The sequence below is a fragment of the Hemitrygon akajei genome, chromosome 9, assembly GCF_048418815.1.
Source record: "Hemitrygon akajei chromosome 9, sHemAka1.3, whole genome shotgun sequence".
In the NCBI taxonomy this organism is placed as follows: domain Eukaryota; kingdom Metazoa; phylum Chordata; class Chondrichthyes; order Myliobatiformes; family Dasyatidae; genus Hemitrygon; species Hemitrygon akajei.
In genome coordinates, this window is record NC_133132.1 from 115,452,023 (window position 1) to 115,504,060 (window position 52,038).

Sequence of the window (52,038 nt, forward strand, 5' to 3'; positions counted from 1 at the left end):
TTACATAAAATGAATCTACCCATCTGACAGATCTTCACTTTTCAACATTAACAATAGGCACTATATTGTAAAATTATTCCAAATTAGAATTTCCTAATTCTCGATTGAAGCTCATTCACCTTTTGTATATCATATTTGATTTGATTCCTTGACAGTATTTTGGCTTTGTATGAACATGATACTCTGCATTGTTTAGCAGTTCATTCCTGTTGTTAACATTAACACAGGTCTTCACTTGTAACTAGTCTGATTCTTCAAGGATTGTGGTAAAGACTGGGTGTTAGGATGATGATTTTTTTCACCCTACATTTCTTTTCCACTCTACAATTACATTTTCTCATAACTTTTAGCCAAAGTTAACAGGAACCTGGAAATAGTTGTTGTTTAACAGTCTCATCTGTGAGGTCATGAAGAGAACCTGGAGAAATCAAACCATCTTCTGAATGATGTAGGCAATTTGGTCCCTTCTTTCAATGTCAGTTTTTCTTGTAAGATAATAACCATGTTGAAATTGCCATGAGAAGTTCTGGGATATCTTGTGGTTTGGAAATTTGATGTAAAAATCAAGCATGCATCCCAAACCATAAAAACCCAGTAAAATGGCAGCCTTTACATAGCCATTATATTGGGGTAAATTGGAGAACCGCTTCATAAACTGCACCATCCACCACATGTAGGACTTCTTGCTGGCCAAACATTTTAATTCTGTTTCCCATTCCCATTCCAGCATCTTGATCCATGATCTCCTTTTGTGCCAAGATGAAGCCACCCTTAGGGTACAGGAGCAACACCTTATATTCCATCTGGATTGTCTCCAGCCTGATTGCATGAAAATTGATTAAATAAATTTCAGTAAATAAATTTCTCTCTCTCCCCCCCCACCCCCTTCCTCTATTTCCCACTCTGACCTTTCATTTCTTCTCATTTGCCTATTACTTCCCCTAGTGTCCCCTCCTCCTTCCCTTTCTCCTATGGTCCATTCTCCTCTCATATTGGATTCTTTCTTCTCCAGCTCTTGACATTCCCCACCCACCTGGCTTCACCCATCACCTTCCAGCCAGCCTCTTTCTTCTCCCCCAACCTTTTTATTCTTGCATCTTCCCCCTTTCCAGTCTCAGCCCTAAATATCGACTGTTTATTCTTTTCCATAGATGCTATCTGACCTGTTAAGTTCCTCCAACATTTTGTGTGTGTTGCTTTGGATTTCCAGCATCTGCAGACTTCCTCATGTTTCGTTATTAGAAAGATGGAAGTAGAAATAGACCAGTGACAGAGCTAGTAAAGGTGCAGTCACTCAGCAACAGAGAGCCCGGTTCGATACTGACCTTGGGTGCTATGTGTGTGGAGATTACTCTTCTCCCTGTGACTACGTGAATACCCTCCAGGTGCTCCAGTCACCTCCCACATCTCAAAGCATGTAGATGAGTGGTATAATAGGAGGGAGCTAAAAAGTAGGATGAATGTAAAAGGGTGGATGATGGTCAACAGCGAGTTAGCATGCTGAGAGGTCTGTTTCGTGCCATGCCTATGACCATCTGTTTCCTCATGGATGGGAGGGGTATGGAGAGCTATGATCTGGGTTTGAGTCAGTGGGACTAGGCAAAATAACTGTTCAGCATGGACCAAATCGGCCAAAGGGCCTATTGCAGTGCTGTAATACTCAATGACTTTAATACTTTGAGTTCTCCCAGTGTTCAGCATTTTTTCTGATTCCCTCTGTCCTATCTTGACATTTAATTAGATCCAAGTTGAACTTGTCCTTCAATATTATTTTTGGTTTTTTGGCTTTTGTCATTATCCTTTGATTATTAATTCATATCCCATAGAATACCTAGTTTGAGCAGATAATCAAGCACTCATCTATATATAATCCGATTTTATAGGTCCTGCATTCCCCTCTGATCCTACCAGACTAGAGGGAGCTTGTCCTGATCAATTCATCCACAAGCCCTCATCTTTCTGGCAGTGACACTGGAGTACCTGGGGAGTCTATGCAGTCATAAGGAGAATGTGTGACTACCACACAGATAGCACCATAGGTGATCATTGACCTGGGTCTCTGGAATTCCAAGGTTCTGCTATCTAAGTCGTTAGACAAAATCCACTGATCCAGCTCGTTAATACTTTCTCTGACTAAGCAACAACTGCCCTGCTGCTTTAATGGAGAATAGCAAGGAATCTGAGTTACAGAACAGTGGATGAGTATTAGACCAACCCATGATGTGTTATCCTCCCTGCGTAATGCATGAACAAAGGCTGTGATGTTTTCGAGCAAGATAAGAAAAAAGCTTGAAAAAGCACAGTCTGGGATTTTGGACAAGGTTAGAGAAAAATTATATCTACTTTCCTGTGGATAGGACACTTTTCTAGGCCAGGTAGGAAATAAACATAGAAACATAGAAAATAGATGCAGGAGTAAGCCATTCGGCCCTTCGAGCCTGCACCGCCATTCAGTATGATCATGGCTGATCATCCAACTCAAAACCCTGTACCTGTTTTCTCTCCATACCTCCTGATCCCTTTAGCCACAAGGGCCATATCGAACTTCCTCTTAAATATAGCCAATGAACCGGCCTCAACTGTTTCCTGTGGCAGAGAATTCCACAGATTCACCACTCTCTGTGTGAAGAAGTTTTTCCTCATCTCGGTCCTAAAAGGCTTCCCCTTTATCCTTAAACTGTGACCCCTCGTTCTGGACTTCCCCAACATCAGAAACAATCTTCTGGCATCTAGCCTGTCCAATCCCTTTAGAATTTTATATGTTTCAATAAGATCTCCCCTCAATCTTCTAAATTCCAGTGAGTATAAGCCTAGTCGATCCAATCTTTCTTCATACGAAAGTCCTGCCATCCAAGGAATCAATCTGGTGAACCTTCTCTGTACTCCCTCTGTGGCAAGAATGTCTTTCCTCAGATTAGGGGACCAAAACTGCACACAATATTCTAGGTGCCGTCTCACCAAGGCCTTGTACAATTGCTGTAGAACCTCCCTGCTCCTGTACTCAAATCCTTTTGCTATGAATGCCAACATACCATTTGCCTTTTTCACCGCCTGCTGTACCTGCATGCCCACCTTCAATGACTGGTGTACAATGACACCCAGGTCTCGTTGCATCTCCCCTTTTCCTAATCGGCCACCGTTCAGATAATAATCTGTTTTCCTGTTCTTGCAACTGGAGTGGATAACCTCACATTTATCCACATTAAATTGCATCTGCCATGAATTTGCCCACTCACCTAACCTATCCAAGTCGCCCTGCATCCTCTTAGCATCCTCCTCACAGCTAACACCGCCGCCCAGCTTCGTGTCATCCGCAAACTTGGAGATGCTGCATTTAATTCCCTCGTCTAAATCATTAATATATATTGTAAACAACTGGGGTCCTAGCACTGAGCCTTGTGGTACCCCACTAGTCACTGCCTGCCATTCTGAAAAGGTCCCATTTACTGCCACTCTTTGCTTCCTGTCTGCCAACCAATTCTCTATCCACATCAATACCATATCCCCAATACCGTGTGCTTTAAGTTCGCACACTGATCTCCTGTGTGGGACCTTGTCAAAAGCCTTTTGAAAATCTAAATATACCACATCCACTGGCTCTCCCCTATTCACTCTACTAGTTACATCTTCAAAAAATTCTATAAGATTCGTCAGACATGATTTTCCTTTCACAAATCCATGCTGACTTTGTCCGATGATTTCACCCCTTTTCAAATGTGCTGTTATCACATCTTTGACAACCAACTCTAGCATTTTCCCCACCACCGATGTCAGACTAACCGGTCTATAATTCCCTGGTTTTTCTCTCCCTCCTTTTTTAAAAAGTGGGGTTACATTAGCCATCCTCCAATCCTCAGGAACTAATTCAGAATCTAAGGAGTTTTGAAAAATTATCACTAATGCATCCATTATTTCTTGGGCTACTTCCTTAAGCACTCTGGGATGCAGACCATCTGGCCCTGGGGATTTATCTGCCTTTAATCCCTTCAATTTACCTAACACTACTTCCCTACTAACATGTATTTCCCTCAGTTCCTCCATCTCACTAGACCCTCGGTCCCTTACTATTTCCGGAAGATTATTTATGTCCTCCTTAGTGAAGACAGAACCAAAGTAGTTATTCAATTGGTCTGCCATGTCTTTGTTCCCTATGATTAATTCACCTGTTTCTGACTGTAAAGGACCTACATTTGTCTTGACCAATCTTTTTCTTTTCACGTATCTATAAAAGCTTTTACAGTCAGTTTTTATGTTCCCTGCCAGCTTTCTCTCATAATCCTTTTTCCCTTTCCTAATTAAGCCCTTTGTCCTCCTCTGCTGGTCTCTGAATTTCTCCCAGTCCTCAGGTGTGCCACTTTTTTCTGCTAATTTATATGTTTCTTCTTTGGACTTGACACTATCCCTTATTTCCCTTGTCAGCCATGAGTGCACTACCTTCCCTGCTTTATTCTTTTGCCAAACTGGGATGAACAATTGTAGTTCATCCATGCAATCTTTAAATGCTTGCCATTGCATATCCACCGTCAACCCTTTAAGTATCATTTACCAGTCTATCTTAGCTAATTCACGTCTCATACCTTCAAAGTTTCCCTTCTTTAAGTTCAGAACCTTTGTTTCTGAATTAACTATGTCACTCTCCATCTTAATGAAGAATTCCACCATATTATGGTCACTCTTACCCAAGGGGCCACGCACGACAAGATTGCTAACTAACCCTTCCTCATTGCTCAATACCCAATCTAGAATGGCCTGCTCTCTAGTTGGTTCCTCGACATGTTGGTTCAGAAAACCATCTCGCATACATTCCAAGAAATCCTCTTCCTCAGCACCCTTACCAATTTGGTTCACCCAATCTATTTGTAGATTGAAGTCACCCATTATAACTACTGTTCCTTTATTGCACACATTTCTAATTTCCTGTTTAATGCCATCCCCAACCTCACTACTACTGTTAAGTGGCCTGTACACAACTCCCACCAGTATTTTCTGCCCCTTAGTGTTAAGCAGTTCTACCCATATCAATTCCACATCCTCCAGGCTAATGTCCTTCCTTTCTATTGCGTTAATCTCCTCTCTAACCAGCAATGCTACCCCACCTTCTTTTCTTTCCTGTCTATCTGTCCTGAATATTGAATATCCCTGGATGTTGAGCTCCCATCCTTGGTCACCCTGGAGCCATGTCTCTGTGTCCCAACTATATCATATTCATTAATAACTATCTGCACATTCAATTCATCCACCTTGTTATGAATGCTCCTCCCATTGACACACAAAGCCTTCAGGCTTGTTTTTACAACACTTTTAGCCCTTATACAATTATGTTGAAAAGTGGCTCTTTTTGCTTTTTGCCCTGGATTTGCCTGCCTGCCACTTTTACTTTTCACCTTACTACTTTTTGCTTCTACCCTCATTTTACACCCCTCTGTCTCTCTGCACTTGTTCCCATCCCCTTGCCACATTAGTTTAAACCCTCCTGAACAGCTCCCCCTAGGACATTGGTTCCAGTCCAGCCCAGGTGCAGACTGTCCTGTTTATACCGGTCCCACCTCCCCCAGAACTGGTTCCAATGCCTCAGAAATTTGAATCCCTCCCCCTTGCACCATTTTTCAAGCCACGTATTCATCTGAAATATCCTCCTATTTCTACTCTGACTAGCACATGGCACTGGTAGTAATCCAGAGATTATTACCTTTGTCGTTCTACTTTTTAGTTTATCTCCTAACTCCCTAAATTCACCTTGTAGGACCTCATCCCTTTTTTCACCTATATCGTTGGTACCTATGTGCACCACGACCACTGGCTGTTCACCCTCCCATTCCAGAATGTCCTGCAGCCGCTCAGAGACATCCTTGACTCTTGCACCAGGGAAGCAACATACCATCCTGGAGTCTCGTTTGCAGCCGCAGAAACGCCTATCTTTTCCCCTTACAATCGAATCCCCTATCACTATAGCTCTCCCACTCCTTTTCCTTCCCTCCTGTGCCGCAGAGCCACCCATGGTGCAATGAACTCGGCTGCTGCTGCCTTCCCCTGATGAGACATCTCCCCCAACAGTATCCAAAACAGTATATCTGTTTAGGAGGGAGATGACCCCAGGGGACTCCTGCACTACCTGCCTACTGCTACGCTGTCTAGTTGGCCACCCCTTCCCTTTCTGCCTGTGTAGCCTTTACCTGTGGTGTGGCCAACTCACTGAACATGCTATTCACAACTTTCTCAGCATCGCGGATGCTCCAGTATGAATCCAATCGCAGCTCCAGACGCTCAATGCGGTCTGCCAGAAGCTGCAGTTGGGCACACTTCCTGCACACATAGTCATCAGGGACACTGGAAGTATCCCTGATTTCCCACATGCTGCAGGATGAGCAAACCACAGAGCCGATCTCAGCTGCCATGACCTACCCAATACTTGCCTCAACTTTTGAAACTCTCTCCTTTGAAAGGAACTTACCCGGCCTTACCTCACTTGGAGTGAAACTCGTCCTCAGCCTCTTCTCGTCAAAGCCTCAAATCTCCACTCCTTCACTGGCCCGCCCGCCCACTCACTCACAGGCCGCTCCGCTTGAGGTAACCCTCTATTTATTTGTTTGAGCTTTTCAAACTACTTGGTCACCTGACCTCGTTTGCTGAATCAGCTGCTTTCTGCTGAGTCTGAGCTATTCAAATCTTGATTGTCTAATCAACGGCTTTCTGCTGAGCTATTCAAATCTTGATTGACTTGATTGCACAGTCCAACTGCCAAAACTGCCAGAATCTCTCGAGTCAAAGCCTCAAATCTCCACTCCTTCACTGGCCCACTCACTCACTGGCTGCTTTCCATAAATAGTTATGATTCATGGCATTGAGCGAAGTGTCCAGCATCAATATCACTGTGTTGTTGATTTTCCCCTCTCTGAATCTTATTTTGTGCAAGTTACGTTTTAAAAATAAATTTCTAGTATGTGGTCAATTTGCACACACAAAATTAAGGAGTTTACTGATTTGTTAAAATCAATGTTTAAATCAGTCACATCTAAACTATGTTAGTGGGTGTGTTCCAGTGAGAGTAACTACTGACAATGTGCATGTACACAGACTTGTAGTATGGAGAAGGGCCTACCAAGGAGCACAATATCCGAAGAAAGAAAATTCTAAGATGTCGCTGAAGGAATAAAAATCTTGAGATTTTCCCCCTATGGTTAGTCTCAGAACACCTCGGCAATTAGGAGTGTTGTTTGTAACGTCAGACATATGACCAGATGTCTGTGGAAGCTATGCTTTGAGATGGAGGCTGTTCAGTTTCTATGGTGACTGTTCATTGATTAGTTGTAATGGTGTTCATAGTTACTTCTCCTGTCTCTCACTCTCCTATGGATCTGAAGTGCTTCAGCTGAATGCTTGCAGTCTGACAGCAGGGAAAATTCATCTTCTCTGCTTTCTAAGACAAGAGATATAATAGAAGTAGTCATTACAAGATTGGGTAGATTTTGTACATCTTACCAAGATCATTTGTCTAAAATTAACAGTTTTCTTCTTTCATTATCTGCACAAATAATCGTGAATGATGAAGGTGCCAAACATGCTGGGAAATATAGTAAAAATATTTGTTTATACACTATATATTTTTTTTAAAGTGTTGCCTCTTAATTGCCAAAGGACTCCCACTGGGTTCTAGTCCTCATCAATGCATAGATAGTTACTGACAGTGGGTTATTTGATTATGAAAGGCATTCATGGCTGAGTTTTAACAGTCCAGTGGCTCTTATTAGTCAATCTCTGTATACAAAAGCCTTCAATTATCTCTCCCTGTCCCAGCGTGAACTGCAGAAATCAATTGTAGGATTTAATTTGGTGTGTATAGCTTGCAGCATAATTGTGCAGCTAGTGGAGCTGCTGGCTCACAGGTCCATTGCCCCGTGTTTAATCCCTCACTGTCTACGTGGAGTTTGCACATTCTCTCTCTCTGACTGTGTCAGTTTTCCCTCGACTGCTCTGGTTTTCTGCCCCATCCCAGATGCTTTCTGGCGAGTTGGCTACTGTAAATCGTCCCTAGCTCATTGCTGGATGGTAGAATCTGGGGAGAATAAAAAAAAGCAGGGTTAATGTAGGATTGGTGTAAAATGGGTGGCGGATGGTTAGTGTGGCATTAGTGGGCTGAAGGGCTTGTTTCTCAGCTGTATGGCTCTATAACCAAATTACGATAAACTAGGAAGAACCTTGGGGCTGAATGCTTTAATTTTGGACTTTTATGATGTTATAGTCTGTTCGGGGAGCCTAAACGAGTGCAATTCTTTTCATCCTTTTACCAAAAAAACTATTTGCAGAATGTGATTGGGATTAGGAGTCTCACATTTTAAAAGTTATGTTATGTGTGTGATTTTCAATTCCTGTGTTATGGAACATTAATTTTACATCAGGAAGGGGTATAGGAAAAGTATGCATTTTTCCAGATGTCTTAGGAAGAATAAACTGGCAAATTCTTCAGTAACTTTCTGAAAATGGAATTCTAGAGCCACAGACCTCTTAGACCTCTTTTATTGAGATGAGGCACCGCTCTATTAAAGGTATTTTGTAACAATCTGCTGCAGTGTGATTTTCTGAAGCCACACCATACAAACAAGATATTGGCAAAACAATTGTTTCTAGATAATCATAACAGAATGTTGCAAAAAGCCAGAAGGATGTTAAGTAAACCCTCAGTAGTTTGATTACTGAGAGATTAAAAAAAAATCTCAATTCAAAGCCCATGTGACTTGGAAAATCTCTGAGAGTTCTCTACTGTTCATATTGCTGGAGATCTTTATGTGTTGCATGCAGAGAAGTTTATTTTATTCTTAAAAAAACAAAAATTAAACAAATATTGAAGATTTTATTTTTGCACTATTCTATCTTGGATTTTCCCATAGTTATCTCTTACAGCTGCAAGTTCCCCAGCTGACATTTGTCAAACAGGATGTTATTTATGGGTCATACTTACAATTTTTCTCTCTTGATTTGCTGAGCCGATTCCTTGGGCAGGCTATATCAACCAGTCAACCTAAAAAAAATCTGTCAAGCATTGGTAAACAAGAACAGCAATAAAGTTCATCTGTGCGATGGGAGAAGAAGCTCAGGATGATTCCTTGCTCACTGTTCCATCTTCCATCATAAGGTAAGGGGAATTTTTCAGTCTGATTTTCATTCCATTCTTAGTTTAAAACCTGCTGTATTACATTCCAAATGACAGTCCTTGCTACCATCTGTTAATAAATGGGCAGAAAGAGTTCAGCAAATGGACTGTATTAGAGTGCATCATTTAACTCTTAAAACGCTTCAGAATTTTGTTCTGTTGAAGCATCGGCTGCTGACCAAGAATTGACTGGTGATGGGCTTACTTTTTTTCAACAACTGTACAAATCATTTAGCAAACTAATGGAATGTGCTAAACTCTAATCAGTAAAATGTAATTCAGATCTGCATCACAAGTAGCGACTGTTAACCATTGAATTTTTAAAGTGAAGTATGGAGTTTGATTAAGGTACGGCTTCAATTTAGCAATTATCATTAATCTATTAATGCTGTTTGCCAGCCAGCATGAACAGGAATTTCTTTCTAAATTCAACATGAGGAGTGAAATCCATTGTGCATGGCACTGGTTGATATAAGCTAAGGTCAGAGAACTTCAGAATAACTATTAGCCTCTGGAAATTCCTTACAGATTCTCCTGTGGGACACAGTCTTGGGTGGTGTGGAGCTTCTGTTCATGTTGTACAGACACACATAGCATTGGATAAGGCTGAGTGGGAGGGCTGGGGGAGGGGGGGTTTGGTTAGATGTGTGACTAGCGGGAATTCTGGTCGATGACATCATCTCCCCAGCCCTTTCTCATGCTGTCACATCTTCTCTGATGGGGCCAAGCTCAGGGAGAAAATGCCAACATTTATTCTGGAATGTTAATTGAAAGAAATTGGAATAAAGACCCAGCAAAACTGAATCCCATTTCTTCCTTCTCCCACATTTACTTGCATAACCCAGACCTAGGTAACTTCAAACTGGACAAGCAAAAGCTCGGATTAAAAAGAGACTTGAGTTTGCTTTGGGTGATAGCTGTGGGTGGTGTGGGGGATGTACATTGAAACAGAAGCTGGAATGGATGGTCTCATTCCTAACACATTGAGGGTGCAGGAAGAAGTAGTTTTGAGCATAATTTTTCAAATTGCATATTTTTAATTAAGAAATGTTGTTTTGTCTTAATTGTAATAGTTATTTATTAAAGGAATTTCTGTCTTTAGGAGTCAATGAACTTCTTGTGGACATTATGAACAGTGGACTGTTTTTACTGGTGTTGCTAATTGGCCTGCTGTTCCTGTCCTTGCTCCGATCTGGAGAATCTCAACACATAGCAGATGAATCATGCTCAGTACAGATCCTAGTCCCTGGTCTGAAAGGTATACTCAGTTCAAACCTTCATCATTTGTGAATTACAGTGGACTGCTTACTATTACTGTTGCACATTTTTGTTACATTAACATATTAGTGCTCTCCTTGCAGTTTATTGGGTGCAATATATATATAGTACTTTTAATTAACAATGGTGCCGGATTATTCCATGGTGCAGCAAGATGGATGGAGATTATCAGAGTGCCTGTTTAGTTAATTCAATGCCCATCTGTAAACTAAACACAACAGTTCCTTATCTGTGCTGAATTATTTGATCTTAAACTTACCTCAGTGTATCGTGGAGTTAGTTACGTTGCTGCGTCCTGTTTCTGCTCACTGCTCAATGATGCTTGTTGGAAGATAGATTCATGTTGGCTGAGGACTAGGATTAGTTCAGCTGCAAGACCCCCTCGACGTTGAACAGCCTGCTGGTACTTACCTCAGAGCAAAATATTGATGCTCTGTCGGACCATCATACTGTTAAGTCATTAATCTGAGGTAAAAATATCAGGAGAGATGGTAAAAAAAAATTGCAATTCTGCAATGTTTAGTTAAAGTCATATTCGTATAATGATGCTGTACCAAAACGGGGAATACAAACTCAACTACTAATAAGCGAAAGGTGAGTTTACTAAGGCATTGCCTTTGTTAAATTAAAGTTACTTGAGACAAGAAACATCTGCTAAAATCAAAACTGAATTTACCGTCGTAGGAATAGATGTATGTCTGCATAGATGCAATGAAAAACTGATTTGTATCAGCATCATGGGCTCATGGTGTCAGATATACAACATTCACAAGAAGAACATAAATTATAAGACCATAATACAGAGGAGCAGAATTAGGCCATTTGGCCCATCGAGTCTACTCTGCCATTCAATCATGGCTGATCATTTTTTCCCCTCCTCAGCTCCATTCCCCGGCCTTCTCCCTGTAACGTTTGATGTCATGTTCAATCAAGGATTGATCAATCAACCGATCAAGAACACCCAATAAACTGGCCTCCACAATTCCACAATTTCAATACTCTCTGGCTAAAGAAATTTCTTCACTTCTCTGTTTTAAATGGATGCCCCCTATCCTGAGGCTGTGCCCTCTTGTCCTAGACTCCCCCACCATGGGAAGCATCCTATTCACATCAACTCGTTCTAGACCTTTGAAGATTCAAAAGGTTTCAGTGAGAATCCCCCCCCCCCCATCTGAAACTCCAGTGAGCACAGAACCAGAGCCATCAAACATTCCCTGTACGATAACCCTTTCACTCCCAAAATCATCCATGTGAACCTTCTCTAAACCCTCTCCAATGCTAACACATCTTTTGTTAGATGAGGAGCTCAAAACTATTCATAATACTCAAGCTGAGACCTCACTAGTGTCTTATAAAGCCTTGGACATTCATCTCCCAACTACAACCATCCATCAGCCATGATTCAGTGATGGCCACAACATCATACCCAACAAACTGTAAAAATGCAACAAGATCATCCACCTTTTCCTCTGTGCATTGAGATATAACACTTTGTGTACTGTATTTGCTACCTTTTTTGATTCTGCATCCCTAATGCACTGATACTCACCCTGCTGGCTGCAATGATATCCTATCTTCTGCCTGCCCTTCCTGAGAGTCTGACTGCATGTCATCTTTGATTTTTTACCATCTGTCCTATCCTGAGTCCCTTCACTTCCCACCCCCCCCCACCACCAAATTAGTTTAAACCCTCCCCAACTGCTCTAACAAACCTGTCCATGAGAATATTGACTCCCCGTGGATTCAGGTGCAACCCATAACTTTTGAACAGATCACGCCTCACCAGAAGAGATCCCTGTCCCCTGCACCACGCATTTATCTGCCAGATCATCCCGTTTCTACCCTCACTGGTGTGTGGCACAGGCAGCAATCCAGAAATTACTACCCGGCAAACATGCAAGATTATTCATGATCAAGAAGCTTGCAATTTTAAAGTCAAATTTTCAAGTTCCAACTGTGCTCTATGGATTATGTGCTCTGTCACACCGTAGAACTCCACATGAATGTTGATGGATATGTTGGTGTGTGTTCTGTGATTGCACACATGCACGACTTGGGACTAATAGTAGTCTTGGTTGAGATGGATATGAAAAGTTTCATTCACTGGCACAACTAGCATACGTCAGATGCAGCCCCAAGTCCTCATCCTCACATGTCACCTATAGGTTGCATTAATTAGTCAAGGACCTATATCACAGTAGTACTTTCATTTTGATACTATTGGAACCGCACCACAGAGGTGACAAAGAACTCCAATGTCCAGTAACTAAACAAAAAGATAGAAACAGCCTCTGGCACTAAATGCACAGCTGATAAAATATTTTTGAAGTCTTACAATTGTGATATGTAAACTAATTTATTTCCTGATTTTCAACTGATTTCTAGCACATTGATTAGAGTATATTAGATCAGTGCAAGGAACTGTAATCTATAATCTTTAAATTTCATTGTTCCAGTGAAGATCAACAATTAAATTGAGATTAAAACAAATATGTTTATTGTTTAGTTTTCTCTTACCACATCTGTAGAACCTGTTGACTCTTCTGCTGAAGATGCATAAGTACTATCTTCATCTAATACATTCAAAATTACACTGCTAATAGTGAGTGAGTGGAATTATGTTCTTTCTCTTCATCCCTTTTCCATTATCACAATGAAATATGCTGCACCTAGCAAGCTGTGAGATCAGGTGACTAGTGATATGACTGTGGTCCAGATAGTGTTACCTGGAACTATTATACAATAGATGAAGGAAAGGGGTGAGAGCCAATTTCACTCGCTCTCCGTGATGGTCACTCCTCTCTGTGCCGCTGAGGCTATGAAGACTGTCCTGTCTGCGAGGCTTTAGGCCTACTCTAGTTTGCTTTGCGGTTCGGATCTGAGGATGCAATTTGGTTTGGAATGTTGTTTTTCGCTTCAATTGTTTGCATGATGTGTATTTTTTTTTACCTTTCTCTTGCGCATCAGGTGTTGGTCTTTTATTTTATTTTTCTTTAATTAGATTCTTTTGGGTTTCTTGCTTTGTGGCTACCTGTAAGCTAACCAATCCCAACGTTGTATAATATAAATATTCTTTGATAATAAATGTATTTTGAATCTGAACATGTATAAATGCTTATTGAAACTCAAGTGTGAAAGTGTATTTCAGAAATGTAGAAATGCCCTGGAAAGATGTTCATTAATCAAAAAATAAAATATCTAACTAATGAAAGTTACTGTATGAATAATTGAGTAATAATTGTATCTTAAGCACAAGTGATTATGAAAAAAATTAGTTTTCACCATATAAGTTTCATGGAATAATTTACTATACCCTCAAAGGGAGGAATTGTATTTATGTAGAACATACACAACAAATCTTAAGGAACTTCATTTCCAGATAGTGATGTCTCATGTAGCAATTCTTACATTAGTAAAGCAAAAACAGAAATGAATATTTATACCTTACCTTTGTAGAAGTGAAACATCCTGAGTCATTCAGAGTAGCATTTGCCACAGAGCAACACATGAAAAAATTAAGGGCAGATCACAAAAACTTGGACAACAGGTATGTTTTGAGGATCATTTTATAAGGGGGGGGGGAATTAATGGGGTAGAAAGAATTAGAGAGAAAATTCCAGATCTTAGGTAACTGAAGGCACGGGGACTCTAGAGCAATTAAATTTGTAGTTGATGAAAGGAAGACAGATGTGGAGATGGGTGTCAGTTGTGCATAACCAGGTCCTGTAAAGACTGAAGAGATGAGTTAGCCTGTTATTGGCTGCTTTTTCAGATAGTTTAATGAGGTGTTTCAAATCCCTATTGAATGGGCAAACTGATGTTTCATCTGAAGGATAACACCTCTGAAATTTCTCCTGTAATGACTCAGTAAAGTGTCAGAAACCTTGAGTTGAAGCCCTTAAGCTCAAAGCAAAAAGAGCTACCACTGCATCCAAGTCAAAACCTTGTCAAAGCCTTGAAAGGATATAAATGATTTGGTGAGCAGTTCAAAGAAACGCAACAGGGATGATATAAAAGAGAGAGTTCAATCTATAGAAAGGTACTGATGGAGCTAAATTTGATTCAGGGTATTAACTATCTCTTTAAAAAATGAACAGCATAAACAACAGATTTAGCAGTAATTATATTTATATTCACCAATGATGTGAGGAAGTGCTTCCAGGCCAGTCAAATTCGAGCTCCTTGAAAAAGAAAAGAATTAATATCCTGCTCCTCAGCAAAGGCATTGTCACTTTGGAGGAAAGAATAAGGAAAACAACAATTGAAGCAAAAATTGCAGCTTGCTTTTATTTAATAAACTCCTGAGATGATTCATGGATGAACAAAAAAAGACATTCAGGCAAAAAGTTAAAGCTATTTTTTATGAGAAGAAGAGGGACATTAATTTTCCAAATGAAATGGAAGTGTTTTTGAACAATATCATTTTGTTTGGAATTCACTTCACAAGGTAGAAACGCTATCATGTTATCTTAATATGTTGTAGGAAGTTTTCTCAAGTGGTTGATTCATTTAAGAGACCATTTTTTAAGCACATTAATCTAAATAAAATAGTTTCCTAGTGAGAAAGTGTTTTTGGAAATGCTTCCCTGTGGTTGGAAGCACTTCCATGGATGTGGAAACTATTAGTGGTGGAAAGGAAGTGTTTATAGCATAGACTGCTACCAGTAGTTGTGTCTGGTGCTGTGAGCTAGGATTTAAGGCACAAAGGCAGAGCTGGAGCACTTTTGGAGAATGCCTTTTGCAGCTACACAATTCATCTTCGCAGTTAATCCACACCTTTCAAAATCTTCAATTTTATTCTTTTTCATTGCCTGGAAGTGAAGTAGCCCAACACTAGAGAATGGAGATCTTTCCATTTTTAGGTAGGGTATGCCAGCATCAAGGCCAATCAGAATCAGTCTTTTACCTCAAGATGTAAAGTTCCCCATACTCTTTCCCTGACAATGTACATTTGATTCTGAATCCAACCCTCAGCCCAGAAAATAAACAGTATCATTCTGAATCTTCAGGAAATCATCACGCTAGCTATGCTGCAGCTTGAATTGACACTGAGTGATTGGTAGTCCATCAGGGTTAGAGGTTGAAATAGTTCCATCTACATATGGAAGAACATTATTCCCTTGCAGTGACTCTACAAACAATGGGTACAATCACTATTTACATTCTGTTGCAGGTGAACCAGGAGAAAAGGGGGAGAAAGGAGAACCTGGAAGGATAGGGAAAGTTGGCCCAGTTGGACAACCAGGTAATTATACCAGCTCATCTGCAGCTGGGTGAATAATTAATTCATAAATATTCTCTATACCATTCAGCATGCTACCTCCATTACATTGGATATCTAGTTTAGAATTACCAGAACCTTTCTGATGCAAGCTATACTTTGCTTTGGAATGAAAAATCATACCAAGCTGATATGGATTCTTGTTTCTTTTTAAGCTGCTCTAAAATTAGTAAAAAACTTACATTGGAATAAAAAGAACAAGAAAGGAAACTGGATGTAATATCAAGCTTGTAATTTTTTTCTTTTGTCATGTTTCCAGTTGGGATCTGGGTGGAGATGGTAACTGGCCTCATGGGTAAATAAAGAAAATTTGGGTGTGCTTTACCCTAAGAATGAATGATAAGTTTGTCTAACTCTATTCTCAAAGAAAGTTCAATTGAATGATCAGAGAGCTAACAATTGAAGTAGATGAGGAACTTTTAATATTCTTCTGGTATAAAGCATAAATCATTGTCCACATTGACATTCAAATGCGGTGTGGGTAAGATCACTTTCCACCTGGAACCTGGCTAGATTGTAGATTTTCAAAATGCTTTTGTGATTTCCATTAAGCTGGTTCATTCATTCCAATTTTGCTCAGAAAACTGGATAAGTATGCGACATACATCACTTTAAGTGAGTTAAAATTGTCTGCACTTTTGTAGACACATTGATTTTGTTTTACATATTGACAGGAGGATTTGTTATGATTGACAGGTGATAAAAATCCAAATATTTGTGAGCAAGTCTTTCTTACTAAGGAAGTTAATTATCCCCATCTGTTGAAAATGAGTTGCCATCAGAATTGTTGATGCAAGTTAATTAATTGAGTTGTAAATTCCTCTGGGCAAATTTTATTTTTTTTAATTAAAGTTGTTACTAACTGTAAAAACACAATATAACCCTTTCTGTGCAGAAATGGTTCAAATCAAAGATTCAGATAACTAAAAATGAAATCCTTGAGTGTTGATGCCAACTTCAATGGAAGGGTGCATTATTTTCTAGACATAAAATATCACATTCAAATTTCTGTGACTCATGATGAGGTCCTCTCCCTGTTTAAATTAAATACTGATACATGGACTTTCATTTTTCCAATTTTGGCATAACATACCCAACTACATTGACGGGAAGCTTGTCTGTATAATATAAAATAATATGTAACATGTTAATGTATATTCCATGATGTACAATGTATAACTGAGCATGGAAACACTTTAGCACATAAAGGTAGGTCTAATCATTGCATCTATTTGGCCTCAATAAAGTCTATTTTTGGAATTTAAAAAAAGAGTTAATTTGAGGCATGCAAGAGATTTTGTAGATGCTGGAAATCTTATCTTTTTATTTCTTTCATCAATCAACTTCCCAGCTCTTTACTTCACCCCTCCCCTCTCCCGAATTGGCCTATCACTACCCTGTACGTCTTCCTTTCCTCCCCCATCTTCTTACTCTGACTTCTCATCTCCTTTTTCCCAGTCCTGACGAAGGGTCTTGGCCTGAAATGTCCATTGTTTACTCTTTTCCATGGATGCTTCTTGGCCTGCTGAGTTCCTCCAGCATGTTGTGTGTATTACTTTGATTTCCAGCATCTGCAGAATTTCTCTTGTTTGTCATTAACCTTGTACTTTGCCTTCAAGTTCAGCCTTTCAAAGTGCATCTCTTCACACTTTTTTGTATTGAACTCCTTCTGTCACTTCTCAGCCCAGTTCTGCATCCCCTTCAATGTCCCACTGTGACCCATGACAACCTTCTACACCATCCACAACATCCCAAGCTTTGTGTCATCTGCAGTCTTACTAACCCACCCTTCCACTTCCTCATCCAAGCCATTTATAAAAATCAGAGAGAGCAGCAGTTCCAGAGCAGATCCCTGCAGAACAGCACTGGTCACAGCCCTGCAGCCAGAATGCATTCCATCAGTTAGCACCCTCTGACTTCTGTGGACAAGCCAATTCTGAGTGCATGCAGCCAAGTTTTCCTGGATCCCATGCCTTCTGACTTCAAATGAGCCTACCATGGGAAACTTGTCAAACACCTTACTAAAATTCACATACATCACATCCATTGTACATCAATCAGGTTTTTTAACTTCCTCAAAAATGTAAAAAAAAGGCTCGTGAGGTACAACCGGCTCCTCACAAAGCCATGTTGAGTATCCCTAATCAGATTATGCTTCTCCAAATGCCTGTAAATCCTGAATCTAACAATCCCCTCCAATATTTTTCCCACCTTTGATGTAAGACTTACTGGTTTAGTCAGCAAGGTCTATATTGAAGTAAAGTATTCTGTAAGAACCCCCCTGATCCAGGAGGTTTTTTAAAATCCCTGATTGGTCCTACCCTCACTCTAGTCATCCTCCTGTTCTTCATGTATGTGTAGGAACCATTAGGATTTTTCTTAATCCTACTCACAAAGCCTTCTTATATCCCTTCTCACTCTCCTTATAGGTTTCAAGAGCCCTGTTTCATCTTTGTTTCCTAAATCTTAAGTATGCTTCCTTCTTTCTCTTGAGTTCCACTTCTCTTATTAACCATGGTTCCTTTGTGCTCCCATCTTTTTCCTGCTTCAATGGAGCAACCCTATCCATAACCCCATGTAAGTGCTCTCTAAACAACCTCCACCTTTCCCTGAGAATATTAGTTCCTAACATACAGTCCCAAGTTCCTTGGTTATCAAAGAAGGTTATCACTGATTGCAAAGGAACCTTGACCAATTAAGGAAGTGGTCGACAAGTGATTTCATTACAAGTAAGATTATGTGTTTTGGAAAGCTAAACCAATGTAGGACTGATGGTATGAATGGTAGGGCACTGGGGAATGTAATGGAAAAGCCGGACCTAGGGATACAAGTGGATGGTTTGTTGAAAGCAGCATCACAGGTAGACAGGCTGGTGCAAAAATCATTTTGTATGCTGGCCTTCATCAGTCAGGACATTGAGCATAGGAGCTGAGACATGTTGCAATTGTTTAAGTTACTAAGTAGTGAGGCTGCACTTGGAGTACTGTTTACAGTTTTAGCACCTTGTTAGAGGCAAGATAGACAATAGACAATAGGTGCAGAAGTAGACCATTCGGCCATTTTGAGATCATGGCTGATCAATTCCTATCAATACCCGATTCCTGCCTTGTCTCCATATCCCTTGATTCCCCTATCCATAAGATACCTATCTAGCTCCTTCTTGAAAGCACCCAGAGAATTGGCCTCCACTACCTTCTGAGGCAGTGCATTCCAGACCACCACAACTCTCTGGGAGAAGAAGTTTTTCCTTAACTCTGTCCTAAATGACCTACCCCTTATTCTCAAACCATGCCCTCTGGTACTGGACTCTCCCAGCATCTGGAACATATTTCCTGCCTCTATCTTGTCCAATCCCTTAATAATCTTATATGTTTCAATCAGATCCCCTCTCAATCTCCTTAATTCCAGCGTGTACAAGCCCAGTCTCTCTAACCTCTCTGCGTAAGACAGTCCAGACATCCCAGGAATTAACCTCGTGAATCTACACTGCACTTCCTCTACAGCCAGGATGTCCTTCCTTAACCCTGGAGACCAAAACTGTACACAATACTCCAGGTGTGGTCTCACCACGGCTCTGTACAAATGCAAGAGGATTTCCTTGCTCTTGTACTCAATTCCCTTTGTAATAAAGGCCAACATTCCATTAGCCTTCTTCACTGCCTGCTGCACTTGCTCATTCACCTTCAGTGACTGATGAACAAGGACTCCGAGATCTCTTTGTATTACTCCCTTACCCAACACTACACCGTTCAGATAATAATCTGCCTTCCTGTTCTTACTCCCAAAGTGGATAACCTCACACTTATTCACATTATTTTGATTTTGATTTTGCACCTTGTGCATTATTCCCATGAATACCTGCCATTGCTGTTCCACTGTCTTTTCTGCTAGGCTATCTGTCCAGTCAACTTTGGCCAGCTCCTCCCTCATGGCTCCATAGTTTCCCCTGTTCATCTGCAACACTGACACCTCCGAGCTGCCCTTATCCTTCTCAAATTTCAGATAAAAGCTTATCATATTGTGATCACTACCTCCTAATGTCTCCTTTACTGCGAGATCACTTATCAAATCCTGTTCATTACATAACACTAAATCCAGAATAGTCTTGTCCCTGGTCGACTCTCCTACAAGTTGTTCCAAGAATGCATCCCGTAGGCACTCTACAAACTCCCTATCCTGTGGTCCAGCACCAACCTGATTCTCCCAGTTCACCTGCATGTTGAAATCCCCCATAACTACTGCAACATTACCTTTGCCACATGCCAATGTTAACTCCCTATTCAACTTGCACCCAATATCCATGCTACTGTTTGGTGGCCTGTAGACAACACCCATTTGGGTCCTTTTGCCCTTACTGTTCCTCAATTCTATCCACACAGACTCTACTTCTCCTGACCCTATGTCCCTCCTTGCAAAGGACTGAATCTCATTCCTCACCAACAGGGCCACCCCACCCCCTCTGCCCACATTTCTGTCCCTACCATAGCACGTATACCCTTGTACATTCATTTCCTGGGTCTGATCTCCCTGCAGCCATGTCTCCGTTATCCCAACAACATCATAGTTACCCATTCGCACCTGGGCTTCAAGCTCATCCCCCTTATTCCTGACACTTCGTGCATTCAGATATAGAATTTTTAACCCATTTCTCCTCTCTCTGTTTGAATCACTGCCTATTGTGCTTAATCCAGCTCCCCGATGTGGTTAAACTGGACAGAGTGCAGAAAATATTTATGAGGATGTTGACAGGACTAGAACACCTGGATTATAGGGAGCTTATCCACACTGCTTAGTTCTGGAAAGGGTATGGATTCCTCTATCTGTGTGCTCAGCAGGTGTGTTATAATGCCCAATGATAATGCAGCTCCATTTCCAAAATCCAGGCACAGTGTATTATCTTTATTCTCAGGAAGAACACGGTACCAGCTGGATTTCATTTGGCACAACAAACGAAAGGGTTGCTCTTTGGTAACCAGGACTGAAGTGTGCCAGATGAATTTGATTTTCATCTCTTAAGCCCATGGCATATAGCAAAAGCCACAGAGAATGTAGTGAAGTAGGTGATTGGCTAACTGAAATTAACTACTGTTTGGGCTGTTCAGGAGAGGTTTGTGCAACAAACACAAATGCTGCAAGAACTCAGCACATCAGGCAGCACGTATGGAGGGGAATACAGTGTCAACATTTTAGTCTGAGGCCCCTGCTCAGGAGTGGAAAGGAAGGGGGTAGAAGCCAGAATAAGAAGCTGGGGAGAGGGGAAGAAGAACAAGCTGGCAGGTGATGGGAGAGATCAGGTGAAGGGGAAGATGGGTGGGCAGGGGGGGAGGTAAAGTAAGAAGCTGGGAGGTGATAGGTGGAAGAAGTAAAGAGCTGAAACAGAAAAAATCCATTCAGAGAGGATGACATACCATAGAAGAAAGGGAAGGAGGAGGGAAGGGGTGAGACAGTAACCAGAATGGAAAATGGAAAAAAAGTGAGGGGTGGAGTAATTACTAGAAGTTAGAGAATTGATATTCATGCCATTGGGTTGGAGGCTATTCAGACAGAACATGAGGCATTGTTCTTCCAACCTGAGTGTGGCCTCATCATGGGAGTAGAGGAGGCCATGGACTGACATGTCAGAATGGGAATGGGAAGACAAATCAAAAAAAGCCTTAAAGAATGGGAAGACAAATTGAAAAAAATAGCCTCTTTGAAAAAAGAGGCTATTTTGGATATTCTTGAATTCAAAGCATCATCCTGAGAGCAGATGCAGTGAAGACAGAGGAACAGAAAGAAGGCCAAAGAGGTAGAGTTGGCAGTGGAAGTGGTAAGGATAGAATAATGAGCACCATTTGCCTAGGTTATCTTTGAATGACTATTATAAGTGTAATACCAGGAACAGCAACACAATTTCCCTGTCACTAGCAGCCCTGTGATTTACCTCACTCCAGAATCTGTTTTGTCACAATACAAAAAGAGGTAACCTGAAATAGATATTCCAATGCGAATTTATAACTTAGAATGTGTAAATGAGTGGGGGGTGGCACATTGGAAAAGCAAGTAGATCCGCTGTCACATTCTACAGAGAGCTGGGTTCAACTGTGATTTCAGGCACTGTCTCTGTGGAGTTTGCACGCACTTCTTCTAATTGTGTGGGTTCCGACCAGTTTTTCGGATTTCTCTGGCATCTCAAAGACCACTGGTAAACTGGCCACTGTAAATTATGTGTGGATGAAGGGTAGAGCTGGTGGGGTTGGGGGTGGGTGGGGGGAGTTGGTGGGTATGTGAAGGGAATAGAATATGATGCAGGTGTAGGATTGGTGTGGTGTAAACTCCACGAACCAGGGCCTGTTGCTGACTCCATGAAATCATATCATATTGCAGATGAAAGCTGACTATTATTGATCCTTGTAACTATGGCCTTTGGAAGAACTCGCTTAGGTTGGCCTTAATGAAGTGCAAATATCAAACTCATGTTCTTAGCTGAAGTTTTGGTAATCACGTTGTGTGGTTATGGTTGCTGGTGGAGAATATCTCCCACCTGCCACTTTTTCCTCTGTGCAATTGCTCTGCCTTTCTCTCAGTCATGAGCTTTGCTCAAGTAGGAGCAGTTAATTTCTGGAGAAGCCTTGACGTCCGCATGAGATGCAGAGTTTTGCAAATCTAAGTACCCCCACAAAAATAGCAAATTTTTCCTGATGCACAGCAAGCTCGACTGTTGCACAGTAGCAACAGCCAGAAGATCCCAACCAACAACTACATAGTAATTTAAACACTGGTGATGCTGTTTTGTCCAGCATGGAGTGTTAACAGAAAGTACTTATGGAGTGCTGAGCTCCAGGATAGAACTGGCATCAGATCAGCATTATTTCAGGCAGATATTCATGACATACTCGTTATCAAAACGGTGCCTGGAACAATTTGTCTTCCAAATGTGGTCATTTGCCGAAGATAACACACAAAATGCTGGTGGATCTCAGTGGGTCAGTCAGTATCTATGGAAATGAATAATCAGTCAATATTTTGGTCAGAAAAGGAAGGGGAAAGACAGCAGAATATAAAGGTGGGGGGAGGTGTAGGAAGTTAGCTAGAAGGTGATAGCTGAAGCCATGTGGGTGGGAAAAGTGAAGAGCGGAAGAAGACAGAATCTGATAGGAGAGGAGAGTGGACCGTAGGAGAAAGGGAAGGAAGAAGGAGATCAAGTAGAAGTGATAAGCAGGAGAGAAGAAGTAAAAAGTCAGAGTAAGGACGAGATGAAGAGCAGAAGGGGAAAGGGAAACTACCAGAAGGAGAAATCGGTGTTCATGCCATTGGGTTGGAGGCCACGCAGACAGAATATGAGATGTTGCTCCTCAACTCTGAGGGTGGCCATTTTTGAGTTATCAAACCTAACTTACCTGTAGTAAGGTATATGATTGTTAACAAAAGTAGAGAAGAAAACCAAGGTTTATTTTAATATTTACCAACCTTAGAATAAATAATAACACAGTTGCCAATTATTTTGTCTGGTGCAGAGCTGGGAATGAGGGATAAATAGGGTTACCCCTATATCACAGGTAGTTAGGGTAGTTAAGAAAGCTTATGGGGTGTTAGCTTTCATAAGTCGAGGGATAGAGTTTAAGAGACGCGATGTAATGATGCAGCTCTATAAAACTCTAGTTAGACCACACTTGGAGTACTGTGTCCAGTTCTGGTCGCCTCAGTATAGGAAGGATGTGGAAGCATTGGAAAGGGTACAGAGGAGATTTACCAGGATGCTGCCTGGTTTAGAGAGTATGGATTATGATCAGAGATTAAGGGAGCTAGGGCTTTACTCTTTGGAGAGAAGGAGGATGAGAGGAGACATGATAGAGGTGTACAAGACATTAAGAGGAATAGATTGAGTGGACAGCCAGTGCCTCTCCCCCAGGGCACCACTGCTCAGTACAAGAGGACATGGCTTTAAGGTAAGGGGAGGGAAGTTCAAGGGGAATATTAGAGGAAAGTTTTTCACTCAGAGAGTGGTTGGTGCGTGGAATGCACTGCCTGAGTGGAGGCAGATACACTAGTGAAGTTTAAGAGACTACTGGACAGGTATATGGAGGAATTTAAGGTGGGGGGTTATATGGGAGGCAGGGTTTGAGGGTTGGCACAACATTGTGGGCTGACGGGCCTGTAATGTGCTGTACTATTCTATGTTCTATGTAAATCATTAAATTGGAATTAGATCAATAAAGAGAAAAGGATACCTTCTTATGCAAAATTGAATAGAAATTCACAGTTTTGGGCCCTGAAGGCCATGAATGATTGTAAGACCTTAAGATATAAGAGCGAGGACATTTGGCTAATCAATTCTGCTCCACTATTCAGTCAAGCCCATTTTTTTTCTAACTCATTCTGCTGCCTTTTCACTATAGCCATTCATCAACCTCTGAAGAAATTCCTCCTCATATCTGTTTTAAAGGGATCTGCCTTTATTCTGAGGTAGTGCCCTCAGATCCTAGTATCTCCAACTAATGGAAACCTTGTCTCCACATCCACTCTATCCATGCCTTTCAATACCCAGTAAGTTTCCATGAGATTTCCCCCTCATTTATTTGAATTCCATCAAGTACATCCTCAGAAACATCAAATGCTCCACATATTTTGAATTTTTAATTTCTAGGGTTATTCCTGTGAATCTCCACTAGAACCTGTGCAGAGTTGGGTTTGTTGGGATAATTGGAGCCTTCAATGAACGTGTCTGCAGGCCATCAACCACTCATTTGCACTAATTCTACACTAATCCAATTTTTAGGATTGGCACAATTTTTGTTGTTAGGTCCCAGGTATCAGGAAGCATGAATCTATGTTAGGTTGGAGTTGAGATAGGTGTCAGCCATGATCAAACTAGTCAGAAGCAGAGTCAGAAATTCCTTTTTATCTGTTCCTGATTTTTCAGTGCCTGAAAAAGCCTGAGCAGAAAATCATGAGTTTCTTGTTAGTAACTAAAGAAAATATAAAATTAGTTGAAATGGGAGGGCACTGATTCCATTGTAACTATTCACACTGAATGAGTATGAATCCTTTGTACTATTGGAAGAGTTGGTATATTTAAATCTACTTGCAGCCTGGTTCATTAGTGAATAATTATTTTTCAATGTCTTTTGAATTCTGATATATCAACACATTCCCACAAACTGTGCCTCTTTCTTTTTACCTCCCAAGCAGTCTAACCACCACTGCGTGTCATCTGAACATAAATTAATCTTCAAAGGTCATTAGCTCACCAGCTACAACAAGAGCTTGTTTTAGAGAACACTGCTTGTAAGTGGTCTGGCACTCTGTTTCAAACAAAGGACAGGAAGTTGTCACTAACATAGCCAGAGAATGATTTTTTATGACTAGCTGGTTATTCCATGTGTTTATATGTATTTGTATTTGTGGATCAAATGTCAGTTTTTGAATTATTTCTGTTTAAATCTGTGTGGACCTCCAAAGTTTTGGAACAAAAGTTCAAACCTCAGCTATAGCTACTTTTTAACAGAAGTGGCAAGGCTCTGGCAGAGGAAAGATCATTAATTTAGTTTCTGTAAAGTCCTAAGATACTGTTAGTGAAAGTGTTTAGCCGTTTCAGAGAACTAGAGACCACCATCAACTCCAGTTTCTTCTAAGTCATTGTTCTAAAATTCTCTCTCTGTTACAATTGTATGAACACTTCCAGCACAAGTGTAAGAGCAGTTCGTTGGGCTGTTTTTCCACATACTGAAGAAAGGGAAATAGAAGTCTGGCTTTGAAAACTTCTTTCATTAGTTCTTAATTGAGTCAGTTAAGATCACCTAAAGCAGGGGTTTCCAACTTTTTATATGCCATGGACCAATACCATTAAGCAAGGGGTCTATGGACCCCAGGCTGGGAAGCCCTGACCTAAAGGATATGGCTTTGACAGGATTTATTGTTAGTAAAATGTCTCGGCATGGACTAGATGGGTTAAAGGGCCTGTTTCTGTGCTCTACTTTTTAATGACTCTATGACTCTAAAATGAAGTTATATTCATGTACGTAATTCACAGAAACCTCCAACTTTAGTTTTGTGATGCACCTATTCTTTGCAAAGACCAGAGTACCTATCTCATAGATTATCCCTGTATGTACATACCCCGGAAGTTTAGGGTGCTAGTAATCAGAAATGTAGATTTATCCTTCAAATTTACTTCTAGAGCTTGGAGTGGTTTTATGTATGCACATTTCCCCTAAAAAAAAATCACAAACACACTAAATATGCTAGATCACAATGTATAGGAGCAGAATTAGGTCATTTGGCCCATCAAGTCTGCTCTGCCATTCAATCATGGCTGATCCAATTTTCCTCTCAGCCCCAATCTCCTGCCTTCTCCTTGTATCCCTTCATGCCCTGACCAATCAAGAATCTTAAATATACATCCGTGCCTTAAACATGCATAAAGACTAAAGAAATTCCTCCTCATCTCCTCATGCTCTTGATAAACATCTCTGAAATTTTTGAAGAATGAAGAAATTTAATCCCATGAGTTGGAAAGCTTATATTGAATGACCTATGACTTTTTTTTTCCAGGCCCTGTGGGTGAAAAAGGCTCTAAAGGCATGATGGGTCGCCATGGTAAAATTGGCCCAGCTGGGTTAAAAGGTATTTTATTTATTATGTCGAGGTCAGAGACACGGCATTGGGCTGAACACCGAGTGTGTTATTACCTCTACTAAGTGATGTGATTCTCTTAGCTATAAACTTCCTCAAATCATTTTTGCTACATTGGTCATTGATTTATTTCTATCAGTGATGATTTTCACTCTCACAACTGCTATCCATTCTAATGATTAAACCTCTGTCTCACTCATAGCTTGACTAGAGTTGGTGAAAATGAGGTGTAAAAACACATAAACAGAATCTGCTAAGCTTTGTTCCCAGAGTGAAAGTTATGTTGGGATGATACTTGTTGGCAATGTTCACTAACTAGTTTTTACATCATCCTTTTCTCTGCTTGTGTTGAAGTTTTGTTTGAAAGATACCAGCTGTTCTCTGCTATCTCATTCAAATTGCCACTCATGACAAGCCTAACCTCGGTGTTTGAGGCTGTTTACCCCATTGTGCCATCAAAGTTCATTCCTCCTTCCACCAGCTGCCACTTTTTCTGTAAGTGTTTTTGCTTTGCATGTCTTGCCATCCTTATAAATGAAACTGATATGATACTGCTGTCAACATTATTATCCCAGAGATTATTAATCTTAATATGAACTAGGAACAGTTCATGACTTCTCTCAATTTATGTGGAATGGTCTGTACTGGGTCATTACTGGAGAGTTTGATAATACTTCGACTACATAGTTTTGCCTCTATATGCAATATTGAACTAATACAGATAAATTTAAGACCCTCTCTGTCCTACTTAGAGGCTTGACCATTAAGCATATTTTCCTTCAAATTTACTGAGATGAAGGAACTTCTCATCCAACATGGGATGATTTCCATCATGTTATGTTTCCCAAGATTTCTCAATCGATTTTTTTTTCAGAAAACCATGAAATGCTTTATGTCAGATTTTAAAGTACACTGATTGATCTGTGACTGTTATCTGGAGAACTTTTCTAAAATTGGTAAATTGGTTTATTATTAGTACATATCAAGGTACAGTAAAAAACTGGTCTTGCATACCATCCATACAGATCAATTCATTACAATGTTGCATCGCAGTAATGCAAGGCAAAACGATAGCAGATTGCAGAATAAGTACAGAGGAATGCAGAGCAGCTGAGCAGTAAGCTACAAGATCACATCAAGGCAGTTCATGAGGTCTAGTGCTACCTTGTAGTACAAGGGAAACATTCAATAGTTCTGTAACAAACAAGAGAAAATCTGCAGCTGCTGGAAAACAAAATGCTGGAGGAACTCAGCAGGCCAGGATGGAAAGTATTGTGTCTGTGCACAACTACATAGGAATTAAAGGAAGGCATGCACACAGGAGGTGGCTTTAACTGGTGTATTCACATTGCAGCGAGAGAGAGAGAGAGAAAGAGAGAGAGAGAGAGAGAGAGAGAGAGAGAGAGAGAGAGAGAGAGAGAGAGAGAGAGAGAGAGAGAGAGAGAGAGAGAGAGAGAGATACACACACACACACACACACACACATACGCACGCACGCGCGCGGAGCATTGCTCTAAAAGAAATATATCTATATATTACACTTCCTTCCCCTTTAGATTAATGAAACATAAAACTGTATATGTACAAAACGTGCAATTTCCCTTTCATAAACCATATTCCAAATAAACATGCTTTCACAATTACAGTCCATAACTAATTTCACTATACTAAAGATATAGTCTTCTGGGTGGTGCTCTGTTTCTTTCACTCTGGACTTGTGGAGTGCCATCAGGTTTGGCAGGTGTCTTGTCAACAACAGCGTTCTTGTAGCGCTTCTGGACCTGTGGAGTGGCCTCAGGTTTAGTAAGTGTCTTGTCTAAGACAATGTTCTCAACTGTCAGAGTCATGTTGCTGTCAGTGACATGGCTATCACTGAGAGGTAAGTCTAGTGGCTATAATGTATCCATCTTGTTGGATGCACTCAACTAAGGTATGTTCTTCGGTTGAGCATTCATGATCTGGTCCACATGAAGTCTCCATGTATGATCTCCAACATCCACTGAGTACATCAGTGGGCCAATTCTTACAGTTATCATACCTAGTGTCTACTTATCCTCTCAGTAATCAGATGCTAGGACTTCCTGTCCAACCTCAAAGCTCCTGGCTGATGCACTTGACAACTGGATGAACTGTTTATTCTGTACTTCCCTCCATCGGTTTGGTTTCTGGAGGACTGTGCGAGATCTCAGATTTCTGTTCATGAGCAGAAAGGAAGTCATCGCATTGACCGAGTTCTGATGCACAGTAAGGAAGTTGTCAACCTTGTGCTGTAGAGAAATGTCCTCCATGTCCATAGCTTTAATGGATTTGTTGAAGGTTTGTATAAACCTTTCAGTTAACCCATTCATTGCTGGACGGCGAGGAGATGATTTGATATGTCTGATACTATTTTTCTTCAAGAGCAGCTGGAATTCTTCTGACGTATTGTGGCCCCTTTGTCACTCACAATTTGTTCTGGTAAGCCATTTTTGGTGAAAATGGTCCTCAGGGTTGAACCAATCTTTGTTGAGTTATTTGACTTCATTGGTATCGCCTCTGGCCACTTTGAATGAGGGTCCACAGCAACCAGAAACATGGAGTCCGTGAATGGAATAGCAAAGTCAATATGTACTCTTTGCCATGGTGAAGCTGGCCACTTCCATGGGTGTAACGCTGACTGTGGGGGTGCATTTTGAACCTTTTGGCATCCCGAACAGCTTTTGGCTAAGTCTTCAATCTGTTTATCTATTTCCTTCTCAAACACCTTCTCATTAGCATTACACAGCTGTGACAAGTCTCTGGTTAGAGCTAAAATTTGGGCTGAAGTTGCCTGTTGATGCTATACTGAGAGCTTTGACTCAGTGTCAGTCTAGTTGGATTGTTCTCAAACATTCACATTGTCTCTAATGGTATCTTAGAAAACAATCTGTTCTAATCAGCCTTTGGAATTATAGACAAAGCTGACCCAGTACCCATCTCCATTTTCAGTTTTACACCAGACACACCTGTTGTGATCCATATTATATTGTGATCTGCTTCAGTAATACTATACAGTTCTAGGCATGACACATCACATTTGTCAGACTCTTTTGTCTGATTCTGTTTCACATTCGGTCATTTTATGCAGTTCTATAGTTTTGAGTTTCAAACCTTTCACTTGGTTGTGCTTTTTGTCTACCATGCACACTTACTCTATGTGACCTTGTCTGTTATACTTCTTGCAAACTTTTTCCCTGAACCAACAGTCATTTTCATCAGGGGAAGATTTTCCACATCGATAACATTTTTGGCTTTTGTACCATTCAGGGACATTCTGTGCATTTCACATTCTAACCTCCTTTTCTGTAGTTCTGCTGCATCCTTTGCTGCAGTCTCTAACAATATTGCTATAACCAATGCCCATTCTAAGGTTAGGTCTCTTTTTGCCAGTAGCCCCTTCTGAGTGCTTTGACTATGCATGACACATACAAAGGCTGTTCCTTAATTCATCAGAAAGTCCATCTCTAAAATCACAGTACTGGGAAAGTTTGCACAGTCATATTTAGAAATGCTTTCATCCTTTGACTGGTTTCTTTTGCAAAATCTAAATCTCTCAGCTATTACCAGAGATCTACCAGTGGTTTAAGGCTCAAGTGATTTTGTAAAACTGTAATAAGTTTGTTGAATGTCTTGCTTGTTGGGTAAGAGTCCATACGTTGTAGGACATATTAAGCTAAGAAGTGGGGGGGATTTCTTTTGTTCCTCCATGTTGTTCACATTACAGTACATTTCCACCCTCTCAATATATAATTCCCAGTCTTCATTAGCACCATCAAATTCGTCAACTTTCTAGACTAAAGCTATCCCCACATTATTTTCACTTTAACTTTGCTGGATGTGTGTCTTTCACTGTCTACTGTGCTGTACTCATGCATCCCTTTGTTGGGATCTGTGACTATTCAACTCTTACCTCTCACAGTCTTGTCCTGTAACTGTTTGTGATAATTTCTGACATTCAAGTTCATACTTGTTGTCAATTTGTTGAGTCTGTGCAATATTAAATTGAATAAAGGCACACCCGCTGGAGATGGCTTTAACTGATGTATTCACATTGCAGCGAGAGAGAGCGCAATACACATGCACAAACAACAGATCAAGACGCATGCATGGCATTGCTCTAAAAGAAATAGATCCATACATTACAGAAACTGTCCTTGAGCATAGTGTTATGTGCTTTCAGGCTTTTGTATCTTCCTCCCAGTGGGTAGAGGGGGAAGAGAAAATGTCCAGGGGGGGGGGCAGGATGGTGTGAAGACAAAATATTATCTTCAAATGGGGCAAGGTTTGAAAACTGTCTACGATGTACGGATCAAAGTTAGTCCCGATTAAAATCTATGCAATTTGCCCTTATCTTTATACAAAGGTTTGAGGTGACATCATAATTTATTGTTAAAGAATAAAAGCAAGAGAAATTTAGAAAACAGAGAAGCGGAGTTGATTAAAGAATGGGCCCCTTGTTGTGTATTTAATATTTAATATTTGGGTATTCTTGTAAATATATATATATAGTTTGATTAAGCATTCTTGTTCATTACGGTTATATGTAAAATATGTGAATTGCGAAAAGTAAACTTGAAATTAGACCCGCATTCCCAGACCCCTGTGTCTTCCTTTGAATTAACTTAATGTTTTGTAACTTTAAAACATAACATTGGTGACAAGGTATTTTTAAAATGACCCAGAGACAGCACCGACCTGTTGAAGCACAGTGAGATGCTCAAACAACAAAAAAAAATTCAGCTAAGAGCTATTTTTGAATGCCTTCTTGTAAGATTCCACAAACTAACTGATCTCTCAAAGCATCATTAAGCCCATTACTGAAGTGACAATGCTCAGACAATCACTTTAGTTCAGCCACGTACACTGAAGTGGACTGCCCTTTCTTTTGATTTCACTTTTGAAACCTAAGGCATTCTGCAATCAGCAATGGCTTTGGTTCAAAATGTTCCTGCATTATTTCAACAATATCTGCTAAGCTTATGTCTGCTGATTTGTTGGAGCATTTAAGTTTCAAAACAAACTGTATGCCTTTAAACCCAATGCACTCAGCAAAACTGGTACTTGTTTCTCATTGCCTTTTTCATTTGCTTCAAAGTTTTGTTGAATTAGCTTAGTATATATGAGCCAGTTACTCATGTAATCTACCTTGTCAATCTTTCCAATGTAGCCAGCCATTTCTGCTTTAATTTATGATTATTATCACCCAGTAATTAACTCTTTATGAACCCACAAATTCTTCTGTTTACTGCCTTTTTTAACTGTCAGTTCAGTAATGGACTTAATAATACACTAAAAGATTGCTTAGTTCGTGGAACAAACTAGGACATAAACAGAACAAAGAGCATTTTGGGCAGATAAAAATACATGGACTGCATAGAGAAGAGAACAATATAAAAAGTCAAGTTTCAAAAAGAGCATGCTGTTGATAAAAGATGCAATGATGAGAATGTCACAGAACTGCGCAGCCTCGAAATTTACAATGGGAATGCTAACAATGGACAAGTTATAAGGCTTACACCAGAAATGAATGGCGAATTAATTAAACTGGAATTGGATACTGGTTCAGTTGCTTCAGTCATTCCACAAAGTGACTAGTGGTTTTCCACAGGGGTCTGTGTTGGGACTGCTTCTTTTTACATCATATGTCAATAACTTCGATGATGGAATAGATGGTTTTGTGGCCAAATTTGTGAATGTTATGAAGATAGGTGAAGGTGCAGATAGCTTTGAGGAAGTAGAGAGGCTACAGAAGGACTTAGACCGATTAGGAAAATGGGCAAAGAAGTGGCAGGTAGAATACAGTTTTGGGAAGTATATGCTTATGTACTTTCGTAGAAGAAATAAAATGGTACACTACTTTCTAAATGGTGAGAACACTCAAAAATCTGAGGTGATAAAGGACATGGGCATCCTTGTCCAGGATTCCCTGAAGGTTAATTTGCAGGTTGAGTCAGTGGTGAGCAAGGCAAATATGATGTTAGCATTCATTTCAAGAGGACTAGAATATAAAAGCAAGGATGTAATGTTGAGATTCTATAAAGCACTAGTGAGCACTAATGATACTTGAAGTATTGTGAGCAGGTCTGGGTCCATTATCTTAGAAAGGATGTTAACTAACATTCACAAAAATGAATCCAGGACTGAAAGGCTTCTCATGTGAGGAGTGTTTGATGGCTTCTACTCACTGGAATTAAGAAAAATAAGAGGTGATCTATTGAAACTGATCAAATGGTGAAAGGCCTTGATAGAGTAGATGTGGAGAGGATGTTTCCTATGGTGGGGGAGTCTAAGAACTGAAGATACAGCCTCAGAATAGAGGGGTATCCTTTTTGAACAGAGATGAGGAGGAATTTCTTTAGCCAGAGAGTGATGAATCTGTGAAATGCACAAATTCAGCTTTAGAGCCCAAGTCATTGAGTATATTTAAGGAAGAGGTTGATAGATACTTGATTAATCAGGGCATGAACAGACAGGGAGAAGGCACAAAATTGGGGCTGAAAAGGAAAAAGGATCAGCCATAATGAAATGGTGGTGGAAACTTGATGGGCTAAATGGCCTAATTCTGTTCCTATATCTTATGGTCTTCTGGATTTCACAGATACTAAACTGAAGCCCGCAGATATCCCACTAAGAACTTATACTGGATAAAAGATAAATCCTTTGGGAATGAGATTTGTAGCAGTGAAATATAACAACCAAGAAGCTACATTGGGCTTGTATGTTCTAAAAACAGGAGGACCAGCGTTGTGCAGATGTGAGTGGCTAAGAGAACTACAACTTCACTGGAGATCCATCCTCCATTTGCATGCCATATCCCCAGCAATGAAACCCAATGAAAGTTAATTAAGAAAGGCACTGGATGATGCCACAATCTTCCATGCTGTACACTATCAACTGTTCCCCAACAGGTGTTGGTACCTGCCTCTGGATGGAAAGCACGTTGGGCCTAGGAAGGACATGCTGCTCAGAAGAATCATGAAAGTGACAAAAGCAGTGGTCCGACTACAACAGTTTTTGTAGATAACATATCTGAGAAAGGTTCTGATATGTTAATCAGGCAGTTACTTGCAAAATGTGATTATGTTTTAAGCTGGAAGAGAGTTCAAGGAGCTTACGAAAATTGCAAGCTTTCAGCTTTTGTGAGTATAAAGAACCAGAATCTACTCTGCATGCATGAACTTCAAGTGGGAAACAAAAAGCTGCTTGTAAAGTAGATACAAAGACCAAAGGCCAGCTGGACAAATGGGAGGCTAAAAAGAAAAGAGTCAATGGAATTGTGAAAACAGAGGATTTGTCAAAATCGAAATCTAGAAAACCAAGAGGAGAGATTAGATTATAAAGGGAGCAATAGAAGGATTAATAAGAGAATACTCTAGTGAACTAAATGCACAAACTAGAAGAAAAAGGAAGAAAAAAGGTGTTGAAAGCTCTCAGAATCAGTTCCTGCAATCTCAAGGTCAACTCTTACAACTACCATGGAGGAGGCCCAGAATCTGAGATTGTTTTCACAGCCACAAGTCTTGCCTGTCAAACTCTTGTCAGAGAAGATGTTATCCTAGAAGAGTAAGAAAGCCTCCACAGCCATTAAATCTTTTAGCTCTGAATGGGACAATTTACTATGGATGTCTGTATATAGTAGTTGTACAATATAACATACTGTGTATATATTTGATTTATTTTCTATTGATTTGGAGTTTATAGCTAATCATTGTGTATTTAATATTTAAGTAATATTTGAATAATCATGTATATATATATTGTTTGATTAAGCATTCTTGTTTGTTTAAATAATTCATTATGGGTTATATGTAAAAATATGTGGATTGCATATATCATCGCGCTACCACATGATACGCGCACCTCACTAAAAGTAAGCTCGATGCTAGGCACACATTCTCAGATATCCATGCCTTCCTTTGAATAAGTTACAAAACATAACACCTTTCTTTTTTGATTGATGAACTAGAAAACGGAAGTCTCAGGTGGCAAAATATCACTGCTGGTGAGAGGATGTACCCAGTGTCCATTATGAAAGACTGTTCCCATCACAAATGTGGACAAAAACCTTTTATGATGAGATATGTTGACAAAAGGAAATGCAGCTCTTTAGTGATAAAGAGTATGAAGATGTGACATCAAATAAGTAGATCTTTTACCTGTTATATCATCATTTACATTCAACTGTGATTACACCTTAAGTAGTGTGGGCATTAACCTTTGAAGCTATATTATGGCTGAGGAACAGTTGAGAAAAAATGTGCTCTTATTGTTGAGAGGTTGTAGTTCTGATTGGAACATTGATAACTTCAGAACCTTATTTTTTAATCAATTATTAGGAAGCAAAGGTGATGCTGGCGATATGGGCTTGAAAGGGGAAGCTGGTGTCCCAGGTAGAGTCATAAATTCTTCTCTTGGCTATAGTCCACATTATTTTAATCTGTGGATTTTATTCTATGCCTGAATGCTTTTTTATATAATATCCTCAGGCTTACCCTGTGAATGTGGCCAACTAAGAAAGGTAATTGGAGAAATGGATATCCTTGTGACAAAGCTAACCAATGAACTCAATTTCATCAAAAATGGTAAGTTTGATCATTTACATTAACAAAGACATCCTTTCACACGATTTGCATTTTCTCTTCCATCAGCTGTAGGTAAATTAATTTTGAATCACTGAAAATGATTTAACAAAAATATTATACAAATACATTTAATAGTTCAATACATGTTCACTAATTCAGGTCCATTGTAAATCAGGAAATTATGAATATTTAAACTACATTAAAATGTGCCTGAGTGACCTAACTCTAGTAACTAAGATTAATTTAAAGAACTTCCTGCAACAGTTTCATACTCATTTATTTAGCCTCAGGTCTTGGCTAGTTTGTGATAGAATCAGCTTCAAATTTATTTTTCTAAGTCAGATTAAAGGGTATGGAAATTTGACATGTAGCTATATAATATATTTAGCATTCCATGTTCCTTTCCATTAATTTGACCATATTCATCACACACTAGTGTATTCTATTGCCAATAAAGTTGAATTTAAGTGTAGAGGTATTTTATTAATTTTCCTTGCTAAAGAAAATAAAAGTGACAGCATAGAAAGGCCATTTGGCCTAATACATTAACACTGGCACCATGAAAGAGGTACTTGCTACACTGATTAACCATAGCCTTTTTGCTTATTTATCCATCTCACTTTCATAGCTTTGATACCTGAAGTTTCCATTTTAACCATGGTGCTGTATTCAGACCTATATTCCATATCTGTATGTAAAATCAATCTCATCTTTTCTTCACTTTTGGCAATGGAGACTTGTTGATCACTGCAAACAATCTTACCTGATTTTTGCTTTGAGCTGCTGCTGCTAAGTTAACAAATTTCTCCGGCATGTGTCATGAACTCTAACCCTAACCCAATCAGCAGTGAGTCTGATTCTAAACGAAGCTCCATCATTTAAAATATCTCAAACAAATCCTAACTTAAACTTATTTGGTCTGATGAGAAATATTTAGTTTCTCTACATATCATGCCTCTTATCTTTTGGCCTTTCTAAGCTATTTCTTCTGAAGAATTACCTCACCTGTTTCTTAAATAAATGTCTTAATTCAGACCTGATCATTTGTCTGAATATGTTCAATGTTTTAACTCTTTATCTTTGTATTCTATGCAGCAATCAAAAAATTGATAATCATTTATAATCTTTGCTTCCTCAATTTTAAAAGGTTTGTGTACATGGTGAATATCGACTTGCAGCCATAAAATATCTTTCACAAATGCAAATATTTATAAAGTGGTTTGATCAGTAAAGCAGTTTTGAAGTGATGGCCTGTAGTAATACAAACACTGCCAAGTCTCTCTGCTTCCCCATTCCTTATGTTAAATACTTGTCTCTTTTTAAGTTCTTCTTCAACATAGAACATAGAACAGTACAGCCCAGGACACGAATTGGACTATTGACACACAATGTTGTGTGAAACTATTTTAAGTGGTAATTCAATGGTTTATGAAAATACTCCAGTCTACCTACAAAATATGCCTGTCTTTACAGCCTCTGCACATCCATGTGCCTGTATAAGAGCCTCTTAGATGCCTCAGTCATATCTACCTCCACAACCACCCACTGGCAGTGCATTCTCTGTATCAAAAAAAGACTTGCCCTGCACAACTCTTTAAAATTTGTCCACTTTCGTCTTAAATGCATGCCCTCTATTATTGGATATTACAATCCTGGGGATAAAGAAACCAGATGTCTATTCTGTCTATGATCTCATAATTTAATAAACTTCCATCCAACCTCCTTCAGCCTCCACAGCTCTCTAGAAAACAACCTAAGTTTGCTTAACTTCTTATAGCACATGTCATCTAATCCAGAAAACATGCTGGTAAATCTCTTCTGAACCCTCTCCAAAGTCCTACAATAGAGTGCCCACAATTGAATGAAATGCTCCAGATGCGGGTTTATAAAGCTGCAACATAACTTCCTACTCTTGAACTCAGTGCTTAGACTAATAAAGGCAAGCATGTCTTCTCTTCCACCTTATCAGTCTTTCAGGATACTGCTTACAGGGAGCTATGGATCTGGACCCCAAGGATCCCTCTTACCATTAACAGTGTATTGTCTTTTTACGTTTCATCTCCCAAAATGCTGCAAGTCATATTTGGATGGGTTGAACTCCATCTGCTGTTTCTCCATCCATATCTACAATGATCTAATGTTGTTGTATCCTTTGGCAATCTTCTACACTATCCACAATGCCAACAACCCTCTCTTCTTCCTAAAATATTTCATTCATCACATTAATTACCTTTTAATGAAATTTTGTTACTTTGCAAATGTGTATAAATTTAAGTACTGGTGTTGTGGGAAACATTGATTCAAAGAAAACTTTCCAGTAAGCTCAGTCCATTAACTTTTATCTATCTATCTACTCTATTAATATCACATCCCTTCATTTTTTTAAATCAGGATGCCAATGAGACACATTATCAAATGTTATTTTTAATTTACAGAGGCAATTTAAACAGGCTTTCCTTTATCTTAGTTTCCATTATATCTTTTTAAAAAGCTATGTTTTGTTCAATTAATCTGTAATATGCCTGATAATTCTCACTATACTGAGAAACTTAAGAACGAATGTAAGTATATTCTAAATCTATAAGACCATAAAACATGGGAGCAGAATTAGGCAATTCAGCACATTTAATCTGCTTTGAGATTCCATCATGGTTGATTCATTTCCCCTCTCAACTCCATTCTCCAGTCTTCTCCCTGTAATGTTGATGCCCTGACTAATCAAAAACCTATCAACCTCTGCTTTAAATATACTCAATGACTTTCCCTCCACAGTCATCCATGACAATGAATTGCACAGATTTACCACTCTCTGGCTAAAGAAATCCCTCCTTACCTCTGTTCTAAATGGACATCCCTCTATCCTGAATCTGTGCCCTATGATCCTAGACTCACCTACTATAGGAAACAGCCTCTCCACATTCATTCTATCTAGGCCTCTATCACTCCTCGTTCTTCTAAATCAGGGGTGCAGTGCTAGCCGGAGCACACCCGGCACATCTTTAAGAAAAAAAGCTGAACTAAACAAGCTAATTAATTAGGTGCTGCCCAGGGTGTCAGAAACTGCTGATCTCCTGGGATTTTTACGCACAACATCCAGTGAGTGGATTTAACAGGATGTTTTCGCTCACGGAACAGCCACTCGCTGCATGCTTTTTTTGTTTTTGGCATCGTTCTTTGTAAACTCCAGAGTCTGTTGTGCGTAAAAATCCCAGGAGATCAGCAGTTTCTGAGATACTCAAATCACCCTGGGCGGCACCTCATTCATTAGCTTGTTTAGTTCGGCCTTTTTCTTAAAGATGTGCCGGGTGTGCTCCGGCTAGCACTGTGCCCTGTTCTAAACTCCAGCAAGTACTTGGCCCAGTGCCAGCAAATGAGCCATGACCTGACTAGATGGTGACAGCGAGTTCAGTGATCTCACAGCCTGGGGAAGAAACTGTTTCCCAATCTGACAGTCATTGTCCTAATATAGTGATATGCTTGATTCCTTTCTCCCCCCAGAATGCAGCTCTACCCTATTCATCCTTCCAGACATATAGTCTGACATCCACACTGAGTGAACTTTGAGACATTGTGGTCTGGCCTTTTTCCTTTGTACTCAAAATCAATTAACATGATGATTAGGTTCAAGTTCAAGTATAAGTTTATTGTCATTTCAACAGTGTATATACTTACCACCAAACAAAATAATGTTCCTCCAGACTAAGGTGCACAACACAGTACGTATAACTGACATACAACGCAAGGTAAAATCACAACAAATAAATTAACATATAATAAGGTGCATTTACATCACAAGTTAAGAAATAAACAGTATAATGCTACTGATGCTTCATACATGGTGAGTCCTGGGTGGTGTCAGGGAGTTCAGTACTCTCATGGCCTGGGGGAAGATGCTCTTTCCCATCCAAAAAGTCTTTGTCCTAATGCTACAGTACCTCCTGCCTGATGGTAAAAGGGCAAAGAGTTAGTTGGACAGATGGGAGGGATGATTGACAATGCCATGGGCCTTGTCTGAAACGCATCACTCCTGTTAAGTATCTTGGAAGGGTGGAAGAGAGACCCTGATGATCCTCTCAGCAGTACTCACAACCCTTTGTTTGTAGGGTCATGTGGACAGATGCCTTACAATTTCCATTCCAGACAGTGATAGTGATGGTACCGGTCAGTACACTCTCAATAGTGCTCCTGTAAAAATTGGTTAGAACAGAAGGAAGGGAGAGCTTCATTCACCTCAATCTGCTCAGGAAGTAGAGATGCTGCTGTGCTTTCTTGGCCAAAGAGGTGATTTTGAGGGACCAGGTGAGATTATCCATTATGTGCACTCCCAGAAACTTGATGCTCCTAACTCTCTCCACGTAAGGGGTGAGTGAGGAATGGTCAGCCTGCATATTTCTAAAATCCACAAACATCTTTTTAGAATTGTTCACATTAAGACTCAGGTTGTTGTGCTTCCACCATTCTGCCGCCTCTTTGCATGCTGTCTCATCATTGTTGTTGATAAGGCACTGTTGTGTCATCAGCAAACTTGATTCGGTTTGAACTGGATCTCGCAGTACAGTCATGTGTCAAGCTTTGGGGTTCTGATGTTACTATCATTCATTCTTTAGTGTTTCTTGTTTTGTGGATAGTAACCATGGAAACATAGAAAACCTACAGCAAATACAGGCCCTTCGGCCCACAAAGCTTTGTGGAACATGTCCTTACCTTAGAAATTACCTAGGGTCAAGGAGAAACCTTTTTCCCATAGGGTGGTGAATCTGTGGAATTCTCTGCCCAGGGAAGCAGTTGAGGCTTCTTCACTAAATATATTTAAGATACAGTTAGATAGATTTTTACATAGTAGGGGAATTAAGGGTTCTGGGGAAAAGGCAGATAGATGGAGCTGAGTTTACGGACAGATCAGCCATGATCTTATTGAATGGCGGGGCAGGCTCGATGGGCGAGCTGGCCTACTCCTGCTCCTATTTCTTATGTTCTTACAGGCTATTGATTGAAGTGATCATTTTTGAGAAAAAAATGTGATTAATAAAGTAGATTATAGTTTTGTTTTCTGCCAGCAAGTCATCGCGCCATCTTAAACCAGAAGTGTGGGCCAGACAGAATACTTCCCCTTGGGGTGGAGGGGGTCCTGTTCATCAACCTGTGTGTAAAAGACATTCAGCCTATCAGGAAGAGAGGTGCGTCTATCGTTGATGCACTGGCTGGACTTGTAGTCCATAATAGTCTGAATGCCCTGCCACATCACCTCGTGTCCTTGGTGTCACAGAAATGGCTGCATATTCTCTGTGAATAATCCTGTTTTGGTTTCCTGATGGCATGGGAAAGTCCAGCTCTTGCTGACCCAAGAGCTGTCTTATCCTCTGATCTGAAGGCAGCATCCCATTGTATCAGCAGTGCCTGGACCTCTGCTCTCAACCCCGTCTTCTGATTTGTCTTCACAGAGATGTGTTTAATAACAGTGCACTTCTCTACATAGCCAGTCACAGATCCTGCATATTCATTGATGCTAATGTGATGATTTTAGGTAGCTATCTCCCTCAACGTGCTCCAGTCCATATATTCAACATAATCCTCTGGTCAGGCCCTTAGTTCCCTTTGAATTGGTTTGACACATTTAATGAGTGGTCTGTACACAGGGATTAGCACAAAAGATAAATGGTCAGAGTATCCAAGGTGGGGTGAGGAGCTGCATTGTAAACACCGTGGATATTACTTATTCTCTTTACCGAACCAGCAATACTTGTGTATTGCTGCTTTTGTGTTTGCTACCTGTTATTGTCCCTTCCTTCTCCAGAACTAATTACTGAGTGAAGTTCATAAACCTGAGGAATTCCAGCAATTCTGAATTTTCAGTCACATCTCTCCAAATACACAGGCACTTTACATCATTTACATTTATTGTAAACTGACAAGAGATGTTTAACTTAGTTTTGATACTGATGCCGATTAAGGGTCCGACATCAAGCCTAGGATTGCCACACTTCATACGCAAGAGGAGTATTGCCACATTGCTATTGGACCACAATATTTTTAGGGACCACTAGCAGCCACGTGCAAGCAGTTTTGTCCTTTTTAAATGTACAAGGCTGGACCTTGAACTTATTATATACTTCAAACAGGACATTGTCGCTGCACAGTCTAACTAGCTGTCCAAGTCAATATTACTTTCTATTTATTATATAGTCAAAGTGGCTGGAAAAAAAGTATCCTGCTTTTAAAAATTTGTTTATCAAGGAAATGATAAACAGCAACCCTCTCAAAACACAGTTAAAACTGTATGCTGTACTTTAAGACTGCAACATATCTGACAAGTTTGTCACCACATTGGTGGATGTGATAACGTGGGAAAGAGTGCAGAGAAAGATATGAAGATAATGGCAAAGCTGATGAACTGTGATGAGTGAAAATCCACCTGTGCTTGGTTTCATTTATTTTTGAAGCAGAGACCTTTTAAGTTTATGACAGCGATACACAAAATAAATAAGAGAAACCTTTTGCAGTAAGCTCAATAACTAGCCTGATCACAGGAGAATTTACAATGACCAATTGAACTACTAACTGGTACCAGATGGCACAGACTAAGAATTGAGGGACATCCTTTTAGAACGGAGATGAGAATGAATTTCTTTAGCCAGAGAGTGGTGAATCTGTGGACTTCATTGCCACAAGCGGCCATACCAATATTTGGTATATTTAAGGCAAGAGGTTGATAGATTCTTGATTAGTCAGGGCATGAAGGGATATGGGGAGAAGACAGGAGATTGGGCTGAGAAGAAAAATGGTAGAGCAGACTTGATGGGCCAATTTGTCTAATTCTGCTCCTATATCTGATGGTCTTAATGTCTAACTAGCAATTGGTCAAAAAATCCAAGGGGTACTGAGGAAAACTATTTTTACTGCTGAATGGATGGTGAAGACAGAAACTTTCCTTACATTTAAAGGTTACCCAAATCAGCACTTGAAAAGTGATAAGCCTCAAGGTTATGAAGGGAATGCTGGGAAATGTGAATAATCTGGTCCATTTTTTAGGCTTTGCCACAGTGTGCTAGATGGCTGCCTCCATTCATGTGATTTTATGCCATGTCACCATCACTATGGAAAAAGATCTTGGCAATTGTAGGGATGATTTACAGTGGATTGAAAAGCTTGAGCATATAGACATTAAGCAAGAGGATGTGATGGAGCTTTTGGACAGACAGACAGACAGACATACTTTATCTCTGGGACCGGATGAAATGTACCCCAGGCTACTGTGGGTGGTGAGGGAGGAGATTGCTGAGATTCTGGCGATGATCTTTGCACCATCAATGGGGACGGGAGAGGTTCCGGAGGATTGGAGGGTTGTAGATGTTGTTCCCTTATTCAAGAAAGGGAGTTGAGATAGCCCAGGAAATTAAAGACCAGTGAATTTTACCTCAATGGTTGGTAAGTTGATGGAGAAGATCCTGAGAGGCAGGATTTATGAGCATTTGGAGAGGCATAAAATTATTAGGAATAGTCAGCATGGCTTTGTCAAAGGCAGGTCGTGTCTTAAGTGCCTGATTGAATTTTTTGCAGATGTGACTAAACACATTGATGAAGGTAAAGCAGTAGGTGTGATGTATATGGATATCAGCAAGGCATTTGATAAGGTACCCCATGCAAGGCTTATTGAGAAAGTAAGGAGGCATGGGATCCAAGGGGACCTTGCTTTGTGGATCCAGAACTGGCTTGCCCACGGAAGGCAAAGAGTGGTTGTAGATGGGTCATATTCTGCATGGAGGTCGGTGATCAGTGGTGTGCCTCAGGGATCTGTTCTGGGACCCCTTCTCTTCGTGATTTTTATAAATGACCTGGATGAGGAAGTGAAGGGATGGGTTAGTAAATTTGCTGATGACACATAGGTTGGGGGTGTTGTGGATAGTGTGGAGGGCTGTCAGAGGTTACAGTGGGACATTGATAGGATGCAAAACTGGGCTGAGAAGTGGCAGATGGAGTTCAACCCAGTTAAGTGTGAGGTGGTTCATTTTGGTAGGTCAAATATTCATAGAAATAAAAAAATAGGTGCAGGAGTAGGCCATTCGGCCCTTCGAGCCTGCATCACCATTCAGTATGATCATGGCTGATCATCCAACTCAGAACCCTGTACCTGCCTTCTCTCCATACCCCCGATCCCTTTAGCCACAAGGGCCATATCTAACACCCTCTTAAATATGGCCAATGAACTGGCCTCAACTGTTTCCTGTGGCAGAGAATTCCACAGATTCACCACTCTCTGTGTGAAGAAGTTTCTCCTCATCTTGGTCCTAAAAGGCTTCCCCTTTATCCTTAAACTGGGACCCCTCGTTCTGGACTTCCCCAACATTGGGAACCATCTTCCTGCATCTAGCCTGTCCAATCCCTTTAGAATTTTATACGTTTCAATAAGATCCCCCCTCAATCTTCTAAATTCCAGCGAGTATAAGCCCAGTCGATCCAGTCTTTCTTCATATGAAAGTCCTGCCATCCCAGGAATCAATCTGGTGAACCTTCTTTGTACTCCCTCTATGGCAAGAATGTCTTTCCTCAGATTAGCGGACCAAAACTGCACACAATACTCCAGGCGTGGTCTCACCAAGGCCTTGAACAACTGCAGTAGAACCTCCCTGCTCCTGTACTCGAATCCTCTTGCTATGAATGCCAACATACGATTCGTCTTTTTCACCGCCTGCTGTACCTGCATGCCCACTTTCAATGACTGGTGTACAATGACACCCAGGTCTCATTGCACCTCCCCTTTTCCTAATTGGTTACCATTCAGATAACAATCTGTTTTCCGGTTCTCACCACCAAAGTGCATAACCTCACATTTATCCACATTAAATTGCATCTGCCATGAATTTGCCCACTCACCTAACCTATCCAAGTCACCCTGCATCCTCTTAGCATCCTCCTCACAGCTAACACTGCTGCCCAGCTTCATGTCATCTGCAAACTTGGAGATGCTGCATTTAATTCCCTCATCTAAATCATTAATATATATTGTAAACAACTGGGGTCCCAGCACTGAGCCTTGCAGTACCCCATTAGTCACTGCCTGCCATTCTGAAAAGGTCCCGTTTATTCCCACTCTTTGCTTCCTGTCTGCCAACCAATTCTCTATCCACATCAATACCATACCCCCAATACCGTGTGCTTTAAGTTTGCACACTAATCTCCTGATGGCAGAATATAGTATTAATGGTAAGCCTGTTTGACAGTGTGGAGGATCGGAGGGATCTTGGTGTCTGAGTCCATAGGACGTCCAAAACTGCTATGCAGGTTGACTCAGTGGTTAAGAAAGCATACAGTGCATTGGCATTCATCAATTCTGGGACTGAGTTTGAGGGCCGAGAGGTAATGTTACAGCTATATAGGACCCTGGTCAGGCCCCACTTGGAGTACTGTGCTCAGTTCTGGTCGCCTCACTACAGGAAGGATGTGGAAGCCATAGAAAGGGTGCAGAGGAGATTTACAAGGATGTTGCCTGGATTGAGGAGCATGCCTTATGAGAATAGGTTGAGTGAACTTGGCCTTTTCTCCTTGGAGCGACTGAGGATGAGTGGTGACCTGATAGAGGTGTATAAGATGATGAGAGGCATTGATCGTGTGGATAGTCAGAGGCTTTTTCCCAGGGCTGAAATGGCTAACACAAGAGGGCACAGTTTTAAAGTGCTTGGAAGCAGGTACAGAGGAGGTGTCAGATGTATTTTAAACAGAGATTGGTGAGTGTGTGCAATGGGCTGCCGGCAATGGTGTTGGAGGCAGATACAATAGGGTCTTTTAAGAGGCTCCTGGATTGGTCATGATGCTTAGAAAAATAGAGGGCTATGGGTAACCCTAGGTAATTTCTAAGGTAAGTACATGTTCGGCACAGCTTTGGGGGCTGCATGGCCTCATTGTGCTGTAGGTTTTCTAAGTTTCTAATACCTAATCCTATTCACATTTAAAATTATGCAACATCAAGGTTAAGATTTATTACAGATGAACAAACATCACAACGGTGGTGAAATCTTTTCACATTACCCCTCCAGTAGCATTTGCATAAATACATTTGAACATGTGAGTAGCCACATTAGGTCACATAATGATTTGTATGGGGGAAACGTGTCTTTATAAAGCTGTTTATGTCTTATTAAATATAACAGAAATCAAAGTGCTCACTTTTCAGCACTGCCCTCCCCTGCAGCTGTTGCTGGAGTACGAGAGGTAGAAAATAAGATTTACCTGCTGGTGAAGGAAGAGAAAAGGTACGCTGATGCCCATGTGTATTGTCGTGATCGAGGAGGACTTCTCACAATGCCTAAAGATGAGGCAACCAATAGCCTCATTGCATCTTATATCAGTGAAGCAGGGCTCAGCAGAGTATTCATTGGCATAAATGATCTGGAGGAGGAAGGCCAGTTCACCTTTTCAGATGGGTCACCCCTGCTGTCCTTCAACAAGTGGCGGAACGGAGAGCCAAACAATGCCTACGATGAAGAAGATTGTGCAGAAATGGTATCTTCTGGGGGGTGGAATGATGTTGCCTGTCATATTACAATGTATTTTGTCTGTGAATTTGACAAAGATGCACCTTAATTCCTGATGTACAGTAGTATTGCAATGGATGAATTGGTATTAGTTTTATAAGCTATGATACCTCAGTGAAAATGGTAAAACCACCAGAGTTTCAGTCTAAATTTTATTTCTCACTATTATTAGATATACAGCACAACTAAGATAAATGTATTAAACTATTAGCAGAACAGATTTCTTCTTTATCTTTACTGAAAAGAATACTGAAGATAATTTGGACTTTGCAGAATAGTGTTTAAAGGCAAAGTTTTCTGGAATGTTGAGTAATAAAAAATGAGAGGTGCATATAAGCAGATATAAAATCATTTGTTTCACAACATTGCATCAAGTAAAAATACCACTTTTTATTAAAATTAAATTACATTAAAATAAATAATTGCACTGTTTGTAATACAAATTTAAACACAAAAGAAGCCAAAATGGCACTTATTTTGGTCTTTAAATTTATATTCCAAATAATGCCAGAAATGAGGGGGTTAAGTTTTGTGAACAGACTGAAGAATCTGTGATAGTTATCCTTGGAACAGAAATGGTTGCTTGGAAAGCTGGGAAGGGGATTTAAAATTATGAAGAGTATGGACAGAGTAGATCAGGAAAAACTTCTCCTATTGAGGGTTCAAGAACAGGAGGAACATGGAATGAAGATGGCAGCAAAAAAAAACATCACAAAGAAGATTTGTTTTACAGCGCAAATAGCTAGGGTCTGCCACGTAATGCCAGATAGTAGTGAAAGCAGATTCAGCTGTAGCATTGAAAAGAGAACAGATAGATAGTATTTCACTGGGGAAAGGCAGGGCAGTGAGACCAATTGGATTAATTCTACCTACAGCTGGTGCAAAATAGGAAGGCTGTGTGGCCTTGTCCTGTGTTGTAACCATTTTGTTATTCAGTGAACTTCTATAGTCTCACAATGCACAATAAGCAATTACCGGTAACTTTTTAAAAGGAAATTAAAGGCTTGTCAGTTCTTGGGTCTCCTTCAGTTCAAATCTGTTCCCTCTGAATTTTCTAACATTATGTTTTACCTTCAGAGCTGAGCATACACATGACAATCATGGGCTTGATGCAGATTCATCATTTCCCCTGTAAATTAAATCTCTTATTGAACTTCCCTTCATACACCCACACTCTGCTCTAGTAGGTGTGGATCATGTCAATACTGCAAAAGATTTGGCAGCTTGATATCTCTGCATTTTATCTAAATCTCACTGTGTAGTTGGCTTTCTGTAATCTTGCTTTCATTGTGGCCAGTGCCACTGATTCACTGCTGATCTGCTACACCAGCAATACTAACAAATATTTAGTACACAACTGAAACTATTTTTATATTAGATTATTTGATGTGGCTTAACCATAATGCTCACTGAAATAGCGCGATTAAAAATGCTTCTAATTAGATATGAACTACAATCCAAACAAATAAATCCTGAAATCAAAAACTAGCACAAACTATGGTGCATTCATAATAGACTAAGAGCTGTCCATTGCATGTAATGGGCATGGAATAACAAAAATTGACATCCAACCAAGACTATATCTGTAATGTGCAATAGCATTTGCAAATTGAATAAGACAAAATGTACAAGGTAAGATAAATTCAAAAGAAACATGTACTAAATACTATAAATACACTAAACTATTTCTTTATTCTGTATTTATTTCAAAACATGGAAATAAAAGCTGTTCTTTCTTTTATTGTTATACTTTTCAGAAATGTATGATTTATTTTATGTAATATGGAAAAATACTATTATATGCTTTCTGAATGTAAAATTGCTTCAGAACTGTTATACCTTTACACTCCACTGTGTTCCACAACCAGCTATCGTCACTTTTATTTGATGGACTGATTTTTAATTTTTCATCTTACATTCACTAATATTCTTACTCAAATAAAATGCATATACCCTGCAATTGCTAAAGCTGCATTCAAGGTCACTTTCCACTTTCTGATGAAATTTCAAATTGCCAGCATCAATTTGCTATTTCTGTTTACTGTGATTAAGGGCTGTGTTGACAGGTGAGAGGAAGATGGAATTTGAAGAAGAGTCGCAGGCTCTGCTCGAGTTTCTCGGTAGAAATTGTTTGCACCTGACTTTGCCCCTTCTTGGTTCCTCTGCTTTATTGTTCACATCCCACTCTGAGAGTCCCCATTCCATTCCTTACTCATTTAGCTCTCTTTTCAACCCTCAATTCAGCTCCACAGTTCTAAGTTTGAAAAATCTCTTGTTATTGTTCAAGAATCTCCAAACTGCATCCCTTTAAGTAGATTGAGCTTTTGTTGACACCTCATAATTCCCAGTTCTTTGAAAAGACATTAAGTACTTCACCAAAGTGCTTTATCATCCTTTGATATTAATTTTAATAGAAATACGTATTGTAGCATGCTTAAGTACACACAACATTGTTCTTCTTAAGCAGCCTCCCAGGACCGAGAATGATTTGCTTCCACTTAGATTTTGTTGCTTCTAAGAGACCAATCTGTGAATGAGTTCCTTCCACATACTGTAAGGAGCAGTACATTCCAGGTGCATAGCAGGCATCTGTGAACTCCTGATGCATGCATTTTAAATACTCTGTACCATTCCCAAATGACCTTTCTCCACTTTGAGTTGTCAGAGACAAAGGATTCCAGAAATCAAGGATGTGCTTTCTACATTGACGCTTCAAACACTTGAATATTTCCTTAGTCCATGTAGTTCTCTCTTCCTGTGAGATCGTCTGGTTCAGATTCTGGTGTCAGGCAAGTAAGCAATGTGGCCGACCCAATGGAACAAACAGAAGATAACTATTGCTTTGATACTGAACGTGATGATCCTAGGGAACCTTACTTAAGATAATGGAAACAGAATGTTTAACAGAGGCATTACTAAACAAAATTGGACATGAAAGTGTATGAGTTAATAGGTTAGATGAAGTTGAAAAAGCACTTTTTAAAGAAGCAGCTTAAAAGAAGAAAGAAAAATTTAGAGAGGATTCCAGAACCTTATTCACAGAGGTGTCTTTAGCTATTGTATAACACCAAATAGCAATCACTGCCTCCTTTCCTATGCTGAAGGGACGGTTGGTATCTTCAACCAGGGTGAGAAAATGTTTTTGAAGTTTCTGTGATAATCTTGCTATTGGGATGAAGCATCACTCTTGTGCTTGAGGAAGCAAAATTTTGTTTTTTTTTTGCTATTGGATGTGGGCCAGGCACAAGTTGGCCTCAAATGGAGTGACCTCATGAGTGGAATTTAAAGGTCATATGACACTTGGTAAAGAAGAGCAAAAGAGCTTTGCTGATGTCTTGGCCAGCACTTTTTATTCCCCAACTAATGTCACCAAGAATAGACTTTCTGGATGTTTACATTATTCTGATTCCAGGAGCTTGGTGGGCAAAAGCAGGCTGAAATATTTTCCCACATTACAACAGTATGTGCAGTATATTTAAAATATATGTCATTGACTGTGAATCACTTAGGGACATCCTAGGGTGAGGAAAGGTCAAGCAGGAATTCCATTGTATTATTTTTTTCCACCCTGACCCAGTGGAATGTTCAGCTCTGCACAACCACAATATATGGTTTGCACAACTGTATACTATCTGGTTGTGCAGATAGTATAGTCTAGAGGAGATAGTAAAGGGCAATAAAAAGTGCAAATATTGTGGCCGACAGAAGGTTCAGGAGCAGCTATTGCCCTGCATCAGGCTCCTGAATGGGCCTCTCTTACCTTAATGCTGAATGGCTTCCACAGCTACCAACTCTCTTTCAGGGACTCTGCAGTTCATGTCCCAAGTGCTTTGTTCACAATTTTTTCACTATTTGCAGAGTTTGATCAAGGCTGAGGGTGAAGGATGAACCGGAGTTCAGCTCACTACTTTGCGAGGCACTGAACTGATTTTGGCTGTGCCCTGCAACCATTGGTGCTCGCCTCAGCTCTGAACTGGCTCTGCGGCTGCGGATTCACGTTTCGGGGCTCTGTGGTTAACGTTCGGTGTGTTATTTGTCTACTTTCTTATTGTTAGCACAATTTGTTCTTTTTGCACATTGGGTGTTTGACAGTCTTTGTTGTGTAGGGTTTTTTATGTGTTCTATTGTGCTTCTTCATTTAGTGGCTGCCTGCAAGAAGATCAATCTCAAGTATGTATACAGTAGACATACTTTGACATTGGATTATAAAGAAAGAAGAGGGGAAACAATGTCAGGCAGGAAATAATGAACAATGAAAGTACAAATTGTGGGAGAGTGGGTGAGAAGGACAGACTGCAAAATGAGTAGATCCAATAGAGGTATTGAAGGATTATAAGTAAATGAAGTACGGACAATGTCAGAGGATGGATGGATACTTTGGGTAACCAACAGCAATGTACACTGGTGAGGAGGATGGAACAAGTTACGTAGAGAACTACAGTCAGCAGTTTTTCATCTGTGCACCCTTGATAAACTAGTCTTAGTAGAAATGGGGCTAGACTGAATCTAAGAGAATGAAACTGGGGCCCCTGATTGAAGAGTCAGAGGAATTAAGTAAAAAGGATGGTCTAGAATTTAATGAATCGAAAGTCAGTAAATGTCACTTCACAAACGTAGATGGGGAGCAGTTACTTATTGGTAGATATATTTTTGGAGGTGGGAGTCTTTTGGATTAGGCTTTCCATTGATCAGGGTCAACCAAGGATTTTGCTTCCTAGATGTCTATGCAATTCCGGGCAGTATGATATGGAGAGCAAGCTTTTAGGGAGTCTTTTAAAAGTGAAAGCCAATGTTTTTCCATAAGGATAGTAATTCCAGGGGGTGCTGAATTCAAGCAGCATTGAAGAAATGATTACGTGGGCATAGAGTACTAAAACTGGGAGAGATCTTTCAGAAGTATGGACTTGTGTGCTTAAGAAAGAAGCTCAGAGAGCAGATAGAGACCATGAAATATCACATGCTGGTAAGATTAAAGAAAATCCCAAGGCACTTTATGTATATTAAGAGCAAGCCAGGGTAAAAGTGCAGCTTGTGAGGAGCCAAAGATGTAATCTGTGCATGGAGCCACAAAGAAAGTGGGCAAGGCCCGAAGTGAATATTTCTCTTCTGTATTCACAGAAAATTTGGACATTCCAGCTGGAGGATTTGGAGAGGGAAATGTTGATCTTAGAGCATATTATCATTAAAAGAAGGGAAGTATCAGATGTCTTCATGAACATAAATCTGGATAAATGCCAGATACTGTTGATATTTAAGAATTTTGAATGCTTGAATCAGTAGTGCATAGAAGGCTATAAACCAAAGTCTGGTAAATCGATTAACATAGATGGATAATTGATGGTCAGGGTGTTCAGAAGGGACTGTTTCCTGCTGTATAACTCTCTGATTTTAATATCCTATTGAAGTTTTACTTCCATTCTATCGCACGTTAATTCCCCTGTCATGTATTTTATTGAATCAGCTTCTGAGTTCAGCCCCTTCCTTTCCCCCTGCATAATATCTCCTCACCTTAGACCTCATCAATCTGGCCACTTCAGCAGGCTTTCTTCATTCCAAGCAGTTGCTTGTTGGTGAGTGAGTGTGAGGCTTAAAAAGAGCTCGGGGGCTTTCAGCAAGCTTAATTCATCATGAGCAGACACTTGGTGAGACGGCATGAGATTTAAACAGAGCTTGGGAACTTTCAGTACTTTTCGTGGACTTCAATCATCAGGAGCAGTCACTTGCTGGTGAAGCAACACAAGATATAAAAATAGCCTGGAGCCTTTTGAGACTTCTCACCGCTCTTCAATCATAACTATTTATTAGGCACTTGGCGAAGTCCAATATAAAGAAGTTAGTTTTAAGCGGAGCGGCCATTGTGGGAGCTCCTTATGTGCCGTGTTAGGGACCAGGGGGTGCAGCTGGATGACTTTTAGCTCATACAGAAGAATGAGGAGGTGATAGATAGGAGGAACAGGGAGGTAGCCGCCCCTGAGTTGCAGGAGACTGGCAAATGCATGACTTTCAGGAGAGGGAAGGAGCATAGGAAGACAGTGCAGAGTACCCCTGTGGTACTTCCCCTTGATAATAAGTATATTGCTTTGGGTAGTATAGGGGAGGGGCCTACCAGGGGAAAGCTGCAGCAACTCTGGTACTGAGCCTGGTTCTGTGGTTTAGAAGGGAAGACCTGAGGAGTTCAGTGGTGATGGGGGTTTCCATAATTAGAGGAACAGACAGACTATTTTGTGGATGTAAAAGAGATAACTGGATGGTACGTTGCCACCTGGGTGGTAGGGTCAAGGATGTCTCAGATTGGGTCTATAGCATTCTCATGGAGGAGTGCAAATATCCAGAAGTTGGGGTACATATCGGTACCAATGACATCTGTAGGAAAAGGGAGGAGGTCCTGAAGAGAGAATGCAGGGAGTTAGGTAGATGGCTGAAAAGAATCACAAAGATTGCTGCTGTGCCACACTCCAGTGAGAGTAAGAAGAGGGTAATTTGGCAGATAAATGCATGGCTGAAGAACTGGTGCAGGGGACAGTGTTTCAGCTTTCTGGATCATTGGGATTTCTTTTGGGGAGGGTACGACCAGTACAAAAACAATGG

The 52,038-nt window shown here is 40.3% G+C and overlaps 1 protein-coding gene across 2 annotated transcripts; it reads left to right on the top strand.

The window, feature by feature from the left end:
- The first annotated feature begins 8,876 nt into the window (after window positions 1-8,876).
- colec11 (collectin sub-family member 11) lies at window positions 8,877-47,418 on the top strand. Of its 2 annotated transcripts, none has more exons than XM_073056828.1 (7): window positions 8,877-9,130; window positions 10,251-10,406; window positions 15,600-15,671; window positions 26,241-26,312; window positions 34,676-34,729; window positions 34,826-34,921; window positions 45,090-47,418. In XM_073056828.1, exons 2-7 carry the CDS (start codon window positions 10,277-10,279, stop codon window positions 45,497-45,499), a joined length of 834 nt encoding a protein of 277 aa, XP_072912929.1. In that variant the 5' UTR covers window positions 8,877-9,130; window positions 10,251-10,276; the 3' UTR covers window positions 45,500-47,418. The 2 variants fall into 2 exon arrangements, with proteins under 2 accessions (XP_072912929.1, XP_072912930.1); XM_073056829.1 differs by having other exon boundaries at window positions 8,885-9,130; window positions 45,108-47,418.
- The last annotated feature ends 4,620 nt before the right edge of the window (window positions 47,419-52,038 follow it).

What these genes read in the sequence shown, in the direction of transcription:
- colec11 (XM_073056828.1), top strand. Translation starts at nt 10,277, where the DNA reads ATGAACAGTGGACTGTTTTTACTGGTGTTGCTAATTGGCCTGCTGTTC. An exon ending in TGGCCCAGTTGGACAACCAG is followed by an intron (nt 15,672 to 26,240) that starts GTAATTATACCA and finishes TTTTTTTTCCAG; the next exon opens with GCCCTGTGGGTGAAAAAGGC. An exon ending in TGGCCCAGCTGGGTTAAAAG is followed by an intron (nt 26,313 to 34,675) that starts GTATTTTATTTA and finishes ATCAATTATTAG; the next exon opens with GAAGCAAAGGTGATGCTGGC.